This window comes from Talpa europaea (genome assembly GCF_964194135.1).
Source record: "Talpa europaea genome assembly, chromosome: 16".
NCBI lineage: Eukaryota > Metazoa > Chordata > Mammalia > Eulipotyphla > Talpidae > Talpa > Talpa europaea.
Window position 1 is genome coordinate 49,006,799 of NC_140084.1, and position 60,265 is coordinate 49,067,063.

The 60,265-nt window shown below is 52.6% G+C and overlaps 4 protein-coding genes across 4 annotated transcripts in view; 2 read left to right on the forward strand and 2 right to left on the reverse strand.

Moving 5' to 3' along the window:
• LOC311186126 (vomeronasal type-1 receptor 4-like) overlaps positions 1–23 on the reverse strand; it is a gene marked incomplete at both ends in the record, with an annotated part of 5,614 nt that extends 5,591 nt beyond the window's left edge. Inside the window, one exon of the mRNA XM_084257011.1 lies at positions 1–23. This exon is cut by the window's left edge and continues 32 nt beyond it. Within this exon, the coding sequence (XP_084113137.1) occupies positions 1–23 (23 nt within the window).
• A 10,389-nt stretch (positions 24–10,412) lies between these two features.
• On the reverse strand, positions 10,413–11,372 carry LOC311186127 (vomeronasal type-1 receptor 4-like; the record flags this gene model as incomplete). Its single annotated transcript, XM_084257012.1, has 1 exon — positions 10,413–11,372. The coding sequence occupies one exon, from the start codon at positions 11,370–11,372 to the stop codon at positions 10,413–10,415; it is 960 nt and encodes a 319-aa protein (XP_084113138.1).
• A 16,138-nt stretch (positions 11,373–27,510) lies between these two features.
• On the forward strand, positions 27,511–32,739 carry LOC311186128 (vomeronasal type-1 receptor 4-like; the record flags this gene model as incomplete). Its single annotated transcript, XM_084257013.1, has 4 exons — positions 27,511–28,382; positions 31,040–31,065; positions 31,457–31,510; positions 32,609–32,739. 4 exons carry the CDS (start codon positions 27,511–27,513, stop codon positions 32,737–32,739), a joined length of 1,083 nt encoding a protein of 360 aa, XP_084113139.1.
• Positions 32,740–35,043: 2,304 nt separating this feature from the next.
• On the forward strand, positions 35,044–35,796 carry LOC311186130 (vomeronasal type-1 receptor 4-like; the record flags this gene model as incomplete). The annotated part of the gene is made up of 1 exon (XM_084257014.1): positions 35,044–35,796. The coding sequence occupies one exon, from the start codon at positions 35,044–35,046 to the stop codon at positions 35,794–35,796; it is 753 nt and encodes a 250-aa protein (XP_084113140.1).
• Positions 35,797–60,265: the final 24,469 nt, after the last annotated feature.

A 60,265-nucleotide genomic window follows, 5' to 3' on the forward strand; every position in this document is an offset into this window, starting at 1 on the left:
TCACACATTCGGTTGGCTCGCATACCCGGCTGCTGTACTTCACATTGTTAGTATTTGATCATTTTGGTTGTAAGCAGTTTCCATTTGGGTGTCAAGCTTTATTCTCTAGAGCAACAGCAAAGAAAGCTTTCAAGAGCCCCAATAAGAGACAGCTGCCCACACTACAGTTTGATCCTCAGTGGCCTCAAGTACAAGTTAGATTTAGTGACACAGACTGGTTTCTCAGCAGAGAGCCCCATCTGCTGGCGTGCCAGGAACAAGAATCCCCTGGTATTTATAAAATAAATGCATATTTAATGAATTAAATTATGGGATAATGTTATTTTATCCCTCAAGTGTGAAACATTAATACATGATCAGATAGGGTAGGATAGAATCTAAGTTTTTATAATTTAGGTTGCGTGCTTATTTTTTTATTAATAGTTAACGTAAGTGAAGTTATTAGTAATGAGGCAAGATCTGTGAAGAATAAGATACAAGAGCTATGGAAATGGAGTTGGGAGCTGGGAAACCTTGTGCATTGTGCAAATGAAAATAGGGAACTGAGCCTCAAGCGTGGGACTGAGGCTAGGACATTATTAACCCAGAAGAATTGTACATGACATGTTTGGTTCTATCGTCTATTATTTACAATTGTGTTATTTCCTTTCTCCTCAATGGTGCTTCCCCAACATCCAGAGGAAAAGTGTCTCTGCATAATCATTAGTCTTTTTCAGTGGAGACATAATATTAGACTGTCTCCAGTCATGGCCACATAAACCCAGAGTTCTAGAAAAGCATTTTTATTCCAGAAACAACTTCAGACACCTGATTTCTGCACAAGATTAGGTCGTTGTTACACTGCTCCATCCTATTCTTTTTTCTTTTTTTTAAGGATTTATTTATTTATGCAAGCACTGGGTACAGTCAGAAGCGCAGGAGGGTGAGAGAACTCACAATAGCCAGAGCGGGGAGTGCTCCATCCTACTCTTTAAGCCTCGAGCTACTAGAAGCATCCTTACACTATATGGAAAAAATTTACGCAGTGATTTGTGTAAGGAAATGTGAACAATAGTTTGCTTTCATGATGACAATCCTTAAGTGCCTTAAAAATCAAGTTTCACTATTTACCAATGTGCTTCCCCTGAGAGGATTTAATTAGATTACATGGAGGTCAGCAAGGTTGCCCAGGGTCCCGGCCCTTGATTCTTTTCACTAGGTCATCTCATAGCAGAGGAATCATGCCTCCTCTTGTGATTCTGCCAGTGGATCAACCGCCTCCACCCCAGAAGAGACACAAGCACTGTCTCAGACTTCCTGTACAGAGTCTGCCTTAGGCTGCAACAGAAAGTACTCACTGGATTCCTTCCCTCTGCCAGGACGTTTGGCTCAAGGCGATGGTCGGGGCGCCCAGCAGGTTGTGGGAGACAGTCAGACCCCAAGATAAAGGCTTGTGATGCGGTGACCTCACCTCCCCTCAGAGCTGCGATTATCATTTCTCCTGGAGCAGTGATGACAGGGCGGCTTGGAGAACTGAGAACATGGCAGAAAAACTTTTTTCCCAGTTGCCAGCTGTCAGAGGCAATTATGAGTGTCTTGTGAGAATCTTCGGGGAGACCAGCAATGTGCCCGGGAGTGATTCCTACTTTTTCATGATCTCTGAAGGCGGCCTGGGTCTCAGGTGAGCAGAGACTGTCAGTCTCGATCCCACCAAGTTCTACCCAAAATAAAAATTAATTCTTAATTTTCAGCCTGCAGAGTTGTGTTGTTATTGAAACATTTGACAGAGAAGTGGAAAGTAATTGAAAAGGGTTTTCATGAGCTACAAGTCAGAGTACATGATGTTAATAATTTAACATTAGAATGTAATGAAATTGGGGCTCCCCGGCGGCGCAGCGGTTGAGCGCTGGGTTGCGAAGCTGCCCACAGCCTCTGAAGCACTGGTTCGATCCCCGGCTGCTCCCCAGCCACCGGAGGAGGGTCCCACTTGGCGCGCAGACCTCTCCTGCCGCCTGCTGCTCCCCTCAGCAGTGTACTCGACCCTTCTGCCTGCTCTGCTCCCCGCTCTGGCTCTGGTGAATTCTCTCACCCTCCCGTGCCTCTGACTGTACCCAGTGCTTGTATATATAAATAAATAAATCATTAAAAAAAAAAAAGAAAGTAATGGAATCACTTGTATAACTTGATGCAAATTAACTTGGAAATGAGATGATGAACATTTTTTTAAAGATTTATTTATGCACACAAGAACTGGGGTACAGGCCAGAGGTGTGGGGGGTGAGAGGATTCACCAGAGACAGAGTGGGGAACAGAACAGGCAGACTGACTGAGATACACTACTGAGGGGAGCAGTGGGCGATGCACGAGAGGTCTGCCTCGCCATGTGGGATTCTCCCTGGCCTGCGCCCTCAATCCATCCGGCACTGTGGCGGCTGCAGACAACTTCAGAGCGCTGTGCTCAACCCGCTCCGCCACCTGGGAGGCCCGAGATGAACATTTTTTAGGAAAATATATTTACCTATATTGACTTCAATAGTGATAGGAAATCTTAACAAAAATAAATCCCTAGAAGAATGAAAGATGTTTACAAAATGTCTGTGACAAGTAAAAGCACCCGCTTCCAGTAGTGTAGGAGGCGGATTCTACCATTATTTTGGCAGATAAGTCAGTGCTGCCTTCTCAATTCAACACCACTGAATGGTTACCAGGTTATACCCTAATGGGGTGTAAGCCTGAGGTGTGGGGGCGGGGTGACAGGACTCACCAGAGACAGACTAGGGAGCAGAGTACCAACAGACAAAATCCACAGTATAACCAAGATCTACTGTCCATCGCCCTTGAGAGTTTTATGCCAACTGAGAGGTTAGAGGGGAAGTAGTTCACACAAGACCACCCTCCTTTCGTATGCCAAGCACAGGGGTGGGCGCTCCCTACACCTTTGGGTGTACCCACTCTCTAGAAGGACTGAGACCCCACGGAAGTGTTATACTCGTGGTTGAGGGTTATTACAGGGAAAGCGTGCAGAGGGAAGTCAGCCAAGGTTAGGGACGCACGGGGCAGATCCATACGTGGGTGTTCCCATTGGTTCTCCTGGATGCGTTACTTCCCCACCATCAATATGTGACCACTCTCAGTCTGTCTCAAGCAGGGGCGCCCACCCAGGCCCTGGTGCCCAGAGTTTTTAATGGAGCTTAATTGCTTACTGTTGTGTTGGCTCCTTAGTCTGCAGCCTGTCTCGAGGTTGGGTACCACGATTAGCCTCAGGTTCCTCCAGAGACTGATCTGGTACTACTTGGTCCAAACACCATCGTAAATCATAACATTGGGATACTGTTCTGTGACGAAGCCCCCAGACAAGCAAAGACGCTCCTGTATTGTATGGAAGGGATTTCCACAGGCCTGGAGATCACTCCCCGGTCACCCCCCCAAAGCTGAGAGTAAAAGCCAGACGAGCCAGACCTCACTTTGGGGAAGATCACTTTTCTACACGGGACACCTCCTCACCCCTAGCCCAAGAGCTCTAACATCAGGTCATCGTATTCATCTGGCCACCTACTCTTAGCATAGCCTTTATAGCACAGGCAGAAAATGTATTCATGTGAATATTCCTCACATTTGGGGAGCCAGTGAGAAGTAGGGGGCAAAGAGGTGGCAAGAGAGGTAGAAACCAGATGAAGAGCATGAAGGTAGGGGATTGAGGCCTCTCACTCTCCCCTCCAGTCAATAATGCCCTCATTGCCCTGGATTCAGGGCATGTGAAATGGGAATGTGGAATGTTTCCACATTCAAGTCGTGACACAAAAACTTTGTTCATATGAACCCCCCGGAAATCTTTCAACTGTACTTACGGTAGAATTATAAGTAGGACGTCGCGTGAACAATACTCCACTTGTCTCTTAGAATTCCACGTGGAGGTGTTGACTACAGTGGGTCTACTAGGACAGCCTCATTCCTGCTACCTGCCAAGGGACCTGGGCTGGTCCCAGTACTTCTCTCTTGGAGAGCTTTCATGCCCACGTCTGACTGTAAGTCCCTGGACTTGTTGTGGTATTTCTAAAATGCATGGTTTAGAGAAGAAAGAAAACGTAACCAAATGGCACGTTGTAGGTCATGTTTTTCCTTCGTGTAAAAACCATGTGAAAAGGTCATCTCTGGTAATAGTTTTGTGGATATGATGACAGTGAGAAAAATATTTTTTTGTTGCCAAAAATGAACTGGTCTCATCGTGAGGTTGGCAGGCTTTGTCCCCTGGGGTATTCCCGAGATACTAGTGATTGGATTCCCTCTGGGGAGAGTGGTAGGGGCAGCAGTGCCTTGGGTCTGGTTCCAGCATTCTCCGAGGGGGCCCAGTGCTCAGCCCATGCCACTCAGCTCATCTGTTCAGGCCATCTCCACCTGGACTCTGGCTGGAAGGCACAAAGCGCCACCTGTTGGCATCTCACTGTGCAATATTGTCTTAGACCAAGCATTCCTGAAAATTACTGAGTGAAGAACAGTTTGGATCAGGGGTATTGAATCCTTTTAACCTTTTGAAACGGAGCGGATGTGGCCACAAAAGGGCAGCGGGCAGGAGGTCAGATGGAAGGATGTAATGGCCACTCACCTGCCCAGGCTCTGAGACCAGAGGGCTACCAAAAGCCCCCAAAAGGCCGAAAGGCCAAAAACCAAAGCCAAGAGCTGGAGCCTAACAAAGGACGTGCCCGATGAGAGGACAGGTCACTGTCTGTGGGGTCTTACGCGCGGGCACAAATGCAGGAGACCTCGGGCTCAGGGAACAACCACCATGGGGTTTATTTTACAAATAGGGGAAACAGAGCTCCCCGTAACTCCAGATGGAGGCTGCTGTCCCAGGTAGTATCAGTGATGGCTGCCACCAGTCACCAGGAGGGCTGGACAGCACCAGCCAGTAGTGATGGCCACTGCTGGTCCCTCAGAGGTGATGTCAGAGACACCCAGTGTTAACAGCCCTTTGTGAGTTGTTGGTTACACCAACAACAAACAGCTCTTTGAGACGCCAAGCCCAGGGCCTTTGGTGTTCCTTTCAGGCAATGTCAGAGACAGGACTGAGGCCCAGTCTGTGACAGAGTCCTTGGGCTTCTGTTCCCTCCTCAGGGGCTTGGCTGCTGGATGCTGCTTTTGTTTTTTTGGAAGCTGACTCTGTCTTCTTCAGGGGCTGGCATCATGTCCGGGCTGGTGTTGTCTTTCTCCTTCTTGCGGGGGCTGGTGTCATCTCTACCCTCAGCTCCCTCCGACCCTGCCTTTCATCCTTTTTCAGGGTATCCCATCCACAAGGATTGTTTTTTCATTTCTGTGGCTGATTAGACCATTTGCCTGTCAGCCCGTAGCACCTGATGGGTCCATTCCATAACCCAGGAAGAGTGCCTTACATAGAAGGACTGTGAGGAGCAACTGCCACAACTGACTTGTGGTGGGAGGCTGGGTCCCCGTAACAAAAGTCCAATTGGACCTTTAGCACCAGTCAGCTCACAGCTCACACTTGATTGGTCCATTGCACGATCCAGGAAGTACACTGTTACATAAAAGTTCTCTGAGGAGCAACTGCCACACCTGACTTGTGGTGGAGCAGCAGGTTAAAGAACCCGACTGCTCCTGACGCTCCCACCGCCGAGGTGGCTGGGGTCCCGTAACACTCTAACCTAAAATACTTAGCCTACCTTACTCTTACCGTGTTATGATTCAGCTGGAGCACCACAGGGAATGGAATACACTCTTTGATGTGACACTTCAGAAAGATGAAATGTTCTTTAAGATGTCTCAAAAATAGTGCCTCCCCGGTTGCGCAGTGGTTGAGTGCTGGGCTGCGAAGCTGTTCGCAGAATCTGTAGCGCGAGTTCGATCCCTGGCCGCCGGGTGAAGGTCCCACATGGTGCGCAGACCTCTCCTGCCACCCGCTGCTCCCCTCAGCAGTGTACTTCGGTCCTTCTGCCTGCTCTGCTCCCGACTCTGGCTCTGGTGAATTCTCTCCCCTTCCCGCGCTTCTGACTGTACCCAGTGCTTATATAAATGAATAGATAAATCTTTAAAAAAAGATATCTCAAAAATAGAATGATATACAGATGTAGATATTTTTTCCATCAAATTGAATTGATTTGCCACTTGCTTACTGAATATATACTCAGGGACCACAGCTTCAGGCCTCACCATGTGCACATGCCTCATAACCGCTCCCACAGAGCCCCAGCCCTCTGTCACCTCCCCTCTGCTGGCGGTCCCCTCTGCCCACCCCCTCCAGTCGGCGCCACCACAGCTTTCCCTGAGTCTAAACATTACTCATGTTGTGTTTTGGCAGTTTCTTTGGCTATTTATATTCCAAAAAGGAGAGGAACCATATAGTAATTGTCTTTTACAGACACGAGTATAGTTTTTAAGTCTTTTAATGCATTTTCCCAGAACAGGAAATTATAACTTCATAGAAGGAAGCAGACTGCACCCCATAACTCAGTCAAAAACACACTTAAGCCTTTCGATGTATGAGTATGTGCCCTTCACATTACCTTTTTATGCCTGACACACCCAGGATACACCTGTTGCTCCAAATGGTGGTCTGACTGTCTCGAAGGCTCTGTTCTAACCAGCTCTGGTAGTTAACTTGGGCCTGACATACCTTTGGGCATCACCCAATAAGCACTTAGGTCAACACTGACAAAGTTTTCAGCCTGTTAACTTCATATGTGTTCAAAACCTCAGTTTTTACATGTCTTGTTCATTTTCAAACACATTTTTTATTATTCTAATTTTTTTCAGTATAAACTTTTTTTAAAAAGATTTATTTATTTATATGTGAACTGGGGTACAGGTGAGAGGCGCAGGAGGGCGAGAGAATTCATCAGGGATAGAGTGGGGAGCAGAATATGTGGACTGACTAAAATACATTGCTTAGGGGAGAAGCGGGCGAGGCAGCACAGGTGTGCTGCACCATGTGGCTAGCTCCCTGGGCGGTCGGACATCGAACTCGCGCTGCAGAGGCCACAGATAGCTTCACAGCGCTGCGCCTCACACCCTGCGCCACCAGGGAGGCCCTAATTCTGTATTGATTTTTGACGCTGTATACTGCTCTATTTAAGGAGTGTTTACCCGTCCATTCACCAGAACATTCAGGTTATTGATTCTTAGAATGTTTGCCAAGATGTCCGTAGTTCATATAAAACTTTTTAACAATATTCTTAGCACTGGAATTTCTAGATCACCTGGAAGGAGAAAGCTACGTTGTGCAGAATACCCGGATGGTCTGGTAAAGGGGCCCCCGTCGGCTCCTCGGCTCCCCCACCTCCCTGGCACGCCCGAGCAGCTGGTGTTTCTGTGTTTCTTGTGTCCTTGGGGCTGGTGCAGACCAGACACCGCGCTGCTGGGCGTTTCCTCACTCGGGGGTGTCCTGTGTCTTCCAGGGGATGTTCACCCACCCTGAAGCCTGACCCCCGCCTCCCTAGCAGAGGGCCCCGCACCTGCTCCAGACCCTCACGCCCGCCCCCGCCGCTGGCCCCGCCCCATCCAACGGGCTCCGCCCCCGCCGCTGGCCCCGCCCCTCCCAAACGGGCTCCGCCCCGCCGGTGGACCCGCCCCTCCCAACAGGTACCTTTATCGGGCTGGCCCCGCCCCTTCCAGGTGCTCCGCCATGTCAGGAGCACGGCCGCGCGCACTCCCGCCCCCGCCGCTGCTACTGCCCAGGGCCCAGCGACCGCCTGGGGTCTGTTCTCTCCGGCCGTCGCCGCCCCTGTCGTCCCGGCGCCCACCGTGTCCATGGGGCGACCAGGGCTCCCGCCCTCGGACCCGGCTCCTGCTCGCGGCCCTGACTCCTGTGAGGCGCGGCCGCGGCGCCGCCCTCTGTGGCACAGGCTGAGCGGGACGGCGTCGGCTGCGGCCCGGCTCCCGCGGCCTTGCCGGGCCCGGTGCTGCGGCCCACGTCGAGGAGGGAAGGCGGTCCGGTTCCAGGACGTGATTTCGAGTCACGCCTTGAGCGGATGTGGGGGTGGGGGTGGGGCGCGGCGGGCGTGGTCACGTGACGTCACGGAGCCAGCATCCCCAGAACCCGAACCCCGGGATTCGCTGCCCTGACCCAGCCCGACCTGGAGCATCCCTGGCTACAGCCCGGAGGGCGTGGGGAGGAGGGTGGGCCCTGGGACGTCTTTCTGCCTTCGCCTTCGCGGGGAAGCTCTGGGGGGAGGGGTGCTGGCCCCAGTGATGGACTGCGGTCTGGGGGTTCTGGGGCCGGTCACCGGGGGCCCCGGGTCGGTGGAGTTGAAGGTCACGAGATGAACGACCCCTTGTCTGGCTTTGGCGCTGGCCTGAATGATCCTGCTTGGCGGCTCGTATGCATCACTGGGTCTGTCAACTGGGCGTCTTATCCAGCTTCGCGGTTACCTTGGGGCGCACCGTGGAGAAGGGGTGTGTGTGTGTGTGTGGGGGGGAGGATGTTATTGAAGGAGACTTGCTGGATCAGAGTTTAGATGGAACTTGGAGTCGTGTTATTGTTGGATTGCGGGGGTGTGGATGCTTGTGTGTAGGCGCGAGGCCCGGGACTGAGCTTTGGAGACCAGGGTCTGGGAGGAGGGGGGTAGTGGTTGAGGTCCTGACTACCGGTCGGGCTCCAGGATACAACACCCACCAGGTCCCAATCTCCTTTCAAGTCCTTGCCCGCCTCAGGTACTAGGTAAACACCGGGTACCACTTTTTAAAAGTTAAAGACATTTTAATAAAGATATTTACATTTTAGAGGTTGCAGATTCGGAGTGCAACTTAAATGTTAGTTTATTGAGCAATCTTTTGGGCTGGGTGTTTAATGGCCGTCATACAAATCATTGACCTCAAGTCAAAGTCGAAGGCCACTATAACCACTGTACATTTTTCTCTCCCAAGGAAATAACTCAAAGTTCTAAAAGTGCAGTTTTACAAACCTAGAAAAGCAGCTTCTGGCAGCATCAGAAACTGGCTGTGCCGATGTCACTGGATGAATCTACTGGAAGTCAATCAGGAGGTGAAAGCTCTAACTCTTGCCTTGTCCTCCTTGCCCATAGTGCTTATTTGGGGGGCACCCTTGCCAGCATAAGGGTGTCAGCACGTGGTTCCCACCCAGTGGGGCCAGGTGAGGAGCAGCAGTGTTCTCCCCATCTGCAGGGGCTCTGTTCACGGAAATGGGGAGGCCAGACTCAGAACCCAGGGCTTCGGGCTCCGTCCACATCATTTCTTTCTTTTCTTTATTTATTTAAATTTATTTTTCATACATGCAGTCACTGGAGTACATCCTGCCAGATGTATGGGAGGGTGAAAGAATTCATCAGAGACAAAGCGGGAACAGAACTGGCAGACTGACTGAAATACACTGCTGACGGGAGTAGTGGGCCAACCAGGAGAGGTCTGCAGTGCCTTGTGGGTATCTCCCCTGCTTGGGGGGATTTAACATGCAATGTAGAGGTGCAGACAGCTTCACAGCAGTGTGCTCAACTGCCTGCACCACCAGGGAGGCCCTGTCCAGGTTCATTTCTATAAATTTATATCTTCTGTGTCTGTAAAATGGTGTCCTGAGTTCAGACTCTTATCACTCCTGGTGACCAGTGGTGACGACTGCTGGCTAGTGCTGGCCAGCTCTGTTGACAGGTGACTGGCACTCTGTATCTAGGTGATTACTGTCTGGGTTTGGCCACCGCCAGGTATGGCTACAGTGAGCTGTTTATTCCCCCTGTTTGTAGAACCCCGTGGTGGTTGTTGTTGGAGCCCGAGGTCTCTTGGCGTTGAGCATGGGTGAGAACCCATAGTGCCCCGTCCTCTGTCAAGCACTGTGCTATGATCGGCTGTGGCCCCCTGTTGTGTAGCTATTACCATAGTCCTTAGTTTTGCCTTTTGGCCTTCTGGCGGCTCTCTTGTCTAGAGTCCAAATGGGCGGCCATTGGCCATTCCGGCATCAGTCCTCCCTCTCTGACAGCCCCTATTTCAAGAACACTGACCTTGCAGTGACCTTGTTCTCACTAGCCTGCTGAAGTGCACGCCCCAGGGTGGGCACAGATGCTAATGACACCTTGGATGTATGAAGGCACGTGTAACCAGCTGCACAATCCTGCGTCTCATCCAACCTACAGAGTGCTATGACACTGCCCCACCCACCGAGGTAACCCCATAGAACCAGAACCCTACTGCTGTCAGGGAGAGAGCCTGGCTCAAGGGCACATGCGGCCCTTCTCCCCTAGTGTGGCCCACAGAAAACACTCCTGGCTTGTCAGCCAGTGGCTCTCTCAAAACGTCGGGGGATTCATTGGTGAAAGTCAAACAGAGGCCCTGATATCTGTGACACATTCAACCAGCTGAGGATATCCCAGCCCGTCTGGTGCCTCAGGGAGACATGTGGTTTTTCAAGTTTCTGTGTGGACTTTTTGAGAGTGACAGGTGAATAAACCACCAAATATTGTGCCCAAATATACATCCTACATATTTCTGGTAAGATTAGGGCATCTTCTAAACCTGACCCACACAAAGCAGAGCCTGGAAACACTACAGTCACAGCTCATGAGCAGAAAAGGGCTGACACTTGGAAAACACATAGCGAGAAAGGTGGCGATGTTCTCCAGCCACCAGCTGTGATTGTAAAAATGAGCGACACAGACGTGGATGATGGAGGAGACGGTATGAAACAACAAGAAGCTGCTTGCCAGGACGAGGATGCTCTGGGTGGCTCTGGCCTCAGGGGAGGATCTGGGGCGGACACTCGTCCTGTGAAGGTGCCGGACCCTCTGCCTGTGCCTGTGCAGGAAGAGGACCATGGAGCTGCTGGCCCAGATGATGAGCACAGAAAACGAAAGTTCAGGGAAGACGACAAGCGCAGAGTAGAGTATATTTGTGGTACTGTCATGGCCCTTGGAGGAACAGTACCCAAAGTCCCTTTCCCTGGTCAGGTTTTCACTGATCCATTTGCTGGACACATACAACAAAGAAGGAAAGAGACTGTGTACCAACAGGCACAGGACCCAGCAGAGGAGGATGAGGATGCCAAGGTGTTTGGGGGATTTTGTTTTCTGAGTCTTCCAGCAGGTGCTCACGGGACTGATGGTGATGGCCTGGGACACACTCAAGAGGCAGGTGGTGCTGATGGACATGCCCCTGCCCACCCGCTGCACATACAGAAGAAGTTTGCACCCTGAATCATCCGTGAAGTGTTTCCATCCAAGAGCTGAGGTCATCTGGGGGACCCCTTCAGAGAGAATGACCAAGGAGTTGGAGAGAACCACATGCTTGAGAATTAAGTCTATGGACCTCGGCCGCCAGTCAGGGAGGTGAAGGAAGAGTTGATGAAGAAGGGAGAAATTGCCCAGGACGCCCACTACCGTGTGCGCTAAGAAGATGACACCTACTGTCAGGTCTCTGGAGGTCAGTCTGTCATTCGTCATGTTTCCCTTTGAATTATGAGAGCGGTCGTTCGTGGGGAGAGCGGCCCACAGAAGCTCGTTGACACCAGGCGTGATTTCTGCTGTGTGTTCCCGTGGGGTTGCCAGAGGCATCGGGAAGTTTGCCGGATGGAGACAGTGATCAGTGTATTTCACGGGAAAATCAGCTTTAAAGATGAGGTAGAAACACGTTCTATGAAGCCAACATTACACTAATACCAAAACCGAACAAGGACAACACAAAAAAGGAAAACTACAGGCCAATCTCCCTAATGAACACTGATGCAAAAATCCTCAATAAAATTTTAGCTATCAGAATCCAACAATGTATCCATAAGATAATTCACCACGACCAAGTTGGATTCATTCCAGGGGCACAAGGATGGTTTAACATCCGAAAATCAATCAACGTTATCCAACACATCAACAAAAAGAAATATAAAAACCATATGATAATATCAATAGATGCTGAGAAAGCTTTCGACAAAGTGCAACACCCATTCATGATAAAAGCCCTTGAAGTTCTTGGGATACAAGGAACATACCTCAACATCATAAAGGCCATCTATGACAAGCCAACAGCCAGTATCATTCTCAATGGTGAAAAGCTGAAAGCAATTCCATTAAGATCTGGAACAAGACAAGGATGTCCACTCTCACCATTGCTTTTCAATATAATACTGGAAGTCCTAGCCAGGGCAATAAGACAAGAGAAAGACATCCAAGGAATCCAAATAGGAAAAGAAGAAGTCAAACTATCACTATTTGCAGACGATATGATATTATACATAGAGAACCCCAAAAACTCCACAGAAAAGCTAATTCAACTCATCAATCAGTTCAGTAAAGTGGCAGGATACAAAATCAACACGCAAAAGTCAGTAGCCTTCCTATACACAAACAATAAATCTGAAGAAGAAGAAATCAAAAAGACCATCCCTTTTGTTATTGAAACAAAAAAAATCAAATATTTGGGAATAAATCTAACAAAAGAGGTAAAGGACCTATACAAAGAAAACTATAAAACACTGTTAAAAGAAATAGAAGAAGACACAAAGAAATGGAGAGACATCCCCTGCTCATGGATTGGAAGAATAAACATTATTAAAATGGCCATCCTTCCAAAAGCAATATACAGATTCAATGCTATTCCAATCAAAATTTCAATGTCATTCTTCAAAGAAATAGAACAATTATTGATGAAATTCATATGGAATCACAAAAAACCCCGAATAGCCAAAGCTCTCCTGAAAAAAAAAGAAGGGAATGGAGGCATCAGACTCCCAGACTTCAAACTATACTACAAAGCCATAATCATCAAAACTGCATGGTATTGGAACAAGAACAGACATACAGACCAATGGAATCGAATAGAAAATCCAGAAATAAACCCACAGATTTATGGTCAACTAATCTTTGACAAAGGAGCAAAGAATATGCATTGGAGCAAAGAAAGTTTGTTCAATAAATGGTGCTGGGAAAACTGGGTCGCTACATGCAAAAGAATGAAGCTTGACCACCACCTTACACCATACACAAAAATCAACTCAAAATGGATTAAAGAACTAGACATAAGACCTGAAACCATAAAATATATAGAAGGAAATATAGGCGAAACACTACGTGATTTGCACATCAAAGACATCTTTACAGACACATCACCCAAAGCAGTGATAGTGAAGGCAAAGATAAACAGCTGGGACTATATCAAATTAAAGAGCTTTTGCACAGCAAAAGAGACAATAACAAAAACAAAGAGAAACCCCACCAACTGGGAGAACATTTTTGCACCCAACACTAATGATAAAGGACTGATCACAAAAATCTGCAAAGAGCTGATGAGACTCAACAACAACAAAGAAAATAATCCAGTCAAAAAATGGGCAGAAGAGCTTAAAAGAAACTTCTCTGAAGAGGAAATGCAAATGGCCAACAGGCATATGAAAAAATGTTCAACATCACTTGTCATCAGGGAAATGCAAATCAAAACTACCATGAGATACCATCTTACACCAGTGAGAATGGCACATATTAAAAAAACTAGCAACAACAAATGTTGGCGAGGGTGTGGAGAAAAAGGAACTCTTCTGCACTGTTGGTGGGAGTGCAAACTGGTCCAACCACTGTGGAAAGCTGTGTGGAGATTTCTGGACCTACTAAACATAGAGCTTCCATATGACCCAGCAATTCCACTCCTAGGTATTTACCCAAAGGACACAGAAACATCAATTCCAAAGAACACCTGCACCCCTATGTTTATAGCAGCACTGTTTACAATAGCTAAGCTTTGGAAACAACCCAAATGCCCAAAAATAGATGACTGGATCAAGAAGATGTGGTACATATATACCATGGAATATTACTCAGCATTCAAAAAAGATAAACACATGCAATTTGCTGCAACATGGATGGCGCTGGAAGGGATCATGCTCAGCGAAATAAGCCAAAAAGAAAAAGAAAAATACCGGATGGTCTCACTCATAGCAGGAATCTAGAAAACTTAAATAATGGACCAGGAAAATGAATAACTATAAGAAAGTGAAAATCAAAATCAACAAAAAACTATGAACCAGAGACACTTTTAGGGGGGCGGGGGCGGGAGGGGAGGGATTGGGGTCAGAATGGGGGGCTGCAATTGTATGGGGTATATAACAATAAAATTTATAAAAAAAAATAATAAAAAAAATAAATAGGAAAAAAAAATAAAAAAAAAAAAAATAAAGATGAGGTAGGACTCACCTTGGGGAAGCAATGACAGGAAATGGAGAGAAAGCAGGATCCAAATTCTCAGACTAGGAGGGAGATTTAGGTCCCATTGGAACAAGCAGACCACCTGAGCTATTACCTGTGCCAGGCAGGGAAGCAACACTAAATCAGAGGCCTGTCTACATGTTAAAGTGGTTTTTAGAAGAACAAGAAATATTTCGGTGGCCTCAGGATGAGAGAATATTTGAGAAGCGTCACAAAACACACTGTATGGGCTGGCAAATTAAGGTATATTAAAATGAAGAGCTGGTGTCATGGAAAGACACAGAGGAAGATGTTACCACAGACTGGCTTGTACTTGGTGGCACTACTCACTCCTCATGAGACCCCCAGACTCAGAACTCCCCATTATCAGCAGAATGATTCCATTCATTGTTTGCTAATCACACAAGAATTCTATGTAGCAGCGTAATGACCTGCAGCAGTAGTTCCGTGGGAGACTGTTACACTCACAAAACTACATGGAATTGGGAAAAATGGGCCAATATGGAAAGTTTAATCCTTTGGCTCCATTTACATACATTTACATGCAGAGCCAGTAAAAGGGAGCTCATCTCTTCAATGTCAGACTAGTGGCAAACCTACTCCCCCTATTCCCAAGTGTCCCCCTCCCACATTTAGTGCCCCGGAATTTTGCTCTTGGAGCCCTGACTTACGGGGGGCTCAGGAGGGCTGTGGGCAACTGAGGACATTCTGTTTCTTGATCTGGGTGTTATGTTCGCAGTGGTTGAGAAATCCCACGGAGCGCTGCATTCGTAACGTGGACGTGTGTCTCTACATTAAAAAAAAATGCAACCACCAAAAAGAAAGACGGAAGGGTGGGAGGGTGGGCTGGGACCGAGGTCATTGCTGAGTGACCTGCTGGCTGTGGGGAATGAACCTGCAGAGCCAGAGGCCCCCCAGGAGCCCACAAGGAAACATCCAGGGATGGTGACTGTGCCACCTATCGCGACTTGGAGGTGCTGGGCCCTAAGGCCTTCTTTTCTTTAGGATGTTTTTGCAGCTGCATCTGGCAAACACATGCATAGGGGAAATGACATGAACCCACCACTCAGGGTTTAGCAAAGGAAAGGAAACCCCCGAACCCTCGGAACCTTTCAGTTCTACCCACCTGAGGCTCCTGGTGCAGGCGGTGGTGGGACAGATGTTGGAGAGGTGGGGTGCGGGGTGGCCACTGGGTGAGGCCAGGACACAAGTTTACATTCTAAACCATCCAAGGAATAAAGGAACCAAGCGGCGGCCATTGGTAAGGGGTGGTGTCCTAGATGCAGCTGCAACGGCTTGAGAATCAAATGTAAGGTCTTCAGCTTGCACTCAGAGCCTTAAAGAAAGAGAAAATGGCAAAGAAATTGGTAAATCCCCAAGATCCCAACTACATTTTAGGATAAGTGAACATTGCTATCGCCATGTCCTTAGAGGTTGTTCGGGAGGCCCCGGGGCCAGGGTGCAGCTGTGGTGGGCTACCCGAGCACTGGTACTCACTACACTCACAGGACATTTACTTAGCGTCTTGTCTTGTCAAATGTATAACTTTATTTTTTTTAAAAATATTTTATATATTTTTCCTAGAAGAACTGGGATGTGGAGCAGAGGTCCGGGTGGTGAGAGGACTCACCAGAGACAGAGTGGGGAGCAGAACAGGTGGATCCACTGACAACCGGGGATCCAGCTCGTGCTGCAGTGGCTGTGGACAGCCTCATAACTGCTGAGACACAGTCCCTGTGGCACCAGGAGGCCCCTGAATGTATAACCTTTAGGTTGTGCTCACAGTAGGCAGAACCTTGGTGTCCCTGTCATACCAGCCTCCTCTGACCTTATCCGTGTTTGCTGGCAGTGCCGGCATTGTGGACCCTGTCAAGGCAAGGGGAGGTTTGGCTCAGGCAGGTCACCCGATCCTTCTAAAGTCACACAGGGCGGACCTGGCTGGGCTGGTTGCCAGGCAGGGGTCCTAACCCAGCAGCACCCTGGCAACCACTGGTCGCTCTTCACACATTCGGTTGGCTGACATACCCGGCCGCTGTACTTCACATTGTTAGTATTTGATCATTTTGGTTGTAAGCAGTTTCCATTCGGGTGTCAAGCTTTATTCTCTAGAGCAACAGCAAAGAAAGCTTTCAAGAGCCCTAATAAGAGGCAGCTGCCCACAGTACAGTTTGAGCTTCAGTGGCCTCAAGTGCAAGTTAGATTTAGTGACACAGACTGGTTTCTCAGCAGAGAGCCCCATCTGCTGGCGTGCCAGGAACAAGAATCCCCTGGTATTTATAAAATAAATGCATATTTAATGAAATAAATTAGGGAATAATGTTATTTTATCCCTCAAGTGTGAAACATTAATACATGATCAGATAGGGTAGGATAGAATCTAAGTTTTTATAATTTAGGTTGCGTGCTTATTTTTTTATTAATAGTTAACGTAAGTGAAGGTATTAGTAATGAGGCAAGATCTGTGAAGAATAAGATACAAGAGCTATGGAAATGGAGTTGGGAGCTGGGAAACCTTGTGCATTGTGCAAATGAAAATAGGGAACTGAGCCTCAAGCGTGGGACTGAGGCTAGGACATTATTAACCCAGAAGAAATTGCACATGACATTTTGGTTCTATCGTCTATTATTTACAATTGTGTTATTTCCTTTCTCCTCAATGGTGCTTCCCCAACATCCAGAGGAAAAGTGTCTCTGCATAATCATTAGTCTGTTTCAGTGGAGACATAATGACTGTCTCCAGTCATGGCCATATAAACCCAGAGTTCTAGAAAAGCATTTTTATTCCAGAAACAACTTCAGGCACCTGATTTCTTCACAAAATTAGGTCGTTACACTGATCCATCCTACTCTTTAAGCTTCGAGCTACTGGAAGCATCCTTATACACTACATGGAAAAAATTTACGCAGTGATTTGTGTAAGGAAATGTGAACAATAGTTTGCTTTCATGATGACAATCCTTAAGTGCCTTAAAAATCAAGCTTCACTATTTACCAATGTGCTTCCCCCGAGAGGATTTAATTAGATTACATGGAGGTCAGCAAGGTTGCCCAGGGTCCCGGCCCTTGATTCTTTTCACTAGGTCATCTCATAGCAGAGGAATCATGCCTCCTCTTGTGATTCTGCCAGTGGATCAACCGCCTCCACCCCAGAAGAGACACAAGCACTGTCTCAGACTTCCCGTACAGAGTCTGCCTCAGGCTGCAACAGAAAGTACTCACTGGATTCCTTCCCTCTGCCAGGACGTTTGGCTCAAGGCGATGGTTGGGGCGCCCAGCAGGTAGTGGGAGAGAGAGTCAGACCCCAAGATAAAGGCTTGTGATGCGGTGACCTCACCTCCCCTCAGAGCTGCGATTATCATTTCTCCTGGAGCAGTGATGACAGGGCGGCTTGGAGAACTGAGAACATGGCAGAAAAACTTTTTTCCCAGTTGCCAGCTGTCAGAGGCAATTATGAGTGTCTTGTGAGAATCTTCAGGGAGACCAGCGATGTGCCGGGGAGCGATTCCTACTTTTTCATGATCTCTGAAGGCGGCCTGGGTCTCAGGTGAGCAGAGACTGTCAGACTCGATCCCACCAAGTTCTACCCCAAATAAAATTCATGCTTAATTTTCAACCTGGGAAGTTGTATCATTTCTGATGCACTTGCTAGAGAAATGGAAAGTAATTGAAAGGGGTTTATCATGAGCTAAAAGTCAGAGTACATGATATCAGTAATTGACCTTTAGAAAGTAATGGACTCACGTACACCTAGACCCAGATTAATTTGGAAATGATGATATGAACATTTTTTAAGATTTATTTATTTATGCATACAAGAGCCGGGTTATAGGCCAGAGGTGTGGGACGGGACCGGGGGAGGGGGTGTGTGAGAGGATTCACTGGACACAGATTGGGAATCAGAACAGGCAGATCTGCTGAAATACACCGCTGAGGGGAGCAGCGGGGGAGTTAGGAGAGGTCTGCTGCGCCATGTGGGTTGCTCCCTGGCTGGCCGGGGGATGGAACTCGGGCTGCAGAGGCTGTGGACTGTTCCTAGGTTGTGTCTTATCCCCTTGCGCCACCAGGGAGGCCTGAGATGAACATTTTTAAGGAAAATATATTTACTTATATTGACTTCAGTAGTGATAGGAAATCTTCACAAAAATAAATCCCTAGAAGAATGAAAGATGTTTGCAAAATGTCTGTGACAAGTAAAAGCACCAGCTTCCAATGTGTTGGAGCCGGATTCTACCATTCTTTTGGCAGATTAGTCAGTGCCGCCTTCTCAATTCAACACCACTGAATGGTTACCAGGTTACACCCTAATGGGGTGTAAGCCAGAGTTGTGGGGGCGGGGTGACAGGACTCAACAGAGTCAGACTAGGGGGCAGACCAGGAGGATCTACTGAAAAGCACTGCTGAGGGGAGCAGCGGGGAGACGGGAGAGGTCTGCTGTGCCATGCGGGTCAGCTCCCTGGCTGGGGATGGAAGTCAGCCCTGGAGGTGATAGCGCTGAGACTTAACCCCCGGGCCACCTGGCAGACCCTCTTTACACCTTTCATTGTGGAATTTTCAGTCAGGGACCACATTGGCTGTGTAGTTTTGGAGCACTATAAAAGACGGGCAAAAGTCAGTTCTTTGGATTTTCCAACAGACAAATCCACAATATAACCAAGATCTACTGTCCATCGCCCTTAAGAGTTTTTTTCCCCACATTTTATTTAAATTTTATTTTTTATATTCCCCGTGCAATTACAACCCCCTTATTTTGACCCCAAGCCCTCCTATCCCCGCCCCCACCCCGCATAGAGTGTCTCTGGTTCATAGTTGTTTGTTCATTTTGATATTTTCTTTCTTATTCCTTTTCCTGGTCCCTTACTTAAGTTTTCTAGATTCCTGCTGTGAGTGAGACCATCCGGTAGTTTTCTTTTTCTTTCTGGCTTATTTCGCTGAGTATGATCCCTTCCAGCGCCATCCATGTTGCTGCAAATTGCATGTGTTTATCCATTTTGAATGCTGAGTAATATTCCATGGTGTATATGGACCACCTCCTCTTGATCCAGTCATCTATTTTGGGCATTTGGGCTGTTTGCAAAGCTTAGCTATTGTAAATAGTGCTGCTGTAAACATAGGGGTGCAGGTGTTCTTTGGAATTGATGTTTCTGTGTTCTTTGGGTAAATACCTAGGAGTGGAATTGCTGGATCATATGGACGCTCTATGTTTAGTAGGTCCAGAAATCTCCACACAGCTCTCCATAGTGGTTGGACCAGTTTGCACTCCCACCAGCAGTGCAGGAGAGTTCCTTTTTCTCCACACCCTCGCCAACATTTGTTAGTGCTAGTGTTTTTTTTTTTTTTTTTAAGATATACTTATTTATTTATACATGCACTGGGTACAGTCAGAGGCACGGGAGGGTGAGAGAATTCACCAGAGCCAGAGCGGGGAGCAGAGCAGGCAGAAGGACCGAAGTACACTGCTGAGGGGAGCAGCGGGCGGCAGGAGAGGTCTGCGCGCCATGTGGGACCCTCCTCCAGTGGCCGGGGAGCAGCCGGGGATCGAAACGGTGCTGCAGAGGCCGCGGGGACCTTTGCAACCCAGCGCTCAACTGCTGCGCCACCAGAGAGGCCCTCTTGCTAGTTTTTTTAATATGTGCCATTCTCACTGGTGTAAGATGGTATCTCATTGTAGTTTTGATTTGCACTTCCCTGATTACAAGTGATCTTGAGAGTTTTATGCCAACTGAGAGGTTAGAGGGGACGTAGTTCACACAAGACCACCCTCCTTTCGTATGCCAAGCACAGGGGTGGGCGCTCCCTATACCTTTGGGTGTACCCACTCTCTAGAAGGACTGAGTCCCCACGGAAGTGTTATACTCATGGTTGAGGGTTATTACAGGGAAATCGTGCAGAGGGAAGTCAGCCAAGGTTAGGGACGCACGGGGCAGATCCATACGTGGGTGTTCCCATTGCTTCTCCTGGATGCGTTACTTCCCCACCATCAATATGTGACCACTCTCGGTCTGTCTCAAGCAGGGGCGCCCACCCAGGCCCTGGTGCCCAGAGTTTTTGATGGAGCTTAATTGCTTACTGTTGTGTTGGCTCCTTAGTCTGCAGCCTGTCTCGAGGTTGGGTACCACGTTTAGTCTCCAGTTCCTCCAGAGACTGATCTGATACTACTTGGCCCAAAGTCCCATCGTAAATCATAACATTATATAACATTGGGACTCCATTCTGTGACGAAGCCCCCAAACAAGCAAAGACGCTTCTATCTGGAAAGGCTTTCCACAGGCCTGGAGATCACTCCCCGGTCACCCCCCCAAAGCTGAGAGTAAAAGCCAGACGAGCCAGACCTCACTTTGGGGAAGATCACTTCTCTACACGGGACACCTCCTCTCCTCTGGCCCAAGAGCTCTAACATCAGGTCATCGTATTCATCGGGCCACCTACTCTTAGCATAGCCTTTATAGCACAGGCAGAAAATGTATTCATGTGAATATTCCTCACATTTGGGGAGCCAGTGAGAAGTAGGGGGCAAAGAGGTGGCAAGAGAGGTAGAAAGCAGATGAAGAGCATGAAGGTAGGGGATTGAGGCCTCTCACTCTCCCCTCCAGTCAATAATGCCCTCATTGCCCTGGATTCAGGGCATGTGAAATGGGAATGTGGAATGTTTCCACATTCAAGTCGTGACACAAAAACTTTGTTCATATGAACCCCCCGGAAACCTTTCACCTGTACTTCCGGTAGAATTGCAAGTAGGACGTCGCGTGAACAACACTCCACTTGTCTCTCAGAATTCCACATAGAGGTGGTGACTGCAGTGGGTCTACTAGGACAGCCTCATTCCTGCTACCTGCCAAGGGACCTGGGCTGGTCCCAGTACTTCTGTCTTGGAGAGCTTTCATGCCCACGTCTGACTGAAAGTCCCTGGACTTGTTGTGGTATTTCTAAAATGCATGGTTTAGAGAAGAAAGAAAATGTAACCAAATGGCACATTGTAGGTCATGTTTTTCCTTCGTGTAAAAACCATGTGAAAAGGTCATCTCTGGTAATAGTTTTGTGGATGATGACAATGAGAAAAATATTTTTGCATTGCAAAAAAATGAATTGGTCTCATCGTGAGGTTGGCAGATCTTTGTCCCCTGGGATATTCCCGAGATACTAGCGATTGGATTCCCTCTGGGGAGAGTGATAGGGGCAGCAGTGCCTTGGGTCTGGTTCCAGCATTCTCTGAGGGGCCCCAGTGCTCAGCCCATGCCACTCAGCTCATCTATTCAGGGCATCTTCACCTGGACTCTGGCTGGAAGGCACAACGTGCCACCTGTTGGCATCTCACTGTGCAATATTGTCTTAGAGCAAGCATTCCTGAAAATTACTGAGTGAAGAACTGTTTGAATCAGGGTATTGAATCCTGTTAACCTTTTGAAACAGGGATGGAGAGGGTCACAAAAGGGCAGTGGGCAGGAGGCCGGAAGGAAGGATGTAATGGCCACTCACCTGCCCAGGCTCTGAGACCAGAGGGCCACCAAAAAGCCCCCAAAAGGCCAAAAGTCCAAAAACCAAAGCCAAGAGCTAGAGCCTAACTAGGGACAGTGCCCCGATGAGAGGACAGGTCACTCTCTGTGGGGTCTTACGCGCGGGCACAACTGCAGGAGACCTCGGGCTCAGGAAACAACCACCATGGGGTTTATTTTACAAACAGAGGAAACAGAGTTCCCTTTATCCACAGGTGGAGGCTGCTGTCCCAGGTGGTATCAGTGATGGCTGCCAACCGTCACCAGGATGGCTGGACAGCACCAGCCAGTAGTGATGGCCACTGCTGGTCCCTCAGAAGCGATGTCAGAGACACCCAGTGTTAACAGCCCTTTGTGAGTTGTTGGTTACACCAACAACAAACAGGTCTTTGAGACGCCAAGCCCAGGGCCTTTGGTGTTCCTTTCAGGCAATGTCAGAGACAGGACTGAGGCCCAGTCTGTGACAGAGTCCTTGGGCTTCTGTTCCCTCCTCAGGGGCTTGGCTGCTGGATGCTGCTTTTTTTCTTTGGAGGCTGGATCTGTCTCTTCAGGGGCTGGCATCACCTCCAGGCTGGCGTTGTCTCTCTCCTTCTTGGGGGGGCTGTTGTCATCTCTCCCCTCAGCTCCCTCTGACCCTGGCTTACATCCTCTTTTGGGGTGCCACATCCACAAGGATTGTTTTTTCATTCCTGTGGCTGATTAGACCATTTGCCAATGAGCCCATAGCACCTGATGGGTCCATTCCACAACCCAGGAAGAGTGGCTTACATAGAAGGGCTCTGAGAAGCAACTACCACAACTGACTTGTGGTGGGAGGCTGGGTCCTGGTAACAAAAGTCAAATTGGACCATTTAGCACCAATCAGCTCACAGCTCACACTTGATTGGTCCATTGCACGATCCAGGAAGTACACTGTTACATAAAAGTTCTCTGAGGAGCAACTGCCACACCTGACTTGTGGTGGAGCAGCAGGTTAAAGGACACGACTGCTCCTGTCGCTCCCACCGCCGAGGTGGCTGGGGTCTTGTAACACTCGAAACTAAAATATTCAACCTACCTTACTCTTACCGTGTTATGATTCACCTGGAGCACCACAGGGAATGGAATTCACTCTTTGATGTGACACTTCAGAAAGATGAAATGTTCTTTAAAATATCTGGAAAATAGACAGGATGATATACAGATGTACGTATTTTTTCCATCACATTGAATTCATTTACCACTTTCTTACTAAATATGTACTCAGGGGCCACAGCTTCAGGCCTCACCATGTGCTCATGCCTCACGCCTTCTCCCGCAGAGCCCCAGCGCCAGCCCTCTGTCACCTCCCCTCCGCTGGCGGTCCCCTCTGCCCTCCCCCTCCCGTGGTTGCCACCACAGCTTTCACTGAGTCTAAATGTTACTCATGTTGTGTTTTGGCAGTTGCTTTGGCTATTTATATTCCAAAAAGGAGTGAAACCATACAGTAATTGTCTTTCACAGACACAACTATATTTTTTAAGTTTCTCTTAATGCAGTTCCCAAAACAGGAAATTATAATGTAATAGAAAAAAGCAGCCTGTGGCCCCATAACTCAGTGAAAAACTCACTCAGCCTTTCAATGTGTGAGTATGTGCCCTACACATTACTTTTTTCTGCCTGACACATCCAGGATACACCTCTTGCCTCCAAATGGTGTTCTGACTCTCTCGAAGGCTCTGTTCTAACCAGCTTTGGTAGTTAACTTGGGCCTGACAAACCTTTGGGCATCACCCAATAAGTACTTAGGTCATAATGTCAAAGTTTTCAGCCTGTTAACTTCACATGTGTTCAAAACATCTATTGTTAAATGTTTGTAATATGTCTGTGTTGTTCGTTTTCAAACACTTTTTTTAAAAGATTGTTTATGCGTACAAGAACTAGGGTGTAGGACAGAGATACAGGGGGTGAGAGGATTCACCAGAGACAGAGTGGGCAGCAGAACAGGCAGATTGATTGAAATATACTGCTAAGCAGCGGGTGAGGCAGGAGAGATCTGCTGTGCCATGTGGGTATCTCCCTGACCAGAGATCAAACTTTTGCTACAGAGGCTGCGAATAGCTCCACAGTGCTGTGCTTAACCTCTTGCGCCACCAGGGAGGCCCCGTTTTCAAACATGTTTGTGATGCAAACCCCTTCATGAGATGTGGGACTAACTTCCCTTGACAAGTCATGAAAAAATTACTAGGCAATGAGGAACATGGCTCTAAGTAAAGTGTCAGTCACCAGCGTGGGTGACCAAGGGGCAGAACAGAAAGTTCTGGCATCTGTGCAGGGCTGTCCACGCCTCCTCTAGCAGCTACTGGACCTGAGGTGGGAGGCTTGCTGTACAGAACGTGACTCTGAGAAAATTTCTTGCTCCCAGCGTGCACTGGGGCCTGTACCGAACCTATATTTCTTAATTTTAGCAACAAGTTCTCCTCAGTAAACATTCTGCAAGAAATATATGTGGAACATGATGCTAAGCATTTGATGCTCTTGGGTTAAGTGACTAGTGTTGGCTTACGTGGTTGTTATAAGAATCATAGATTTTTCCTGTGAAGCCACCTGCTCCTAGTGCTTTTCTTTGTGAGGGTCTCTGTCAGGGACTCCTTTGCATATTCCGTGACTACTGCTGTCACCAGAGGTCAACAGTGATAAAGGATACCATCCTACCTAGGATCCTACAATGGCATGGAATTGTGCAAACCAATCCGAGTTCATTGATGTGTGCAACTGTGTTCAATGATTTATAATATAAGTTAAATTATTAGCAATTTCATTTGTATCCCTTTGAAAAACCTGCCTGGATATTTCGTTTTATTCCATTTCCAGCAGATAACTAAAGTAGTTCAGCTCAGTGGCATGAAGATGGATGCCAGGCCCGCAGGCAGAGGGCAGGTTTACTGTTGATTCGGGCAGACCAATGAAGGGAGTCTTGGAGCCCCCTGTAGATCTGACAGGCCTTAATGTTGAATCCGGATACCCTGGCATTTTCTCTCAGCATTTCTCTGGGACTCTTGTCTTGTGGTCTCACCTCGCAGTGGTTGTCTCCGAGGGCTGCCCCTGCTGCCTTTATCACCCGCCTCCTGGCACAGGCGTGAGCATTTACACAGCTTATGCCGGTGCTCTCTGGCCCAGGTATCCCTAATCAGAGGCTTATGTGCCCTGTGCCTGCACCACTGAGGAGGTGTGCAAGACCACAAATGGCAGCCATAGTGGCTCACAGGGGAAGGGTGGAAAAAGCCTGCTAACTTCCTTTACCCTCCAATGGGGAGGGAACAGGACATAGCAGAAAGACTAGGGCAGCCGGGTTCCAGCGAGAAACACCCCCCAGCCTGGGCCTCGTGTTTTACGTCTCCGCATTTCCTTGCTCCTGCATCGGTTCCCCTGTTTGCTTCTGGGGATGGTGGAGAAAGGTGTCTCGAACTCGAGATGCCACAGTCCCTCTGTGTAAGGATGTGTTCACACACGCTTGGTGACTGGGTGTGATTGTGTGAAACACCGACCCCGTGATTGTGCTGTTGTCATCCGAGCTCACGGCTGTGTGACTTTGCACGCGGTGTGTGTGTGCAGGACTGAATGTGCAGCGGGCTCCTGTGAGTCCAGCGGTGGCCGTGTGTGCTTGTCTGCACAGAGGGTGTGACTTCCGGGGTGTGGGGACCTGCACGCACAGGGCTGTGGGACCTGCATGCTGTTGAGTGTGTGTTCATTCAGAGCGTGGTTTGTCCAGCAACCAGCGTTCTGGCTCCACACTGGGGATAGTGATGGATTCAGTTGTAGAGCTGTGAAAAGAAAAAATAATGTAGGAATTAAATTTGCCAGAGACACAGGGGGTGAGACAAAGACAGCCAGCGTCTGTCACTGAAGATGCAGTGCAGTGTGAGTGTGGAGGGCGGAGTGAGCCGCTGACGGTCACGAACCAGGCCACGGCATCTCTTCACCTGGTGGCTACCTGCGGGCTCCTCTATGGGGACACGCCTGACGCTGGTGCTTCCTGTCGGAGAGAATATTTTGGAACCATCTCTCTCTCTTTCCGCGGCTGTTAGTCACCCGCTGCATTCTGTCACGAGGGAGAATCCGTATCGGTGACGTATCTTGTCCAGTGTCTCCACAATCATTGATGAAGAGTTGAGCAGACGAAGACAGTGATAGAGGATGGCATTTATGTTACCCTGTTCATGTTGTTTCCTACCTTTTAAAACCTCCCTGGACATTTTGACTCATTGCAGATCTTTGCTCAGTGCTTGGGATGAAGTTAACAAGATCTCCCTTCAGGGCCAAACTTCCCAGCGAGCAGAGCCTCCCCGGACGCCATGCCCACTCAGCGCCCAGTCTGTCCTGATTACTCTGGGGCTCCTCCCGGGAGCTCTGTCTGCGCCCAGGGCCCAGGGAAACAGTCGCCCCATCGCCCCCCATCTCTGGACACCGCTGAGGACCCTGAAGTTGTTGTTGGCAATTAGCAGCAGGAAAAGTTTTCCCGACTCTTCTGAGCTCCCAGGCCTGCCACTGCCCGTGCATCTCCAGGGGACCCGATAATTGCAGCTCTGAGGGGGGTACCCAGCAGCACACACTATATCTCAGGGTGCACTGGGCCTGGCACACACACAGGCTGAGTCCTTGCCCTGAGCCCAGCACCTAGGAGGCAGGAAGCAGGTGAGTCTGCTCTATGCTCACGGGGCAGGTGTGGGAGGGAACAGGGGTGCAGAAGGGGATCTGCTCCTGGAGCCAAACCTGGGCAGGCACCTCCTGGGCGACTAAAGACAGCAGGTACGGACCCTCAACCCTGCGGGCTCCTTGTGCCCAGATCGGGCTCTTCAGGCCCAGGGACCTGCGGGTCCAGGCAGGCCAGGAGCACCCTGACTCGCCTGACCTCAGCGTGGTGGTTCTGGGGCTCCTGCTGCTCAGCCTCCTCAGGAGGAGCCCTGGCCTGATGCCCAGGGCCAAGCGGCATCGAGGGGCTCCCTGCTGGTGAGCCAGAGCCGGAGGCTCCACGAGGCTCTGGTACCAGCAGAAAGTCCGTCTGAGACCTGGTGGGGAGGAGACAGTGCAGCTCCTGGAGGGGCCCGAGGCTCTGCTGTGCTCCTGCCATCCTGCCGCTCTGCACCTGCCAGGCTCACAGAGAGCCCAGGGCACCCTGTAGCCCGTGCTGGGGGCTCCCTGGACTCCGTAGCTTTAGCAAAATGTAAAGCTGACTAAGATTATTGGGCATCCCTGGTGGCGCAGCTGTTGAGCGCTGGGTTGCGAGGCTGCCTGCAGCCTCTGCAGCGTCGGTTCAATACCCAGCCGCCGGTGAGGGTCCAAGGTGCACAGACCTCTCCTCTCTCCCTCTGCTCCCCTTAGCAGTGTATTTCATCAGTCTGCATGTTCTGCTCCCCGCTCTGGCTCTGGTGAATTCTCTCACCCTCCCCCGCTTCTGGCTGTACCCAGGGCTTCTATAAATAAATCTTTAAAAAAAAACTAAGATATTAGAACAAAAATAAGTGGAAATTTGGCAATACCAAAGTTAAATCAAGTGCCACGGCTCTCACCAGTTTCAAAATACACAGTCAAATCTAGTTGTGATTTACCTGGAGACCAGGCTGAGGGGCCCCTGTGAGTGTGGGTCCAGTGTCCTGTGTTGTCCCCGCCCAGCCAGGTGCAGCTCTCCTCTCGGCCCGAACCAAGGAATGAGTCTGGAGAACCAGGATCCCCTGTGTGCCTGTGCGCCCTCCTCTTCGCGGGGTCTGGAGAGGGCCGCCTCAGGAGTCGTGAGGAAGGAAGTTACCTTGCCTGGGGCCCTTCAGAGCCGTGAGTCCTGGTTGTCCATTCAGGCACTGAAAGTCTCGAAAGGATGAGCGCCTTGACGTGAACATGTCAGAGCGGGAGCTGTGCTGGGAGGGGAGGTCGGAGCTGCACCTGCCATGATCCAGGAGCCTGAGCCTCGGGTTCCTGGACAGGGTCCTCCTGCTCAGAAGGCCCACGTCAGCCTGGGAACTGGCAGGATGGACGCCAGGCATTTGGCCCTAGAAATGATTTTCTTCTTCCAAATTGTACTCGGGCTTCTGGGGAACCTCTCTCTCCTTTCCCATCACCTCTTTGTCTCTCTCATGGGCTGTCGGCCGAGGGCCACCGATTTCATTGTCAAGAACCTGATTGTGGCCAATTGCCTGGTCCTCATGTCGGGTGGAATCTGCTATCCAGCGACGTTCTCTGGGGAGATCCCCATCCTCAACGATTTTGGATGCAGATTTTGCCATTATGCGCGACAGGTGGGCAGGAGCGTGTCCATCAGCACCACCTGCCTCCTGAGTGTGGTCCAGGCGGTCTCCATCAGCCCCTGGCGCTGCAGGGGGGCAGGGCTGAGAGGGAAACCTCCCAAGTGCGTCCTGCCCTGCATTGCCCTGTGCTGGGTCCTGAGCCTGCTGGTAAATTCCATCTTTGCCATGTTCATGTCTAGCAATTCCAGTGACAAAAATGACACAAGCAGGAAAAGGTTTGGGCAGTGTTCCTCTGCTCGTCTCAACCCAGCCAGTGACATATTATCTGGCGCCCTGCTCTCCTTCCCCGATGTTGTGTTTTTTGTGACCATGGTCGGGTCCAGTGGCTCCATGGTCTACACCCTGTCCCGGCACAGGCAGCGGGTCCGGCACCTTCATGGGTTCGCCTCCTCCACATTCTCCCCCGAGTCTAGGGCCACTCACACCATCCTGCTCCTGGTGAGCACCTTCGTCTGCTTGAACATCATTTCCTCTGTGCTGAAGATGGTTGTGTCTGTTTTGTATAATCCCGACTGGTATGTTTATAACATCAATACAGTAGTCACCCTGTCTTTCCCGACTCTCTGTCCTTTTCTGCTCTTGAGCCGGGAGCCCAAGGTGTCCCAGCTGTGCTCTGCCCTGATCAGGAATAATAAATGTCAGAAATCCTTGAGAAATATGTAAACCGTGTGTGAGTGCACGGTCATTTATTCATTCGATAATTCATTCAACACCCCCAGTCCTATGTGCAGTCATGAGTGACTTATGGTTTATGGACAGGCTGAGCAACCTCTTCACAGCAAGCGTTTTGGGACCAGTCACTAAAACGAGGTCTGTACAGGGGTCCCTAATACTCCTGTGAGGAACATGGTCTTGCTCTACATGATCAGCAATGTGTGTGAGACAGCACGTGGTCCTGACACTCTCTGTGATGGTGGAGAGGCCTCAACTGTGTCACTTTAATTCTCACAGTAAATTCTTAGTAATATCTTGGCATGGATCTGAGGACACAAGGAAATGGCACGGTGGATGCAGGGCAGCCCTGGAGCTGGAGTCAGCTGTCCTGAGGGGAGACCCCGGCCTCGAGTCAGGCTTCGGGAGCAGTTTTCAGTTTTGCACATTCCACCCTCAGGGAGGCGGAGCCCGTATTTGAGAAGGGCGTGTGAAGGCGATTCCGTGCCGGAGCATCCTCTGGTAGACCTGCGGACGGATGAGCTGGGTCCAGCAGGCACAGAGGCACATCTTAGCTGGTTTCCAGTCACCAGAGGGTGACGGTGAGGATTCAAGGAGACGTGCTTTGCGTGGCCTGGGGTGTGCAGGAGCAAAATCTCTCCCACGGTGAAGAGGATGTGAGGGGCTTGCAAGACACAGACTGGAGGTGCCCAGTCGCTCAGGGTGGAGGCGCAGGAAACTCGGCACCTGGGGAGACGCACTTGGAAGGAAAGAGCTGGATCCCCTGTGTGTTCAAGGTGCCAAGGGCGTGTGTCCCCTTTCTCAGGAGGGGCATGTATAGAGCTTGCTCTGAATGTACAGCGTGGAGCTCACGCAAAATATGAAGCATTCAACAGTGTGCGACTCAAAGCACTTCTTGTGACAGACTTGTCTGTACATATCTGAGCTCACGTGACACACTTTCTCAGACCACAAAGCACAAAGAGGAGAAGCTCATGGATGCTCACATCGTACAACTGTATTTTGTTTCCATGTGTGCCCATGCAGATCTGCAGATGTGTGTCAGCGATCACATGTGTGGCCTGCGTGCTTGTAGTGTAGGCACCTGTATCCGTGTCCACCTACAGCAATCATGTCATTTATCGACGCATTAGAACTTCCTAATTTGAGAGAAATGACCCATCCTATTATCTAGAATAGTGACATTTCTTAAAGTGTGTTCTATCTGGTGTGTATATTGCTATACAATCGATTATTAAAAAAATACATGCTTTTCCTATTATCAATTTGTTGTTTAACCATAGCTCTTAAAAATAATCCAAAGTATATAGTAACATTTATTTGAACTTAAAAGTTGCAATTCACCTTTAACTGTAATATGGTATTTTCATTATTATATTAGATGTATAATTTTAGAATGTCTTTTCATATTTTGTCTATGCTAGCTTCTTTTCCTTTGGTGTTAAATGTGATCCTATATTAGAAATGCACTTGATATTTCTGCATTGTAATCACCGCATCTTTTTTGAAAGTTTTACACAAAGTATTGTTTTTTTTTTTAAGATTTATTTAAGCATACAAGAGCTGGGGTACAGGCCAGAGATGTGGGGGTTGAGAAGATTCACCAGAGACAGAGTGGGGAATGGAACAGGCAGACTGACTGAAACACATTGCTGACGGGAGCAGCGGGTGAGGCAGCTTATGTGGGTTGCTCCCTGACTAGCTGGGGATCAAACTCTTGGTGCAGAGGCTGTGGATTTCCTCACAGTGCGGTGCTTAACCCCTTGCACCACCAGGGAGGCCCAGTATTGTTTGAATTTAACCTAGAAATTTCATTCTGTTTCTAAGAGCTCACCACAGCGACATTTAGTCACTGAATCCACCTTTGCCACATCAGGATGTGGAAATATGAGTCTGTTTTCCTAATCCCACTTTCTAAGCCCTCTGGGATGGATTTTACATAATTAACGCCCCTCCCGGTGAGGCAGAGTAAGTCCCCATGAGCTCACCCTGTCCTCAGTCCTTGGATACCACAAACAGGGTCTTGTCTGACTCTGGCCTCGGGCTCCCCCCACAACCACCCCTCAGGCCACCCTGCTCTGCCACCTGCCCCAAGGTCACCACCCAGTTGGGCCCTTTTTGTGGAGGAGGTGGAGCGAGCACCTTCCTCTTTGGGTCTGTTTGATGCTGTCTATGCATTTTCTGCTGCCCTGATGTTGGTCCTTCCCTGGTACTACTGTCCAGGAACCTGTTGTGTGACCAGCAAACACCTGAACATACCTGGTTTTTTGCACAGGGAGCAGCCCACATCCCCCAACCCCAGTTCCTCCAGGTCCTAGGGGCTGAGGGAGAAGCTTTGTTTCTTGTAAAGAAATTCTGATTCAATAAATCTGCGCCTCCTGAGCGAGTGTCCTCACCACAGTTGGAGCCCTAGACCCTGCCACGTCTGGCTGTGTCCTTAAGGTCAAGTCCTGCCCACAGCCCACTGGAGGTGAGTTTGACACTTGTGTGTGCATTTCAGGCTTAACCGCTTCTCAGAAGCCCATGGTATCTTCTTCCAGCCAGCAGGAGGACTGTTCATGGAGATGCGATTTATCTTCTGATGTGTGGAAGCTTTGAGGGGGATGTGGCGCCAGTTGCTTCATTTTGCTTTTGTTTCCCTTGCTGGGATCGGTCCCAAACACATCTCTGAGCCTGATCGCGATGGCATCGATGTATGTTTTCTTCCCTGGAGTTTACGGTCTCAGGTCCTCCACCCAATGTTTATTCCATTTTGTGTTCATGTTCACGGTGGTGGGAGCGTGTGCGCCAGCTCCACTCTGCTGTGTGAGGTTGTCCAGTTTTCCCAACACTGTCTGTGGGAAACTGTCTCCCTGTCTTGTAAGCTATCGGTTTCTGTGCCGTAAATGTCCTCCACGTGAGTGTGCTCTCTTTCCAGACACAGACAAGACGTTTGTCCCTGAGCTGAATCTAGAGTCCACAGGCAGTACAAGTAGGTTCCTGTAGCGATTTCTGTATCGCAAGTTCACTGCAGCGATTGCAAGAGCCAAGAGGTGACAGAGCCCACAGCTGATGAACTGACCAAGAAGCCTCCAGGCCAAGGCCGAGAGCGCCATGTGGTTCCTGGGTGGGAAAAAGAGGGGTGAGTTCTGGGGGAACAGAAGCAGGTAGCCGGGGCTACCTAGACACTACTTGGGAACGTAGACAAGGGCGGATCCCACTCATGTGACTCCCTTAGCGCCCGGATCCTAATTTTGCAGCCTAATTTTGAGGGGAAGGGAGACCCTGGGCTGTGATGGCGGTGTAGACCCCGGGCCTTGTTGCATTGGGTTGGGGCCCAGACACCTGCTTTGGCCACAGCCCCCAGGGCGCGTGGCTGTGAGCAGTGAAGGGAGCTCCAGTGGCCGGGACGGGATCGTGCTGGGGAGGAGAGCTCTGCAGTGGAATCCATGGGCTCCCTCCCCTCATCATCTTGTCACCTGTCTATCCCACTTCTGCCATTTATTTATTTATTAAGATTTATTTATTTATGCATACAAGAGCTGGGGTATAGGCCAGAGATGCAGGGGTGAGAGGATCCGCCAGAGACAGAGCGGGGAACGAACGGGCACTGACTGCAATACACTGCTGAGGGGAGCAGCGGGTGAGTCAGGAGAGGGCTGCCTCGCCATGTAGGTTTCTCCCTGGCCGGCCAGGGATTGAACTCGTGCTGCAGAGGCTGTGGATCACTTCATAGTGCGGTGCATACCCCTTGTGCCACCAGGGGGGCCCTAAGTGAGTCTCAATTGTGTTCTCTTTGGATACCCGTAAAGTATCAGCCCCCATGTAGCCCCAGGCCTCTCCCCCAATTTCAACCCCAGACGCCACCGTGCTGCTCCCTCCATGATCTGCCCCTCATGTTCCCCCTCGCTCCTGAGCCTCCTGGTCTGTGTGCCTCAGCACCTGCACAGGTCACTAGGACTCCCTGCCTGGGCACCAGCCCCCAGGTCCCCAGAGCGCCCTCTCCGCCGCATGCTGCGCCCTCTCTGCCATCCGGCCTCCTGCCCACCACTCGGCCACCGCCAGCCCTCCTGCATCTGTGTCCATGCAGAGCCCACCGTCTGCCTCATCCCTGACCTGCTCTCCACCCAGTTCAGCAGCCCCAAGTCCACGGATCCTTACTCGGGCCTAGACTCCCTCGAGAACCCACTGAATCTTGGGCCTGCCACCCTGCAACCTTGACTCCGGGGGGTGAACCTCTCAGTGAGCAGAGCCTCCCTGGGCCGCCCCTCCTCTGCAGACTCCAGGCTGTCCTGTTTATTCTGGGGCTCCTCCCAGGAGCTCTGATGCCCCCAGTGCCCAGGGAATCAGAGTCTCCCCAATGCTCCAATCTCTGGACAGCCGCTGAGGACCCAGAAGTTGTTCTTGGCAATTAGCAGCAGAAACAATTTTCACGACTCTTCTGATCTCCCAGGCCTGTTGCTGCCCGGGCAGCTCCAGGGGACCCGATAATTGCGGGTCTGACGGGGGGGAGGGGGGGTCCCAGCGGCAGACACTATATTCTGGGGTGCACTGGGCCCAGCACAAGGACACAGGATGATCCTTTCCTGAGCCCAGCGCCCAGGCAGCAAGAAGCCGGTGAGTCTGCTCTGTGCTCCCGGGGGCAGGTGTGGGAGGAGGACAGGGGTGCAGGAGGGACACGGGCAGGAGGGACCCGCTCCTGGAGCACAGCCGGAGCAGATATCTCCCAGGCTAGTGAAGACAGCGGGGTGCAGGCCCCCACCCTGAGGGCGCCTGGTGTCTGGCTCGGGCTCCACAGGCCCAGGGGGCTGCGGGTGCAGGCAGCCCAGGAGCACCCTGACTCCCCTGACCTCAGCGTGGAGGATCTGGGGCTCCTGCTGCTCAGCCTCCTCAGGAGGAGCCCTGGCCTGATGCCCAGGGCCATGGGGCATCTAGGGGCCTCCCTGTTGGTGAGACAGAGCCGGGGGCTGCACGGGACTCTGGTCCCGGCAGGAAACCCGTCTGAGAATCGGTGGGGAGGCGACGGTCCCCTACCTGGTGGGTGAGGGACGCCTCGGGTGGCGTTCATGGGTCCCCACTGTGGAGAGACTTTCCTCCCTACATGTAGGGACAGCAGCACTGTAGGAAAATAAAGCTGCGGGCTGCAGACGTTTTCAGGCTGAAGAGTGTCCTGTCCCATCTCTGCCGCTGTCCATGTGATAACCCCGTCACTCTGGGCACCAGTCCCGCCTCGGCAGGTCTGTCTCTGCTCCTTCCCCTTCACGCACACTCTGGCCTCATGATCGGCCGTCCCGGGACCCAGCCCTGCAGCTCAGGTGCCAACAGCTCCTGGCTGAGGTTGGTGACCAGGAGCCGCGCCTCCCTGTGCTCTCTTCCGAGGCTGCACTTCCAGTCCTGGTGCTCGGGCGCGCAGCTCCTGGAGGGGCCTGAGGCTGCTGTGCTCCTGCCGTCCTGCCGCTCTGCACCTGCCAGGTTCACAGAGAGCCCAGGACACCCTGTAGCCCGTGCTGGGGGCTCCTTGGTCTCTGTAGCTTTAGCAAAGTGTAAAACTGACTAAGATATTGAGCCATCCTGGTGGCGCAGCGGTTGAGCGCTGGGTTGCGAAACTGCTCGCAGCCTCTGTAGCATCGGTTCGACACTGGCCGCAGGTGAGGGTCGCACATGGGGCTCAGACCTCTCCTCTCGCCCACTGTTCCCCTCAGCCGTGTGTTTTTTTCAGTCTGCTTGCTCTGCTCCCCGCTCTGGCTCTGGTGAATTCTCTCACCCTCCCCCGCTTCTGACTGTACCCAGTGCTTGTATAATAAATAGATAAATAAATCTTTAAAAAAAAATGAGTAAGATATTAGATCAAAAATAAGTGGAAAATTGTCACTAGCAAAGTTAAATCAAGTGCCACGGCTCTCACCAGTAGTGACAAAATACAAGGTCAAATCAAGTTGTGATTTACTGGAGACCCGGCTGAGGGGCCCCTGTGAGTGTGGGTCCAGTGTCCTGTGTTGTCCCCGCCCAGCCAGGTGCAGCTCTCCTCTCGGCCCGAACCAAGGAATGAGTCTGGAGAACCAGGATCCCCTGTGTGCCTGTGCGCCCTCCTCTTCACGGGGTCTGGAGAGGGCCGCCTCAGGAGTCGTGAGGAAGGAAGTACCTTGCCTGGGGCCCGTCAGAGCCGTGAGTCCTGGTTGTCCGTTCAGCCACTGAAAGTCTCGAATGCCTTGACGTGAACAAGTCAGAGCGGGAGCTGTGCTGGGAGGGGAGGTCAGGGCTGCACCTGCCGTGATCCAGGAGCCTGAGCCTCGGGTTCCTGGACAGGGTCCTCCTGCTCAGAAGGCCCACGTCAGCCTGGGAACTGACAGGATGGACGCCAGGCATTTGGCCGTACAAATGATTTTCTTCTTACAAATTGTACTCGGGCTTCTGGGGAACCTCTCTCTCCTTTCCCATCACCTCTTTGTCTCTCTCACGGGCTGTCCGCCGAGGGCCACTGATTTCATTGTCAGGAACCTGATTGTGGCCAATTTCCTGGTCCTCATGTCGGGTGGAATCTGCCATCCAGTGTCGTTCTCTGGGGAGATCCCCATCCTCAACGATTTTGGATGCAGATTTTGCCATTATGCGCGACAGGTGGGCAGGGGCATGTCCATCAGCACCACCTGCCTCCTGAGTGTGGTCCAGGCCGTCACCATCAGCCCCTGGCGCTGCAGGGGGGCAGGGCTGAGAGGGAAACCTCCCAAGTGCGTCCTGCCCTGCATTGCCCTGTGCTGGGTCCTGAGCCTACTGGTAAATTCCATCATTGCCATGTTCATGGCTAGCAATTTGAGTGACAAAAATGACACAAGCAGGAAAAGGTATGGACAGTGTTCTGCTGTTCGTCACGAAACAGCCAGTGACATCTTATACGGGGCTTTGCTCTCCTTCCCCGATGTTGCGTTTTTTGTGATCATGGTCGGGGCCAGCGGCTCCTTGGTCTACACCCTGTCCCGGCACAGGCAGCGGGTCCGGCACCTTCACGTGTTCGCCTCCTCCACGTCCTCCCCCGAGTCTAGGGCCACTCACACCATCCTGCTCCTGGTCAGCACCTTCATCTGCTCTAACATCATTTCCTTCATGCTGAAGATTGTTGTGGCTGTTATGTATAATCCCGACTGGTTCCTTTTTAACTTCAATGCAGTAGTCACACTGTCTTTCCCGACTCTCTGTCCTTTTCTGCTCTTGAGCTGGGAACCCAAAGTGTCCCTGCTGTGCTCTGCCCTGATCAGGAACAATAAATGCCCAAACCCTTGAGAAATATGTAAACCGCGTGCAGGGCACGGTCATTCATTCATTCGATAATTCATTCAACACCCCCAGTCCTATGTGCAGTCGTGAGTGACTTATGGTTTATGGACAAGCTGAGCAACCTCTTCACAGCAAGTGTTTTGGGTCCAGTCACCGTAACGAGGTCTGTGTAGGGGTCCCTAATACTCCTCCGGGAACATGGTCTTGCTCCAGATGGTTACAATGTGAGACAGCACGTGCTCCGGACACTCTTTGGCATAGTGGAGAGGCCTCAACTGTGTCACTTTAATTCTCACAGTAAATTCTTTGTAATATCTCGGCATGTATCTGAGGACACCAGAAATGGCACGGTGGGGGCAGGGTAGCCCTGGAGCTGGAGTCAGCTGTCCTGAGGCGAGACCCTGGCAGCGAGTCTGGCTTCAGGAGCGGTTTTCAGTTTTGCACATTCCACCCTCAGGGAGGCGGAGCCCTTATTTGAGAAGGGCGTGTGAAGGCGATTCCGTGCCGGAGCATCCTCTGGTAGACCTGCAGACGGATGGGCTGGGTCCAGCAGGCACAGAAGCACAGCTTCACTGGTTTCGAGCCACCAGAGGGTGAGGGTGACAGCGTCGATTCAAGAAGACGTGCTTTGCATGGCCTGAGGTGTACAGGAGTAAAATCTCTCTCACGGTGAAGGGGATATGTGCGGGTTTGCAAGACACAGACTGGAGGTGCCCTCTCTCGTCGATCAGGGTAGAGGCACAGGAATCTTGGCACTGGGGCACATGATCTTGGAAGGAAAGAGCTGGATCCCCTGTGTGTTCACGGTGCCAAGGACGTGTGTCCTCAGTCTCATTTGGGACATGTGTAGAGCTTGCTCTGAATTTACACTGTGGAGCTCTGCAAAATATGAAGCATTCAATAGTGTGCAACTCAAAGCACTTATTGTGACAGACTTGTCTGTACATATCTGAGCTCACGTGACACACTTTCTCAGACCACAAAGCACAAACAGGAGAAGCTCATGGACGCTCACATCGTACAACTGCATTTTGTTTCCATGTGTGCCCATGCAGATCTGCAGATGTGTGTCAGCGATCACATGTGTGGCCTGCGTGCTTGTAGTGTAGGCACCTGTATCCGTGTCCACCTACAGCAATCATGTCACTTATCGACGCATTAGAACTTCCTAATTTGAGAGAAATGACCAATCCTATTATCTAGAATAGTGACATTTCTTAAAGTGTGTTCTATCTGGTGTGTATATTGCTATACAATCGATTGTTAAAATAAATACATGCTTTTCCTATTATCAATTTATTGTTTAACCATAGCTCTTAAAAATAATCCAAAGTATATAGTAACATTTATTTGAACTTAAAAGTTGCAATTCACCTTTAACTGTAATATGGTATTTTCATTATTATATTAGATGTATAATTTTAGAATGTCTTTTCATATTTTGTCTATGCTAGCTTCTATTCCTTTGGTTTTAAATGTGATCCTATATTAGAAATGCACTCGATATTTCTGCATTATAATGACCGCATCTTCTTTGAAAGTCGTGCACAAAGTATTGTTTGATTTTTTTTTTAAAGATTTATTTATTTATACAAGAGCTGGGGTACAGGCCAGAGATGTGCGGGTTGAGAAGATTCACTAGTGACAGAGCTGGGAACAGAACAGGCAGACTGAAAGAAACACACTGCTGAGGGGAGCAGCAGGTAAGACAGGAGATATCTGCTGCGCCATGTGGGTTGCTCCCTGGCCAGCCAGGGATCAAACTCCTGCTGCAGAGGCTGTGGATCGCCTCATAGTGTGGCCCTTAACCCCTTTCCACCAGGGAGGCCCAGTATTGTTTGATTTTAACCTAGAAATTTTATTCTGTTTCTAAGAGCTCACCACAGTGACATTTAGTCATTGAATCCACCTTTGCCATATCAGGACATGAAAATATGAGTCTATTTTCCTCATCCCATCTTTCTAAGACCTGGTATGGTTTTTACATACTTAATGTCCTGCCCCTGTGAGTGCAGAGTAAGTCCCCATGAGCTCACCCTGTCCTCAGTCCCTGGATACCACAAACAGGGTCTTGTCCGTTCGCAGCCTCGGGCTTCCCCCACAAACACCCCCAGGCCACCTTGCTCTGCCACCTGCCCTAAGGTCACCACCAGGCGGGGCCCTTTCTATGAAGGAGGTGGAGCGAGCACCTTCCTCTTTGGGTCTGTTTGATGCTGTCTATGCATTTTCTGCTGCCCTGATGTTGGTCCTTCCCTGGTACTACTGTCCAGGAACCTGTTGTGTGACCAGCAAACACCTGATCATACCTGGTTACTTTGCCCAGGGAGTGCCCCACATCTCCAAGCCCAGTTCCTCCAGGTCCTAGGGGCTGACAGGAGAAGCTTTGTTCCTTGTAAAGAAATTCTAATTCGATAAATCTGCGCCTCCTGAGCGAGTGTCCTCACCACAATTGGAGCCCTAGACTCTACCACGTCTGGCTGTGTCCTTAGGATCAAGTCCTGTCCGCAACCCAATGGGTGAGTTTGATACTTCTGTGTGGTTTTAGGCTTAACTGCTTCTCAGAAGTATACGGTATCTTCTTCCAGCCAGCAGGAGGACTGTTCATGGAGACGTGATATTCTCCCTCTGTGTGGAGGCTTTTAGGTGGATGTGGCCCCAGTTGCTTCATTTTGCTTTTGTTTCCCTTGCTGGGATCGGTCCCCAAACACATCTCCGAGCCTGATCACAACGGCATCGATCTGTGTTTTCTTCCCTGGAGTTTACGGTCTCAGGTCCTCCACCCAATGTTTATTCTATTTTGTGTTCATGTTCACGGTGGTGGGAGCGTGTGCGCCAGCTCCACTCTGCTGTGTGAGGTTGTCCAGTTTCCCCAACTCTGTCTGTGGGAAACTGTCTCCCTGTCTTGTAAGCTATCGGTTTCTGTGCTGTAAATGTCCTGCACGTGAGTGTGCTCTCTTTCCAGACACTCACAGACAAGACGTTTGTCCCTGAGCTGAAACTTAAACGCCTAGGAAGTAAAATTAAGTTCCTGTAGCGATTTCTGTATCACAAGTTCACTGCAGCGACTGCAAGAGCCAAGAGGTGACAGAGCCCACAGCTGATGAACTGACCAAGAAGCCGCCAGGCCAAGGCCGAGAGCGCCATGTGGTTCCCGGAGGCAGCATGGGAAAATGAGAGGTGATTTCTGTGGGAACAGACCGGCAGGTAGTCAGCAATTAGGCATGGAGGTGGGGCCAGGCCTGGAAACATAGACAAGGCTGGATTCCACTCATATGACAACCTAAGCCTCCAGATCCTAATTGTGCAGCCGCTGAGGGGAAGGGAGACCCTAGGCTATGTTGTCGGTGCAGGCCCCAAGCCTTGTTGCATTGGGTAGGGGCCCAGACACTGTAGTGGCCATACCCCGGGGCTCGTGGCTGTGAGCAGAGAAGGGAGCCTAATGGCCGCGACGGGATGGTGCTGGGGAGGAGAGCTCTGCAGTGGAATCCGTGGGCTCCCTGTTCTCCACCCCCCCCGTCACCTCATCACCTGTCTATCCCCTGCTGCCATTTATTTGTTTATTAAGATTAATTTCTTTATGCATACAAGAGCTGGGGTATAGGCCAGAGATACCGGAGTGAGAGGATCCACTAGAGACAGAGCGGGGAACAGAACACGCACTGACTGAAATACACTGCCGAGGGGAGCAGCGGGCGAGTCAGGAGAGGGCTGCCTCACCCTGTGGGTTTCTCCCTGGCCGGGAGGGATGGAACTCATGCTGCAGAGGCTGCGGATCACTTCATAGTGCGGTGCTTAACCCCTTGTGCCACCAGGGAGGCCCAACGTGAGTCTCTATTGTGTTCTCTTGGGATACCTGTGAAGTATCAGCACCATGTGTGCCCAAAACCACCCCCCCACGTTCCACCCTAGACCCCACCGTGCTGCTCCCTCCATGCTCTGCCCCTCACGCTCCTCCTCGCTCCGAGTGTCCCTGTCTGTGCCCTGGCGCCAGCACACGTCACCTGGACTCCCCGCCCGGGAACCAGCCCCCAAGACTCCAGAACATCCTCCCTGCACATGCTGTGCCCTCTCTGCCATCCGACCTCCTGGCATCGTGTCGGCAAACTCGCCCGCCTACCTCCATCTGTGTCCCTGCAGAGCCCACTGTCTACCTCCTCCCTGACCTGGTGTCCACCCAATTCCAGGATTCTCAAGGCCACAGGCCGGGCCTTCCCGGTCCCACACACCCATGCTCAGGCCTGGTCTCCCCCGAGAACCCACTGCACCTCGGGCACCATCACCGCCCTGCTGCCCTGATTCCTGTGTGTGACCCTCGCAGTGAGCAGAGCCTCCCCGGGCCGCCCCTCCTCTGCAGACTCCAGGCTGTCCTGTTTATTCTGGGGCTCCTCCCAGGAACTCTGCCTGCCCCAGCGCCCAGGGAATCAGAGTCTCCCCAACACCCCAATCTCTGGACAGCCACTGAGGACCCAGAAGTTGTTCTAGAGAATTAGCAGCAGAAACAGTTTTCCCGAATCTTTTGAGCTTCCAGGCCTGTCACTGCCCGGGCAGCTCGAGGGGACCCGATAATTATGGGTCTGACGGGGGGTCCCAGCGGCACACACTATATTCTGGGGTTCACTGGGCCCGGCACAAGGACACAGGTTGAGCCTTTCCCTGAGCCCAGCGCCCGGGCGGCAAGAAGCAGTGAGTCTGCTCTGTGCTCATGGGGGCGGGTGTGGGAATGGGAGGACAGGGGTGCAGGAGGGACACGGGCAGGAGGGGACCCGCTCCTGGAGCCAGACCCGGGCAGGCACCCCTTGAGCTAGTGAAGACAGCGGGGTGCAGGCCCCCATTCCTGAGGGTGCCTTGTGCTGTGCTCGGAACCTCAGGCCCAGGGGGCTGCGGGTCCCTGCAGCCCAGGAGCACCCTGACTCCCCTGACCTCAGCCTGGTGGTTCTGGGGCTCCTGCTGCTCAGCCTCCTCAGGCGGTGCCCTGGCCTGATGCCCGGGGCCATGGGGCGTCTCGGGGCCTCCCTGCTGGTGAGACAGGGCCGGGGTCTGCACGGGGCTCTGGTCCCGGCAGGACCCGTCTGAGAGCCGGGGTGGGGGGGAGGAGACGGTCCCCGACAGGGCGGGTGAGGCCGCCGCGGGCACGTTGTTCTGTCTCCTCCCCAGAGAACTGTCCCCTCACTGCTGCAAAGCGGCGCGCAGGAGGAAACAGAGCGGAGGCGATGTCGGGGCCTCTTTGACCACAGAGACAACGTGACCCTTGACCTGCCCTTTCAGAAGGAGCCTCGCGGGGCTGCTCGTGGCGGCGGGGGCAGAACCCGGGACGGTGCGTTTCCTCTCTGCTCCCCGGGCCGTGGCTTCCCCTCCCCGGCGCGTCTGCGGCCTGGACCCCTGTCCCGCGCCCGGCTCTCTGCTCACCGTGAGGTGAAGGTCAGACTCTCCTCAGCGGTTGGGCCCGAGATCTGACGTCGGGGCCGAGCTCGTCCCCACACGCTTATCACACGGGGTGTCGGGCCGTCGTCCCGGCTCAGGCCTTTGCCTCCGGCTTTGCCTGCGGCTCCCAGGGTGCAAGCAGACGGGCTGTTTCCAGGCTCCCTTCAGGGCCAAACTTGCCAGCGAGCAGAGCCTCCCCGGACGCCATGCCCACTCAGCGCCCAGTCTGTCCTGATTACTCTGGGGCTCCTTCCAGGAGCTCTGTCTGCGCCCAGGTCCCAGGGAAACAGTCCCCCCATCGCCCCCCATCTCTGGACACCGCTGAGGACCCTGAAGTTGTTCTTGGCAATTACCAGCAGGAAAAGTTTTCCCGACTCTTCTGAGCTCCCAGAGCTGCCACTGCCCGTGCATCTCCAGGGGACCCGATAATTGCAGCTCTGAGGGGGGGTCCCAGCAGCACACACTATATCTCAGGGTGCGTTGGGCCTGGCACACACACAGGCTGAGTCCTTGCCCTAAGCCCAGCGCCCGGGCGGCAGGAAGCCGGTGAGTCTGCTCCCCCCTCACAGGGGTGGGGGTGGGTGTGGAGGGGACAGGGGTGCGGGAGGGACATGGTCAGGAGGGGACCCGCTCCTGGAGCCAGACCTGGGCAGGCGCCTCCCGGCCTATTGAAGAGTGCACCTGGTGAGGGCACCTGGTGCCCGGCTTGGGCTCTTCGTGCCCAGGGGGCTGGGGGTCCATGCAGGCCACTCTCCTGACCTCAGCGTGGAAGATCTGGGGCTCCTGCTGCTCAGCCTCCTCAGGAGGAGTCCTGGCCTGATGCCCAGGGCCATGGGGTGTCTAGGGGCTTCCCTGATGGTGAGACAGAGCCGGGGGCTCCACGGGGCTCTGGTCCCGGCAGAAAGCCTGTCTGAGAGCCGGTGGGGAGGAGACGGTCCCCGACTGGGTGGGTGAGGGACACCGCGGATGGCGTTCATGGGTCCCCACTGTGGAGTGACTTTCCTCCCTACATGTAGGGACAGCAGCACTGTAGGAAAATAAAGCTGCGGGCTGCAGACGTTTTCAGGCTGAAGAGTGTCCTGTCCCATCTCTGCCGCTGTCCATGTGATAACCCCGTCACTCTGGGCACCTGTCCCGCCTCGGCAGGTCTGTGTCTGCTCCTTCCCCTTCACGCACGCTCTGGTCTCATGACCGGCCGTCCTGGGACCCAGCCCTGCAGCTCAGGTGCCAACAGCTCTGGCTGAGGTTGGTGACCAGGAGCCGCGCCTCCCTGTGCTCTCTTCTGAGGCTGGACTTCCGGTCCTGGTGTCGTGTGCGCAGCTCCTGGAGGGGCCCGAGGCTCTGCTGTGCTCCTGCCGTCCTGCCGCTCTGCACCTGCCAGGCTCACAGAGAGCCGAGGACACCCCGTAGCCCGTGCTGGGGGCTCCCTGGTCTCCGTAGCTTTAGCAAAGTGTAAAACTGACTTAGATATTGGGCCTCCCCTAGTGGTGCAGCGGTTGAGCACCTAGTTGCAAGCTGCCCTCAGCCTCTGCAGCATCGGTTCGATCCCCGGCTGCCGGCGAGGGTCCCACATGGCACACAGACCTCTCCAGCCGCCCGCTGCTCCCCTCAGCAGTGTATTTTTGTCATTCTGCCTGTTCTGCTCCCCACTCTGCTCTGGTGAATTCTCTCACCCTCCCCCGCTTCTGACTATACCCAGTGCTTGTATAATAAATAGATAAATAAATCTTTTAAAAAAATAAAATTGACTAAGATATTAGATCAAACTATGTGGAAATTTGTCACTACCAAAGTTAAATAAAGTGCATGGGTCTCACCACTACTGGTGACAAAATAATCAGTCAAATCAAGTTGTGATTTACCTGGAGACCCGGCTGAGGGGCCCCTGTGAGTGTGGGTCCAGTGTCCTGTGTTGTCCCCGCCCAGCCAGGTGCAGCTCTCCTCTCGGCCCGAACCAAGGAATGAGTCTGGAGAACCAGGATCCCCTGTGTGCCTGTGCGCCCTCCTCTTCGCGGGGTCTGGAGAGGGCCGCCTCAGGAGTCGTGAGGAAGGAAGTTACCTTGCCTGGGGCCCGTCAGAGCCGTGAGTCCTGGTTGTCCGTTCAGCCACTGAAAGTCTCGAAAGCCTTGACGTGAACATGTCAGAGCGGGAGCTGTGCTGGGAGGGGAGGTCAGGGCTGCACCTGCCGTGATCCAGGAGACTGAGCCTCGGGTTCCTGGACAGGGTCCTCCTGCTCAGAAGGCCCACGTCAGCCTGGGAACTGACAGGATGGACGCCAGGCATTTGGCCCTAGAAATGATTTTCTTCTTCCAAATTGTACTCGGGCTTCTGGGGAACCTCTCTCTCCTTTCCCATCACCTCTTTGTCTCTCTCGCGGGCTGTAGACCGAGGGCCACCGATTTCATTGTCAGGAACCTGATTGTGGCCAATTTCCTGGTCCTCATGTCGAGTGGATTCTGCTATCCACTGACGTTCTCTGGGGAGATCCCCATCCTCAACGATTTTGGATGCAGATGTTGCCATTATGCGCGACAAGTGGGCAGGAGCGTGTCCATCAGCACCACCTGCCTCCTGAGTGTGGTCCAGGCCGTCACCATCAGCCCCTGGCGCTGCAGGGAGGCAGGGCTGAGAGGGAAACCTCTCAAGTGCGTCCTGCCCTGCATTGCCCTGTGCTGGGTCCTGAACCTGCTGGTAAATTCCATCTTTGCCATGTTCATGTCTAGCAGTTTCAGTGACAAAAATGACACAAGCAGGAAAAGGTATGGACAGTGTTCCTCTGTTCGTCACGACCCAGCCAGTGACATCTTATACGGGTCTTTGCTCTCCTTCCCTGAGGTTGTGTTTTTTGTGACCATGGTCGGGGCCAGCGGCTCCATGGTCTACACCCTGTCCCGGCACAGGCAGCGGGTCCGTCACCTTCCCGGGTTCGCCTCCTCCACGTCCTCCCCCGAGTCTAGGGCCACGCACACCATCTTGATCCTGGTCAGCACCTTTGTCTGCTTTAACATCATTTCCTCCGTGCTGAAGATGGTTGTGGCTGTTATGTATAATCCCGACTGGTTCCTTGTGAACATGAATACAGTAATCATCCTGTGTTTCCCGACTCTCTCTCCTTTTCTGCTCTTGAGCCAGGAATACAAGGTGTCCCTGCCGCGCTCTGCCCGGATGAGGAATAGTAAATGCCACAAACCCTTGAGAAATATGTAAACCGCGTATGAGTTCACGGTCATTATTCCATAATTCGCTCAACATCCCCAGTGCTAACTGCAGTCATGAGTGACTTAGGTTTATGGACAGGCGGAGCAGCCTCTTCACAGCAAGTGTTTTTGGATCAGTCACCGTAACGAGGTCTGTACAGGGGTCCCTAATACTCCTGTGGGGAACATAGCCTTGCTCCCGATGGTTAGCAGTGTGTGGGAGACAGCACGCGGTTGGTACACTCTCTGGCATAGCGGAGAGGCTTCAGCTGTGTCACTTTAATTCTCACAGTAAGTTCTGAGATGGTCCTAAGGGAACATTAGGAATGTTCCGTCCTAATGGAATGGAGCTGAGGACTCAGGGAAATGGCCCGGTCGGGGCAGGGCAGCCCTGGAGCTGGAGTCAGCTGTCCTGAGGGAGACCCTGGCCGCGAGTCCGGCTTCAGGAGCAGTTTTCAGTCTTGCACATTCCACCCTCAGGGAGGCGGAGCCCGTATTTGAGAAGGGCGTGTGAAGGGATTCCGTGCCGGAGCATCCTCTGGTAGACCTGCGGACGGAAGGGCTGGGTCCAGCAGGCACAGATGCACAACTTAACTGGTTTTGGCAACCAGAGGGTGAGGGTGATGGTGAGGATTCAGGGAGACGAGCTTTGCGTGGCCTGGGTGTGCAGGAGCAAAATCTCTCTCACGGTGAAGGGGATTATGTGCGGGTTTGCAAGACACAGACTGGAGGTTCCCAGTTGCTCAGGGTGGAGGCGCAGGAAACTCGGTACCTGGGGAGATGCACTTGGAAGGAAAGAGCTGGATCCCCTGTGTGTTCACGGTGCCAAGGGCGTGTGTCCCCATTCTCAGGAGGGACATGTGTAGAGTTTGCTCTGAATGTACAGTGTGGAGCTCACGCTAATTATGAAGCATTCAACAGTGTGCGACTCAAAGCACTTATTGTGACAGACTTGTCTGTACATATCTGAGCTCACGTGACACACTTTCTCAGACCACAAAGCACAAACAGGAGAAGCTCATGCACACTTACATCGTACAACTGCATTTTGTTTCCATGTGTGCCCATGCAGATCTGCAGATGTGTGTCAGCGATCACATGTGTGGCCTGCGTGCTTGTAGTGTAGGCACCTGTATCCGTGTCCACCTACAGCAATCATGTCATTTATCGACGCATTAGAACTTCCTAATTTGAGAGAAATGACCCATCCTATTATCTAGAATAGTGATATTTCTTAAAGTGTGTTTTATCTGGTGGGTATATTGCTATATCATCGATTGTTAAAATAAATACATGCTTTTCCTATTATCAATTTATTGTTTAACCATAGCTCTTAAAAATAATCCAAAGTGTATGGTAACATTTATTTGAACTTAAAAGTTGCAATTCACCTTTAAGTGTTATATGGTATTTTTTTTATTATATTAGATGTATAATTTTATTATATTAGATGTATAATTAGATGTATAATTTTCATATTTTGTCTATGCTAGCTTGTTTTCCTTAGGTTTTAAATGTGATCCTATATTACAAATGCACTTGATATTTCTGCATTGTAATCACCGCATCTTCTTTGAAAGTTGTGTACAAAGTATTGTTTAATTTTTTTTTTAAGGAATATTTATTCATATAAGAACTGGCAGACTGACTTAAACGCACTGCTCATGGGAGCAGCGGGTGAGACACCCAAGGGGGTTGCAACCTGAAAGGCCTGGGTTCAAACTCCTGCTGCAGAGGCTGTGGATCGCCTCACAGTGCGGCGTTTAACCCCTTGCACCACCAGGGAGGCACAGTATTGTTTGATTTTAACCTAGAAATTTTATTCTGTTTCTAAGAGCTCACCACAGCGACGTTTAGTCACTGAATCCACCTGTGCCACATCGGAACGTGAAAATATAAGTCTATTTTCCTCATCCCATCTTTCTAAGCCCTCTGGTATGGTTTTTACATACTTAACGCCCCAGCCCGGTGAGGCAGAGTAAGTCCCCATGAGCTCACCCTGTCCTCAGTCCCTGGATACCACAAACAGGGTCTTGTCTGCCCCAGACTCGGTCTCCCCCCACAACCACCCATTAGGCCACCCTGCTCTGCCACCTGCCCCAAGGTCACCAACCAGCGGGGCCCTTTCTGTGGAGGAGGTGGAGCGAGCACCTTCTTCTTTGAGTCTGTTTGATGCTGTCTGTGCGTTTCTTGCTGCCCTGATGTTGGTCCTTCCCTGGTACTACTGTCCACGAACCTGTTGTGTGACCGGCAAACACCTGATCATACCTGGTTACTTTGCCGAGGGAGAGCCCCACATCCCCAAGTCCAGTGCCTCCATGTCCTAGAGCCTGACAGGAGAAGCTTTGTAAAGAAATGCTGATTCGATAAATCTGCACCTCCTGAGCGAGTGTCCTCACAACAATTGGAGCCCTTGACACTGCCACCTCTGGCTGTGTCCTTAAGGTCAAGTCCTGCCCACAGCCCACTGGTGAGTTTGACACTTGTGTGTGGATTTCAGGCTTAACTGCTTCTCAGAAGCCCATGGTATCTTCTTCCAGCCAGCAGGAGGACTGTTCATGGAGACGCGATTTTCTCCTGCTGTGGGGAAGCTTTGAGGGGGATGTGGCCCCAGTTGCTTCATTTTGCTTTTGTTTCCCTTGCTGGGATCGGTCCCCAAACACATCTCCGAGCCTGATCGCGATGGCATCGATCTGTGTTTTCTTCCCTGGAGTTTACGGTCTCAGGTCCTCCACCCAATGTTTATTCCATTTTGTGTTCATGTTCACGGTGGTGGGAGCGTGTGCGCCAGCTCCACTCTGCTGTGTGAGGTTGTCCAGGTTCCCCAACATTGTCTGTGGGAAACTGTCTCCCTGTCTATAAGCTATCGGTTTCTGTGCTGTAAATATCCTGCACGTGAGTGTGCTCTCTTTCCAGACACTCACAGGTGTTTGTCCCTGAGCAGAAACTAGAATCACTTCATAGTGCAGTGCTTAACCCCTTGTGCACCCTGGGAGGCCCTAAGTGAGTCTTAATTGTGTTCTCTTGGGAAACCGGTGAAGTATCAGCACCATGTGTGCCCAAAACCACCCCCCCACGTTCCACCCCAGATGCCACCGTGCTGCTCCCTCCATGCTCTGCCCCTCACGCTCCTCCTCGCTCCTGAGCATCCTCGTCTGTGTGCCCTGAAGCCCGCACACGTCACCTGGACTCCCCGCCTGGGAACCAGCCCCCAAGACCCCAAAACGCCCTCCCGGCACATGCTGTGCCCTCTCTGCCATCCGACCTCCTGGCATCGTCTCGGCAACTTGCCCGTCCTCCCCCATCTGTGTCCCTGCAGAGCCCACCGTCCGCTTCCTCCCCGACCTGGTGTCCACCCAATTCCAGCAGCCCCAAGGCCACGGGCGGGGCCTTCCCGGTCCCACACACCCATGCATGGGTCTGGTCTCCCCCGAGAACCCACTGCACCTCAGGCACCATCACCACCCTGCTGCCCTGATTCCTGTGTGTGACCCTCGCAGTGAGCAGAGCCTCCTCGGGCCGCACCTCCTCTGTAGACTCCAGGCTGTCCTGTTTATTCTGGGGCTCCTCCCAGGAACTCTGCCTGCCCCAGCACCCAGGGAATCAGAGTCTCCCCAACACCCCAATCTCTGGACAGCCGCTGAGGACCCAGAAGTTGTTCTAGGCAATTAGCAGCAGAAACAGTTTTCCCAACTCTTCTGAGCTCCCAGGTCTGTCACTGCCCGGGCAGCTCCAGGGGACCCGACAATTGCGGTTCTGGCGGGGGTCCTGGGCCCAGCACAAGGACACAGGTTGAGCCTTTCCCTGAGCCCAGCGCCCGGGCGGCAAGAAGCAGTGAGTCTGCTCTGTGCTCACGGGGGCGGGTGTGGGAGGAGGACAGGGGTGCAGGAGGGACATGGGAAGGAGAAGACTTGCTCCTGGAGCACATTTGGAGCAGAGATCTCCCAGGCTAGTGAAGACAGCGGGGTGCAGGCCCCACCCTGAGGACAGCTGGTGCTCTGCTCAGGCTCTAAGGCCCAGGGACTGGGGGTCCAGCGTGGTGGTTCTGACCTCAGCGTGGTGGTTCTGGGCTCCTGCTGCTCAGGCTCCTGAGGCGGGGCCCTGGCCTGATGCCCAGGACCATGGGGCGTCTAGGGGCCTCCCTGCTGGTGAGACAGGGCCGGGGGCTGCACGGGGCTCTGGTCCCGGCAGGACCCGTCTGAGAGCCGGGGGGGAGGAGACGGTCCCCGACACGGCGGGTGAGGCCGCCGCGGGCACGTTGTTCTGTCTCCTCCCCAGAGAACTGTCCACTCACTGCTGCAAAGCGGCGCGCAGGAGGAAACAGAGCGGAGGCGATGTCGGGGCCTGTTTGACCACAGAGACAACGTGACCCTTGACCTGCCCTTTCAGAAGGAGCCTCGCGGGGCTGCTGGTGGCGGCGGGGGCAGAACCCGGGACGGTGCGTTTCCTCTCTGCTCCCCGGGCCGTGGCTTCCCCTCCCCGGCGCGTCTGCGGCCTGGACCCCCGTCCCGCGCCCGGCTCTCTGCTCACCGTGAGGTGAAGGTCAGACTCTCCTCAGTGGTTGGGCCCGAGATCTGACGTCGGGGCCGAGCTCGTCCCCACAGGCTTATCACTCGGGGTGTCGGGCCCGTCATCCCGGCTCAGGCCTTTGCCTGCGGCTCCCGGGGTGAAAGCAGACGGGCTGTTTCCAGGCTCCTGGCGGCTCTGGGCTCCCAAGCCCGGGGTGGGGGGACGGCTCTGCCCTCCCTGCCCGCAGTGCTCCCAGTTTATCCACACCCCTGGAGCTTGAGTCCCAGCTTGAATCCGTCTAGAGAAAAACCTTACCAGTGAGTGGAACCTTGTCAGGACCCGTCTTGGGAAATGAATCTGCCCTGGAATGGCAGGACACACGCAGGGTCAGTCTGGACTGGCCTCTGTGGAGCCTTGCCTGAGGGGCCCCTGGTGTGTGTGGGGTCAGTGTCTTCTGTTGTCCCCCGCCCAGCCAGGTTCCGCAATCCCGTCGGCCTCAAACCTATAAGTGAATCTGATGAACCAGGAACCTCTGTGTGCCTGTGCACCCTCTTCTTCAAGGTCTGCAGTGTCGCCTCTGGAGTCTGTCAGGAAGAAAGGGGGTCCGATTGGTGGCCCTTGACTTTGTCATTCTGGTTGTACTTTCATCACCGAAAGTCTCAGTGGCATGAAGATGGATGCCAGGCCCGCAGGCAGAGGGCAGGTTTACTGTTGATTCGGGCAGACCAATGAAGGGAGTCTTGGAGCCCCCCGTAGATCTGACAGGCCTTAATGTTGAATCCGGATACCCTGGCGTTTTCTCTCAGCATTTCTCTGGGACTCTTCTCGTCCCGTGTCTCACCTCGGAGTGGTTGTCTCCGAGGGCTGCCCCTGCTGGCTTTATCGTCCGCCTCCTGGCACAAGCGTGAGCATTTACACTTGCTCATGCCTGTGCTCTTTGGCCCAGGTATCCCTAATCAGAGGCTTGTGTGCCCTGTGCCTGCACCACTGAGGAGGTGTGCAAGACCACAGATGGCAGCCATAGTGGCTCACAGGGGAAGGGTGGAAAAAGCCTGCTAACTTCCTTTACCCTCCAATGGGGAGGGAACAGGACATAGCAGAAAGACTAGGGCAGCCGGGTTCCAGCGAAAAACACCTCGCAGCCTGGGCCTCATGTTTTACGTCTCAGCATTTCCTTGCTCCTGCATCGGTTCTCCTGTTTGCTTCTGGGGATGGTGGAGAAAGGTGTCTCGAACTCGAGATGCCACAGTCCCTCCGTGTAAGGATGTGTTCACACACGCTTGGTGACTGGGTGTGATTGTGTGAAACACCGACCCTGTGATTGTGCTGTTGTCATCCGAGCTCACGGCTGTGTGAGTTTGCACGCGGTGTGTGTGTGCAGGGCTGAAGGGGCAGCGGGCCCCTGTGAGTCCAGCGGTGGCCATGTGTGCTTGCCTGCACAGAGGGTGTGACTAGCGGGGTGTGGGGACCTGCACGCACAGGGCTGTGGGACCTGCATGCTGTTGAGTGTGTGTTCATTCAGAGCGTGGTTTGTCCAGCAACCAGCGTTCTGGCTCCACACTGGGGATAGTGATGGATTCGGTTGTAGAGCTGTGACAAGAAAAATAATGTAGGAATTAAATTTGCCAGAGACACAGGGGGTGACACAAAGACAGCCAGCGTCTGTCACTGAAGATGCAGTGCAGTGTGAGTGTGGAGGGCGGAGTGAGCCGCTGACGGTCACGAACCAGGCCACGGCATCTCTTCACCTGGTGGCTACCTGCGGGCTCCTGTGTGGGGACACGCCTGACGCTGGTGCTTCCTGTCGGAGGGAATATTCTGGAACCATCTCTCTCTCTTTCCGCGGCTGTTAGTCACCTGCTGCATTCTGTCACGAGGGAGAATCCGTATCGGTGACGTATCTTGTCCAGTGTCTCCACAATCATTGATGAAGAGTTGAGCAGACGAAGACAGTGATAGAGGATGGCATTTATGTTACCCTGTTCATGTTGTTTCCTACCTTTTAAAACCTCCCTGGACGTTTTGACTCATTGCAGATCTTTGCTCAGTGCTTGGGATGAAGTTAACAAGATCTCCCTTCAGGGCCAAACTTGCCAGCGAGCAGAGCCTCCCCGGACGCCATGCCCACTCAGCGCCCAGTCTGTCCTGATTACTCTGGGGCTCCTCCCGGGAGCTCTGTCTGCGCCCAGGGCCGAGGGAAACAGTCCCCCCATCGCCCCCCACCTCTGAACACCGCTGAGGACCCTGAAGTTGTTGTTGGCAATTAGCAGCAGGAAAAGTTTTCCCGACTCTTCTGAGCTCCCAGGCCTGCCACTGCCCGTGCATCTCCAGGGGACCCGATAATTGCAGCTCTGAGGGGGGTACCCAGCAGCACACACTATATCTCAGGGTGCACTGGGCCTGGCACACACACAGGCTGAGTCCTTGCCCTGAGCCCAGCGCATAGGATGCAGGAAGCAGGTGATTCTGCTCTGTGCTCATGGGGCAGGTGTGGGAGGGAACAGGGGTGCAGAAGGGGATCTGCTCCTGGAGCCAAACCTGGGCAGGCACCTCCTGGGCGACTGAAGACAGCAGGTGCGGACCCCCAACCCTGCGGGCTCCTTGTGCCCAGATCGGGCTCTTCAGGCCCAGGGGCCTGCAGGTCAGCGCAGGCCAGGAGCACCCTGACTCGCCTGACCTCAGTGTGGTGGTTCTGGGGCTCCTGCTGCTCAGCCTCCTCAGGAGGAGCCCTGGCCTGATGCCCAGGGCCAAGGGGCATAGAGGGGCTCCGTGCTGGTGAGACAGAGCGGGGGGCTCCATGAGGCTCTGGTACCAGCAGAAAGCCCGTCTGAGAGCCGGTGGGGAGGAGACAGTACAGCTCCTCGAGGGGCCCGAGGCTCTGCTGTGCTCCTGCCGTCCTGCCGCTCTGCACCTGCCAGGCTCACAGAGAGCCCAGGGCACCCTGTAGCCCATACTGGGGGCTCCCTGGACTCCGTAGCTTTAGCAAACTGTAAAGCTGACTAAGATTATTGGGCATCCCTGGTGGCGCAGCTGTTGAGAGCTGAGTTGCGAAACTGCTCGTAGCCTCTGTAGCGTCGGTTCAATACCCAGCCGCCGGTGAGGGTCCAAGGTGCACAGACCTCTCCTCTCGCCCTCTGCTCCCCTTAGCAGTGTATTTCATCAGTCTGCATGTTCTGTTCCCCGCTCTGGCTCTGGTGAATTCTCTCACCCTCCCCCGCTTCTGGCTGTACCCAGGGCTTCTATAAATAAATCTTTTAAAAAAAACTAAGATAGTAGAACAAAAATAAGTGGAAATTTGTCACTACCAAAGTTAAATCAAGTGTCACGGCTCTCAGCAGTAGTTTCAAAATACACAGTCAAATCTAGCTGTGATTTACCCGGAGACCCGGCTGAGGGGCCCCTGTGAGTGTGGGTCCAGTGTCCTGTGTTGTCCCCGCCCAGCCAGGTGCAGCTCTCCTCTCGGCCCGAACCAAGGAATGAGTCTGGAGAACCAGGATCCCCTGTGTGCCTGTGCGCTCTCCTCTTCGCGGGGTCTGGAGAGGGCCACCTCAGGCGTCATGAGGAAGGAAGTTACCTTGCCTGGGGCACGTCAGAGCCGTGAGTCCTGGTTGTCTGTTCAGCCACTGAAAGTCTCGAAAGCCTTGACGTGAACATGTCAGAGCGGGAGCTGTGCTGGGAGGGGAGGTCAGGGCTGCACCTGCCGAGATCCAGGAGCCTGAGCCTCGGGTTCCTGGACAGGGTCCTCCTGCTCAGAAGGCCCACGTCAGCCTGGGAACTGGCAGGATGGACGCCAGGCATTTGGCCGTACAAATGATTTTCTTCTTACAAATTGTACTCGGGCTTCTGGGGAACCTCTCTCTCCTTTCCCATCACCTCTTTGTCTCTCTCACTGGATGTCGGCCGAAGGCCACCGATTTCATTGTCAGGAACCTGATTGTGGCCAATTGCCTGGTCCTCATGTCGAGTGGAATCTGCTATCCAGTGACGTTCTCTGGGGAGATCCCCATCCTCCACGACTTTGGATGCAGATTTTGCCATTATGCGCGACAGGTGGGCAGGGGCATGTCCATCAGCACCACCTGCCTCCTGAGTGTGGTCCAGGCCGTCACCATCAGCCCCTGGCGCTGCAGGGGGGCAGGGCTGAGAGGGAAACCTCCCAAGTGCGTCCTGCCCTGCTTTGCCCTGTGCTGGGTCCTGAGCCTGCTGGTCAATTCCATCTTTGCCATGTTCATGTCTAGCAATTCCAGTGACAAAAATGACACAAGCAGGAAAAGGTTTGGGCAGTGTTCCTCTGCTCGTCTCAACCCAGCCAGTGACATATTATCTGGCGCCCTGCTCTCCTTCCCCGATGTTGTGTTTTTTGTGACCATGGTCGGGTCCAGCGGCTCCATGGTCTACACCCTGTCCCGGCACAGGCGGCGGGTCCTGCACCTTCATGGGTTCGCCTCCTCCACATTCTCCCCCGAGTCTAGGGCCACTCACACCATCCTGCTCCTGGTGAGCACCTTCGTCTGCTTGAACATCATTTCCTCTGTGCTGAAGATGGTTGTGTCTGTTTTGTATAATCCCGACTGGTATGTTTATAACATCAATACAGTAGTCACGCTGTCTTTCCCGACTCTCTGTCCTTTTCTGCTCTTGAGCCGGGAGCCCAAGGTGTCCCAGCTGCGCTCTGCCCTGATCAGGAATAATAAATGCCACAAACCCTTGAGAAATATGTAAACCATGTGTGAGTGCACGGTCATTTATTCATTCGATAATTCATTCAACACCCCCAGTCCTATGTGCAGTCATGAGTGACTTATGGTTTATGGACAGGCTGAGCAACCTCTTCACAGCAAGCGTTTTGGGACCAGTCACTAAAACGAGGTCTGTACAGGGGTCCCTAATACTCCTGTGAGGAACATTGTGTTGCTCCACATGATCAGCAATGTGTGTGAGACAGCACGTGGTCCTGACACTCTCTGTGATGGTGGAGAGGCCTCAGCTGTGTCACTTTAATTCAGCTGTCCTGAGGGGAGACCCCGGCAGGCTTCAGGAGCAGTTTTCAGTTTTGCACATTCCACCCTCAGGGAGGCGGAGCCCTTATTTGAGAAGGGCGCGTGAAGGCGATTCCGTGCCGGAGCATCCTCTGGTAGACCTGCGGACGGATGGGCTGGGTCCAGCAGGCACAGACGCACAGCCTAGCTGGTTTCCAGGCACCAGAGGGTGACGGTGTGGATTCAAGGAGACGTTCTTTGCGTGGCCGGGGGTGTGCAGGAGCAAAATCTCTCTCACGGTGAAGGGGATGTGAGTGGGTTTGCAAGACACAGACTGGAGGTGCCCAGTTGCTCAGGGTGGAGGCGCAGGAAACTCGGCACCTGGGGAGACGCACTTGGAAGGAAAGAACTGGATCCCCTGTGTGTTCACGGTGCCAAGGGCGTGTGTCCTCAGTCTCAGGAGGGACATGTGTAGAGCTTGCTCTGAATGTACAGCGTGGAGCTCACGCTAATTATGAAGCATTCAACAGTGTGCGACTCAAAGCACTTCTTGTGACAGACTTGTCTGTACATATCTGAGCTCGCGTGACACACTTTCTCACACCACAAAGCACGAAGAGGAGAAGCTCATGGACGCTCACATCGTACAACTGCATTTTGTTTCCATGTGTGCCCATGCAGGTCTGCAGATGTGTGTCAGCGATCACATGTGTGGCCTGCGTGCTTGTAGTGTAGGCACCTGTATCCGTGTCCACCTACAGCGATTATGTCATTTATCGATGCATTAGAACTTCCTAATTTGAGAGAAATGACCCATCCTATTATCTAGAATAGTGACATTTCTTAAAGTGTGTTCTATCTGGTGTGTATATTGCTATACAATCGATTATTAAAAAAAATACATGCTTTTCCTATTATCAATTTGTTGTTTAACCATAGCTCTTAAAAATAATCCAAAGTATATAGTAACATTTATTTGAACTTAAAAGTTGCAATTCACCTTCGAGTGTAATATAGTATTTTCATTATTATATTAGATGTATAATTTTAGAATGTCTTTTCATATTTTGTCTATGCTAGCTTCTTTTCCTTTGGTGTTAAATGTGATCCTCTATTAGAAATGCACTTGATAGTTCTGCATTGTAATCACCCCATCTTCTTTGAAAGTTTTACACAAAGTATTGTTTGATTGTTTTTTAAAGATTTATTTAAGGATACAAGAGCTGGGGTACAGGCCAGAGATGTGGGGGTTGAGAAGATTCACCAGAGACAGAGTGAGGAATGGACAGGCAGACTGACTGAAACACATTGCTGAGGGGAGCAGCGGATGAGGCAGCTTATGTGGGTTTCTCCCTGACTAGCCGGGATCAAACTCTTGGTGCAGAGGCTGTGGATCGCCTCACAGTGCGGTGCTTAACCCCTTGCACCACAGGGAGGCCCAGTATTGTTTGAATTTAACCTAGAAATTTCATTCTGTTTCTAAGAGCTCACCACAGCGACATTCAGTCACTGAATCCACCTTTGCCACATCAGGATGTGGAAATATGAGTCTGTTTTCCTCATCCCATCTTTCTAAGCCCTCTGGGATGGATTTTACATACTTAACGCCCCTCCCGGTGAGGCAGAGTAAGTCCCCATGAGCTCACCCTGTCCTCAGTCCTTGGATACCACAAACAGGGTCTTGTCTGACTCTGGCCTCGGGCTCCCCCCACAACCACCCCTCAGGCCACCCTGCTCTGCCACCTGCCCCAAGGTCACCACCCAGCGGGGCCCTTTTTGTGGAGGAGGTGGAGCGAGCACCTTCCTCTTTGGGTCTGTTTGATGCTGTCTATGCATTTTCTGCTGCCCTGATGTTGGTCCTTCCCTGGTACTACTGTTCAGGAACATGTTGTGTGACCAGCAAACACCTGAACATACCTGGTTACTTTGCCCAGGGAGCACCCCACATCCCCCAACCCCAGTTCCTCCAAGTCCTAGGGGCTGAGGGAGAAGCTTTGTTTCTTGTAAAGAAATTCTGATTCAATAAATCTGCGCCTCCTGAGCGAGTGTCCTCACCACCATTGGAGCCCTAGACCCTGCCACGTCTGGCTGTGTCCTTAAGGTCAAGTCCTGCCCACAGCCCACTGGAGGTGAGTTTGATCACTTGTGTGTGCATTTCAGGCTTAACCGCTTCTCAGAAGCCCATGGTATCTTCTTCCAGCCAGCAGGAGGACTGTTCATGGAGACGCGATTTTCTTCTGCTGTGGGGAAGCTGTGAGGGGGATGTGGCCCCAGTTGCTTCATTTTGCTTTTGTTTCCCTTGCTGGGATCGGTCTCCAAACACATCTCTGAGTCTGATCGCGACGGCATCGATCTGTGTTTTCTTCCCTGGAGTTTACGGTCTCAGGTCCTCCACCCAATGTTTATTCCATTTTGTGTTCATGTTCCCGGTGGTGGGAGCGTGTGCGCCAGCTCCACTCTGCTGTGTGAGGTTGTCCAGTTTCCCAACACTGTCTGTGGGAAACTGTCTCCCTGTCTATAAGCTATCGGTTTCTGTGCTGTAAATATCCTGCACGTGAGTGTGCTCTCTTTCCAGACACTCACAGGTGTTTGTCCCTGAGCAGAAACTAGAATCACTTCATAGTGCGGTGCTTAACCCCTTGTGCACCCAGGGAGGCCCTAAGTGAGTCTTAATTGTGTTCTCTTGGGAAACCGGTGAAGTATCAGCACCATGTGTGCCCAAAACCACCCCCCCACGTTCCTCCCCAGACTCCACCGTGCTGCTCCCTCCATGCTCTGCCCCTCACGCTCCTCCTCGCTCCTGAGCATCCTCGTCTGTGTGCCCTGGCGCCCGCACACGTCACCTGGACTCCCCGCCCGGGAACCAGCCCCCAAGACCCCAAAACGCCCTCCCGGCACATGCTGTGCCCTCTCTGCCATCCGACCTCCTGGCATCGTCTCGGCAACTTGCCCGTCCTCCCCCATCTGTGTCCCTGCAGAGCCCACCGTCCGCTTCCTCCCCGACCTGGTGTCCACCCAATTTCAGCAGCCCGAAGGCCACGGGTCGGGCCTTCCCGGTCCCACACACCCATGCTCGGGCCTGGTCTCCCCCGAGAACCCACTGCACCTCGGGCACCATCACCACCCTGCTGCCCTGATTCCTGTGTGTGACCCCGCAGTGAGCAGAGCCTCCCCGGGCCGCCCCTCCTCTGCAGTCTCCAGGCTGTCCTGTTTATTCTGGGGCTCCTCCCAGGAACTCTGCCTGCCCCAGCGCCCAGGGAATCAGAGTCTCCCCAACACCCCAATCTCTGGACAGCCGCTGAGGACCCAGAAGTTGTTCTAGGCAATTAGCAGCAGAAACAGTTTTCCCAACTCTTCTGAGCTCCCAGGCCTGTCACTGCCCGGGCAGCTCCAGGGGACCCGATAATTGCGGTTCTGACGGGGGTCCTGGGCCCAGCACAAGGACACAGGTTGAGCCTTTCCCTGAGCCCAGCGCCCGGGCGGCAAGAAGCAGTGAGTCTGCTCTGTGCTCACGGGGGCGGGTGTGGGAGGAGGACAGGGGTGCAGGAGGGACATGGGCAGGAGAAGACTTGCTCCTGGAGCACATTTGGAGCAGAGATCTCCCAGGCTAGTGAAGACAGCGGGGTGCAGGCCCCCACCCTGAGGGCAGCTGGTGCTCTGCTCAGGCTCTAAGGCCCAGGGACTGGGGGTCCAGCGTGGTGGTTCTGACCTCAGCGTGGTGGATCTGGGGCTCCTGCTGCTCAGCCTCCTGAGGCGGGGCCCTGGCCTGATGCCCAGGACCATGGGGCGTCTAGGGGCCTCCCTGCTGGTGAGACAGGGCCGGGGGCTACACGGGGCTCTGGTCCCGGCAGGACCCGTCTGAGAGCCGGGGGGGGAGGAGACAGTCCCCGACATGGCGGGTGAGGCCGCCGCGGGCACGTTGTTCTGTCTCCTCCCCAGAGAACTGTCCCCTCACTGCGGGCAAAGCGGCGCGCAGGAGGAAACAGAGCGGAGGCGATGTCGGGCCTGTTTGACCACAGAGACAACGTGACCCTTGACCTGCCCTTTCAGAAGGAGCCTCGCGGGGCTGCTCGTGGCGGCGGGGGCAGCACCCGGGACGGTGCGTTTCCTCTCTGCTCCCCGGGCCGTGGCTTCCCCTCCCCGGCGCGTCTGCGGCCTGGACCCCTGTCCCGCGCCCGGCTCTCTGCTCACCGTGAGGTGAAGGTCAGACTCTCCTCAGCGGTTGGGCCCGAGATCTGACGTCGGGGCCGAGCTCGTCCCCACACGCTTATCACACGGGGTGTCGGGCCCGTCGTCCCGGCTCAGGCCTTTGCCTGCGGCTCCCGGGGTGAAAGCAGACGGGCTGTTTCCAGGCTCCTGGCGGCTCTGGGCTCCCAAGCCCGGGGTGGGGGGACGGCTCTGCCCTCCCTGCCCGCGGAGCTCCCAGTTTATTCACACCCCTGGAGCTTGAGTCCCAGCTTGAATCCGTCTAGAGAAAAACCTTACCAGTGAGTGGAACCTTGTCAGGACCCGTCTTGGGAAATGAATCTGCCCTGGAATGGCAGGACACACGCAGGGTCAGTCAGCTTCTGGTCTCTGTGGAGCCATTTCTGAGGGGCCCCTGGTGTGTGTGGGGTCAGTGTCTTCTGTTGTCCCCCGCCCAGCCAGGTTCAGCAATCCCGTCGCCCTCAAACCTATAAGTGAATCTGATGAACCAGGAACCTCTGTGTGCCTGTGCACCCTCTTCTTCAAGGTCTGCAGTGTCGCCTCTGGAGTCTGTCAGGAAGAAAGGGGGTCCGATTGGTGGCCCTTGACTTTGTCATTCTGGTTGTACATTCATCACCGAATGTCTCAGTGGCATGAAGATGGATGCCAGGCCCGCAGGCAGAGGGCAGGTTTACTGTTGATTCGGGCAGACCAATGAAGGGAGTCTTGGAGCCCCCTGTAGATCTGACAGGCCTTAATGTTGAATCCGGATACCCTGGCGTTTTCTCTCAGCATTTCTCTGGGACTCTTCTCGTCCCGTGTCTCACCTCGGAGTGGTTGTCTCCGAGGGCTGCCCCTGCTGGCTTTATCGTCCGCCTCCTGGCACAGGCGTGAGCATTTACACTTGCTCATACCTGTGCTCTTTGGCCCAGGTATCCCTAATCAGAGGCTTGTGTGCCCTGTGCCTGCACCACTGAGGAGGTGTGCAAGACCACAGATGGCAGCCATAGTGGCTGGCAGGGGAAGAGAGGAAAAAGCCTGCTAACTTCCTTTACCCTCCAATGGGGAGGGAACAGGACATAGCAGAAAGACTAGGGCAGCCGGGTTCCAGCGAGAAACACCCCCCAGCCTGGGCCTCGTGTTTTACGTCTCAGCATTTCCTTGCTCCTGCATCGGTTCCCCTGTTTGCTTCTGGGGATGGTGGAGAAAGGTGTCTCGAACTCGAGATGCCACAGTCCCTCCGTGTAAGGATGTGTTCACACATGCTTGGTGACTGGGTGTGATTGTGTGAAACACCGACCCTGTGTTTGTGCTGTTGTCATCCGAGCTCACGGCTGTGTGAGTTTGCACGCGGTGTGTGTGTGCAGGGCTGAAGGGGCAGCGGGCCCCTGTGAGTCCAGCGGTGGCCGTGTGTGCTTGCCTGCACAGAGGGTGTGACTAGCGGGGTGTGGGGACCTGCACGCACAGGGCTGTGGGACCTGCATGCTGTTGAGTGTGTGTTCATTCAGAGCGTGGTTTGTCCAGCAACCAGCGTTCTGGCTCCACACTGGGGATAGTGATGGATTCGGTTGTAGAGCTGTGACAAGAAAAATAATGTAGGAATTAAATTTGCCAGAGACACAGGGGGTGACACAAAGACAGCCAGCGTCTGTCACTGAAGATGCAGTGCAGTGTGAGTGTGGAGGGCGGAGTGAGCCGCTGACGGTCACGAACCAGGCCACGGCATCTCTTCACCTGGTGGCTACCTGCGGGCTCCTCTATGGGGACACGCCTGACGCTGGTGCTTCCTGTCGGAGGGAATATTCTGGAACCATCTCTCTCTCTTTCCGCGGCTGTTAGTCACCTGCTGCATTCTGTCACGAGGGAGAATCCGTATCGGTGACGTATCTTGTCCAGTGTCTCCACAATCATTGATGAAGAGTTGAGCAGACGAAGACAGTGATAGAGGATGGCATTTATGTTACCCTGTTCATGTTGTTTCCTACCTTTTAAAACCTCCCTGGACGTTTTGACTCATTGCAGATCTTTGCTCAGTGCTTGGGATGAAGTTCGTAAGATCTCCCTTCAGGGCCAAACTTCCCAGCGAGCAGAGCCTCCCCGGATGCCGCGCCCACTCAGCGCCCAGTCTGTCCTGATTACTCTGGGGCTCCTCCCGGGAGCTCTGTCTGCGCCCAGGGCCCAGGG